General features: G+C 41.4%; 1 protein-coding gene across 4 annotated transcripts; it reads left to right on the top strand.

Moving 5' to 3' along the window:
- The first annotated feature begins 38,933 nt into the window (after nt 1-38,933).
- eif2s1a (eukaryotic translation initiation factor 2, subunit 1 alpha a) lies at nt 38,934-53,387 on the top strand. Of its 4 annotated transcripts, none has more exons than XM_017713791.2 (9): nt 38,938-39,035; nt 40,939-40,978; nt 42,426-42,673; nt 43,122-43,201; nt 43,348-43,499; nt 44,104-44,210; nt 44,532-44,629; nt 44,821-44,964; nt 52,564-53,387. In XM_017713791.2, exons 3-9 carry the CDS (start codon nt 42,433-42,435, stop codon nt 52,687-52,689), a joined length of 948 nt encoding a protein of 315 aa, XP_017569280.1. In that variant the 5' UTR covers nt 38,938-39,035; nt 40,939-40,978; nt 42,426-42,432; the 3' UTR covers nt 52,690-53,387. The 4 variants fall into 4 exon arrangements, with proteins under 4 accessions (XP_017569284.1, XP_017569280.1, XP_017569279.1 ...); XM_017713794.1 differs by lacking the exon at nt 38,938-39,035 and adding an exon at nt 39,830-39,864; XM_017713795.2 differs by lacking the exon at nt 40,939-40,978 and having other exon boundaries at nt 38,934-39,035.
- Nucleotides 53,388-62,458: the final 9,071 nt, after the last annotated feature.

Genomic DNA, 62,458 nt, shown 5'->3' with positions numbered 1-62,458 from the left:
CAGTTAGTGAACAAGGACTTACCCATTGAGGGCGGCAAGTCCGGATTGGATGATAATAGAGCTAACAAAGATATTCTATCAAAAGAACCATAGAACTTCCTTACATCCTGCCAGGCCTGCAAAGTATTGCAAATTATGAACATGCAAAAATGTTCTTGACACTGAATGTAATGCATTTATATTAGAGATGAATGGTAGGGAATCCAGAGGGGTAGGAAATCAGAGTTCTCCTTCAACGTCTGTCCAGCAAGCAGATCTACAATTCTGTAACCAACCAGTCAAACCCTTCACCTGAGCAGCCCAATAGTATAATAGTCCGGGAGTCCCAATCCCCCATTTGTTTAGGATTTGGTTAAAGTTTTTAAAAGATCTAAAGATCTAAAAGAAATCAGATACCAGATAACAAGGCAATGACTGATATAAATAACTAAGTTGTGGCAGGACATTCATTTTTATCACATTGATTTGTCCAAGGAACGAGATGGGAAGCAAATGCCAGTGTTCAAATTCAAGCACACCACACGCTATGAGCTAAACCCAAGAATGAGGAGCCCCCTCGTCCATTTGTGGTTAGACTTCACTACTTCCAGACGAGAGAACGAATTTTGCAGCAAGCTGCTCGCCTTGGGCCACTGTGTTACCGGGAAAAGAGGGTTTCCATATTCCCTGATTTCACCACGGCAGTCTCCAAGAAGCGCGCTGCGTTTGCGGGAGTAAAGCGACTGCTTCAAAACATCCCCGGAGTAAAGTATGGCATGTTTGCGAGTAACGCTCGCCGATGGAAAAAGGCACTCGTTTGATAACCCAGATGATGCTACAACATTTATCAAGCGCTATCTTTCTCCCTCAAAGTAACGACTGAACCTGGGTTAGGTTCCGTGTCTAAGTGGATCTACCATGTTATGTCGAAAAGGATAAACTGTAAGACATTCTCTAGTAGTCTTTAGCAACACACTGAGTTGCTGCTCATCTTTAACTCTAGTTTAGTTAAGTAAGCACAATAATATTTGGTTTTCTGCATCCGTGTGTCCGTGATGTTTACAACTGTTCACTGCTAACACTTTTGTTAATGTTATGTTCTTTTCTTTATGTTCTGCTCTGTTCTTATGGAAAATGCCCACTATTGGGTTGGAGATTATTTGCAGTGAATTCCGAATTTGGTATGCTCTCTCACACTAATTGCCAGTGTCACTTGACCCCGAGTGATAGGTTGTAAGTGTTCGTTAGAAGTTTAGTGTAACAAAGGGTGTTATGCACTTATTTTGGGGAAGTGCTTTTGGGGTAAAAACTCTTACCCCATGTTTGTGTTGGATGTGCAGGAGGCAGAAAAGGTCTTATTATTCTAATGCTGTCGCTGGAAAGTGATTATGGCTAGCCATAGTAGGCCACATCATTCTGGAGTTTCGCTAACATTTACAAGTTGGAATGTAAAAGGTTTGAATGCATCAGTAAAATTAAACAAAGTTCTCAGTCATTTAAAGCAGTTGGATAGCAAAATAGCTTTTCTCCAAGAAACACATCTTACCGCTACTACTGATCATTGTAAACTTTGTAGGGGATGGGTATCACTCAAATGTATCACTCAAGCTTTGGTGGGAGATCCAGGGGGGCAGCTATTCTGATTCACAAATCAGTGCCATTCACAGCCACTAAAACAATTTCTGATCCTTATGGACGTTATATCATTGTTTTGGGGCAAATTCATAATACCTCACTAATTCTGGCTAATGTGTATGGTCCTAATTGGGACAACAATGCTTTTTTTTCACAAGTTTCTGTTCTCACTGCCAGATTTGGACTCACATTGTCTCATCTTAGGTGGAGACTTTAACTGTTGTTTGGATCCAGTACTCGATCGCTCCTCCTTAACTGCAGTCCCTTTATCCAAATCTGGCAAGATTATTAAAGTATTTCTTGAACAGTACTGTTAGATCCATGCCGCCTTTTAAACCCCAACGAAAGAGAATACTCCTTTTTCTCACCCGTCCATCAGACATATTCACGTATTGATTATTTTATTATAGATAAGAGGCTTGTGCCCTCTGTTCGTTCCTGTTCATATGCCAGCATCACAATCTCAGATCACACTCCAGTCAATTTAAGCATCTCTTTGCTAGATACACCTGTGTCTCGAGCTCCCTGGCGTTTCAACTCTCTCCTCTTGTCAGATGAGGGGTTTGTGCAATACCGGTCATCTCAGATAGATTTTTTGCTGACACTAACGTTACACCTGAGGCCTCTCCCTTACTCATCTGGGAAACCATGAAAGCATATTTAAGGGGGCAAATAATCTCATACAGTGCATATAAAAGAAAGCAGCATTTATTGCGACTCTCTGAGCTATCAGCTCTTATTAAGGATCTAGATAACAAACACTCGTCTTCCCCAAAACCAGACTCTTATAAACAACTACTTGTTCTGAGATCTGAGTTTAATACTCTGTCTACATCCCAGGCTGAGGAAACGTTATTAAAATCTAGATGCCATTATTACGATATTGGGGACAAGGCAAATAAAATACTGGCATATCAACTCCATCAATCAGCGACAACTCATTTTATTCCACAGATTATTACAGTAGATGGTGTGACATCTGACCCTTCTAAGATTAATACAGAATTTAAAAAATTTTACTCAACATTATATGAATCTGATACAGTCACTGACTCAGCTCAGTTAAACTCATTTTTTGATACATTACATTTACCCACTCTTGATTCAGAACAGCAAGATCTACTGGAAAGCCAATAAACAGCTGAAGAACTTACTACAGCTATAACTGCCATGCAGAGTAGGAAATGCCCTGGGCCAGACGGATTCCCAATAGAGTTTTATAGAAAATTTTCTTGTAAGATTGTACCTCTTCTTCTTAAAATGCTTAATGCAGCCCTGGCCTCAGATCAGTTACCATACACGTTACGTCAGGCCACCATAACGCTTATCCTTAAAAAAAATAAGGACCCTATGTCCTATGGCTCTTATCGCCCCATATCTTTGCTCAATACTGATGTCAAATTGTTAGCCAAAGTATTAGCATTGAGGTTAGACTCTGTTCTCCCTTCTATTATTTGCCCTGACCAGACAGGCTTTGTTAAAAATAGACAGGCCTTCTCTAATATACGGAGGCTTCTCAATATCATATATAACCCCCCATTCTCACCCCTTTCAGAAATTTTGATTTCATTAGACGCAGAGAAGGTGAGCACCTGGTGGCCGAGCCTTTACACACGGGTCCTGTGGCAGGGAAAGAGCCCGAGCTATTGTATGAGGCTGAGAGATACCAACTAGATATAGTTGGGCTCACCTCAGCACATGGCAGGGGCTCTGGAACAGACTCTCTCGAGAAGGGTTGGACTTTATTCCATTCTGGAGTTGTCCAGCATGAAAGGCATTGAGCAGGAGTGGGCTTACTCATATCTCCCCAGCTCAGTGCCTGTACGTTGAGGTTTCCTCCGGTGGACGAGGGTTATTTCCCTGCGCCTTTGGGTCGGGGAACGAGCTCTGACTGTTGTCTGTGCTTATGCACCGAACAGCAGTTCGGAGTACCTGGCCTTCTTGGAGACCCTGGAGGGGGTACTGGAAAGTGCCCCCTGTGGGGACTCCATTGTCTTGCTGGGTGACCCATGGGCAATGACAGTGAGACCTGGAAGGGCGTGATTGGGAGGAATGGCCTCTCTGATCTGAACCTGAGTGGTGTTTTGTTATTGGAGTTCTGTGCTCACCACAGTCTGTCCAGAACAAACACCATGTTTGAACACAAAGGTGTGCATAAGTGCACATAGCATCAGGAGACCTTAGGCCACAGTTCGGTCATCGACTTCGTAGTTGTGTCGTCGGATTTGCGACCGGATTTGGACACCCGAGTGAAGAGAGGAGTGGAGCTCTCAACCGATCACCACCTAGTGGTGAGTTGGATCAGATGGCGGGTGAAAATACCGGACAGACCTGGCAGACCCAAACGAGTTGTGAGGGTTTGTTGGGAACGTCTGGCAGAGGAACCTGCCAGAATGATTTTCAACTCCCACTTCCAACAAAGCTTCGCAAGGTCGTAGGTGCCTGTCATGGCGGCAATCCCTGAACCCATTGGTGGACACCTCGGGTAAAGGAAGCCGTCAAGCTGAAAAAAAGAGTCCTATCGGGCCTGGTTGGCTTGTGGGAGGCAAAAGATGGGTACCAAAGGGTCAAGTGGGTCATGGCTTCAGCGGTTGCTGAGGCAAAAACTCGGGTGTGGGAGGAGTTTGGTGAGGTCATGGAGAAAGACTATCGACAGGCACCGAGAAGGTTCTGGCAACCCGTCAAGCGCCTTTGGAGAGAAAAGTGGTTTCCGACCAACACTGTGTACAGTGGGGCTGGGGAGCTGACTTCGATGGGGGACATCATTGGACAGTGGAAGGAATACTTCAAGGATCTTCTCAATCCCACCAACGATCCTTCCCCAGAGGAGGCAGAGCTAGGAGATCCAAGCGAGAGTCCGTCCATCACTCGGGCTGAGGTAGCCAAGGTGGTTGGAAAACTCCTTGGTGGCAGAGCACCAGGGGTGGATGAGATTCCTGAGGGCTCTGGATGTTGTAGGACTGTCTTGGCTGACATGCCTCTGCAACATCCCGTGGACATCTGGGGTGGTCCCCCTGGAATGGCAGACCGGGTGGTGGTCCCAATTTTTAAGAAAGGGGACCAGAGGGTATGTTCCTACTATTGGGGGATCACACTTCTCAGGCTACCCGGTAAGGCCTATGCAGGGATACTGGAGAAGAGAGTACGACCGATAGTTGAATCTCAGCTACAAGAGGAACAATGCGGGTTTCGTCCAGGTCATGGAACACTGGACCAGCTTTTTATCCTTACCAGGGTCCTGGAGGGTGCGTAGGAGTTTGCCCAACCAGTCTACATGTGTTTTGTGGATTTGGAGAAGGCATTCAACCGCATCCCTTGGAGGATCCTGTGGGGAGGGCTCCGGGTGTATGGGGTGAGGGGCTCATTGTTACGGGCCTTTCAGTCCCTGTACAAACGGAGCAGGAGCTTGGTTTGTATAGCCAGCAGTAAGTTGGATTGGTTTCCAGTCAGGGTTGGACTCTGCCGGGGCGCTCCATTGTCATCGATTCTGTTCATAACTTTTATGGACAGAATGTCTCTGAACAACCAAGCGGCAGAGGGTGTCCAGTATGGTGGCCTCAGGATTTCACATCTGCTTTTGCGGATAATGTGGTCCTGTTGGCGTCATCAGGCTGGGAACTCCAGCTCTCTCTGGAGCAGTTTGCAGCTGAGTGTGAAGTGGCTGGGATGGAAATCAGCACCTCTACCACCTGGTCCGTCATGGTGAAGAGAGAGCTGAGCCAGAAGACGAAGCTGTCAATTTACTGGTCAATCTATGTTACGACTCTCACCTATGGTCACAAGCTTTGGGTACTGACGGAAAGAACAAGATCGCGGATACAAGCAGCCTAAATGAGCGTTCTCCACAGGGTCGCTGGGCTCTCCTTACAGATAGGGTGAGAAGATTACATCTCTCAACTGTCTTGGGAACACCTCGGTATCCCTCCGAAAGAGCTGGAGGAGGCCTGGGCCTCTTTGCTTAGGCTGCTGCCCCCGCGACCTGGACCCGGATAAGCGGTTTAAATCAGAAACTTATCCAGGTAAATATTATCCAGGTAATTCCCATTTACCTTTAGTCTAGTCTGTAAGTAATTGAACAGTGACAATTTTTCTTGTTTTTAGTTCTGTAGTTAAGGTGCAGAATGTCTTATTTAATTCAGTGATTTTTACATTTATACAGGCTGAATCATGTGGGAATCAGAGGCCTATGGTCTCTTGATATCTGGGGGCCAAAAGAAATTGGAGAAATTAACAAGCTTGCATAAAAATCATTGGATGCATATCCCTCTAGATTAATTAGTTACTTGATGTAGCTGATGTAATCTTGCAGGGCCATGTGTGATTTTTTCAAGACAATATTGTAACTTCATGACATGTCTACATGTCTATTATTATTATTATTATTAAATGTCTGGGATGTTTAATGTTTATTTTTACGATTAGTGTTTAATGTTTTTTTTAGTGTCTATTTAAATTCACACTTTTCCTGTTTACCATCTATTTAATGTTATTGTTACACCATGGGGTCTGAGACTAACAGTACACTGTATGTCCTGTACATATTGAAGTATTGACAATATAGCTGACTTGACTTGATTATGTGGCAAGCCCGCTTCAGAGACGTCAGTACAGCTTAGGACCTTCTTGGTGGAGTGTGCAGACATCTTGTTAAAGGCTAAATTAAATAGTGTTTAGTATTGCGAAGGTAAAAGGGACTTTTACTTTTAAACCCTTTTTTTATACACTTTTTATAAATTTCAGGTTGAAAATTTTCATAGTAAGTACAAACAAAATTTACACTTGTTCCTGACCACTCATAAAACATATGTAAATCTCAAAAGACATGTCTAATGTTATTTGAGGAAAACTGACATGACTGCACTTTAACTTCTCTAAGTATAATTCAACAAGTGAAGACAAGCTTGGAAATGGTCAAAAAGTAGTGAAAAAGTGTTCTCTACAGCTTGTTTTCAGAACACCATTCTGTAACTCTACAAGAACTGACTACACTCTTAATGAAAATGAACAGTTGAGTACCAAGACAAACTTTATGTTTATGTAGTATTTTAGAGCCATTTTAACTTTGGGCCCTTGCCCCTCTAATGGTTTCTGCATGGCCTTGCATGAACGTGAGATGTTTTTTGATGCATATCCAGTTCCTTGAAACATTACGAAGTCATTAAAATGAAAAAAGAAATGATATTACCTACATATGTAATGAGTGAAACATTTTAAACAAACAGCAACACAGTTGGGGGGGGGGGGGGGGGGGGGGGTTGGAGTAGCTAAGTAGCATGCTACTTTTACTGATCACCCCTCAAGAGTAGGCTTAGCTCTGGGGTCGGCAACCGAAATGGCAAGAAGAGCCCTTTTGTCTTTTCAACAAAAATGAAACCACCTTGGGAGGCACACTATTTTATGTCCGTTTTATCATCATGGCTGTAAATGTGTTTCGGTATGTGCTGATGTACTAGTATAGGCTAAAAGTATAATATAAATGAAAACGTAAACTTTGCTCTGCTTAACCCTTAGGTCAGCTGTAGCCACTTTTCTTGCACCTCAGTCAGAATTTTTTTCCGCAAAAGAATTTCTTGTAAAATGTCTCTCAAAGTTCAATGAGGCTTTAGTTAGTTTCTCATTCACTAGCTTTAAGATGTTTAAGACCATTGTGAAAAGTGTTAGAACTGTGTTGTAACTCGACACTTGTTTGACCACCAAGCCTAAGTATTATTTATGGTTTGTAAAATAAAACGAATTCAATTGTTTGTTGAAAGAAAATAAAAAGAATTGAACGAACTAAGAAATACGAGAACACTTGAGAATTCAGAAGTGCAGGTCCTTTATTCCATTTTTGAGCATGGAGAATGTTCTTCCAAAGGCCTTCGGACAACACTCACACATATACAGGGTTTGTACACATGTTTTATACTCTCGGTGAAGGTGGGGTGACATCGCCCCACCTCTTTTTGTTATCTCCTGATTTCATGACACCACCATTATATCCAAATTGACATCCATAAATCTATCATATGGGGTCTTGTGGAAACAACTATCTCCAAGCCTAGTCTGAATCTTTTTTTTTTTCTTAAAAAAACATTGTTCCTGGCATATTCTAACACATTCTAGTATGATCGCTGGTATTTTTCCATCTCGGTTTTTGGCCTTGAGAAGTTCACAAGTTCACTCGCTCCCTATAAAGTTTTTTTCTTTTCTCTTACGACCCTACTGAGGAAGCTTGTTTTAGGGCACTTGCTCCCATGTCCTAGGCCATATTGTACTTTGTTTATGATTTATCTTGCATACTACATGGCATTTTAATTTTGAGAATCTTTAATTTACATCATTCCCCCCTTTTGCGACAAACAGTTGCAAACCATACATCTTCTGTGTTTCTATATGATTATAGTAGCTATCAAGTGGTTATTGTAATTATCAAATGGTCTACTTAGAGGTTAATTGCTACTATAGTCAAGGATAAAAGTTTCTGTGACTATTATAATTGTTTATACTAAATAATGGTTATATTGATTACATCATTCCTCCCAAATACATCTTGCATCCCAAATCTGCCACAAAAGAAAAAGATCAATATATTGTATGATAGTACAGGAAGCTAGTGATAATATGTCAATACACAGTCCAATTAGGACGGCAATAATACATTTGGAATGACTGGCAATGGACATCCTGTCCTGGGTGACTTTAAGTGTCAGTCAGAAAGGTGGCCGACACAGCAAGAGCTGTAGCCGAAACTCATTCCTCGCCAATCCTCACATGGACAGCTTACACAGAACTGAATCCCCATTTGCAGGGGCATCCGGCATGCTAACACTGAATTGTCAGTCACCCCAGCCCACAGGCTCATGTTGAACTGCTCAGGCCTGTAGCCCTTTCTTCACACCCGTCGTCCAGTCTTTTAGTGTTAAACAACAATACGTCAATTAAACCAAATTAAAGCTTCCTATCATCTATCATACAACACAGATCTCTGTAAGTACATATGTATATGTCGTAAATAGGTCAGGAAAGCTTAACAACCCTTGTTTCTAAAAAACAAAAATGGCACTTGCAATGGCATTACATGCATGTATGAAAATGAGTACATATGGATAACATATTGATAACATGAAAATGAATATCCACATGAATAACATGAAAATGAATACATGATAACAATGATAACATATGCATAACATGAGAGTAAGATAAGGTCATGATTATTAATCATGATTGTCCAGGCATTGTCCTCTTCTCCCCGTTGTGATATTACACCACATAGATGGGCACGTTGCTGGCACAAGGGAGAGGTTACTAGCACATCACCTTGTTCAGTTAAGGCAGGTCACCATTGATGATAGGTCGAATGCGACAATTCAAACGAACAGTCTCAGGTAGTTCAAGAGGCAGGTCAGCATGGATCATAGTGTACTGTCCAGTAAGATTGGAAAAGATTTTTTCCACCATGCTGCGAATAAATGGTACTACACAACAACCCAACTGTAAGGGGGAGCGAGGAGGCGGACGCACACGCTGAGATAAGCGAGATTTATTACGGGCAAATCCAGGGTCGTGGTCAGAACAGTCCAGGGTCAATGAGCCGACACGGACAGATCGAGGGTAAGACATGACGAAAACAACCAGAACCAACACAAACAAAGACCAGGTACAACGGTACAACGATACAATGATACAAAGATACAAAGACTGGGAAACGCAAAGGGCAAACACAGGGCTTAAATACACGTAACAATGAGGGACAGGTGAATACAATCAGGGGCGGAGTTACAAAACCAAAACACGAGCACATGGACAGGACTGGGAGGAGCCAACCGTGACAGAACCCCCCCCCCAAAGGCACGCACACCGGGCGTGCCACACAGAACAAAACAAACCAACCCAACAAAAAATCGAAACCCAGAGAAAGAAAACTAAACTAAACAGGCACAGACACCGAAGCCAGAGCAGAGGCAGAAACGGGCACAGAGGCAGAACCACAAGGCACAGAGGCAGAACCACAAGGCACAGAGGCAGAACCACAAGGCACAGGAACAGAACCACAAGGCACAGGAACAGAACCACAAGGCACAGGAACAGAACCACAAGGCACAGGAACAGACACAGACGGAGACACACAAGGCACAGGAACAGACGAAACAGAACGAGGACAAAAAACGGAGGGAGGACGAGGAGGCACACCAAAAAACGACGCCGACCGAGAGACGACCGGAGACACAGGACGAGGAAAACAAGAACGAACAACAGACCACGCAAAAGACAGGGGAACAGGCACCAAGACAGACACAGGAACAGAAACAGGGACAGGAACAGAAACAGGGACAGAAACAGAAACAGGAACAGAAACAGAAACAAAAGGAGACACAGGAACGGGAACCACAACAGGAACGGGAACCGAGACAGACACAACAGTAGGGAACAGGACAAAACCAGGGACCGAACAAGGCAGAAACAAAGGAACGTAAACAGACACAGGAGGCACAGAAGGACCACAGGGAACAGACACTGATGAGGGCGGGATGGGTGGGAACAAAGGGGATGTAATGTCCACGGAGGCAGGCGGGCCTGCTACGACGTCCACGGAGGCAGGCGGCGGGTCCGGAGGCACGGCGACTGGCGGCGGGTCCGGAGGCGCGGCGACTGGCGGCGGGTCCGGAGGCGCGGCGACTGGCGGCGGGTCCGGAGGCGCGGCGACTGGCGCTGATGTACTAGTATAGGCTAAAAGTATAATATAAATGAAAACGTAAACTTTGCTCTGCTTAACCCTTAGGTCAGCTGTAGCCACTTTTCTTGCACCTCAGTCAGAATTTTTTTCCGCAAAAGAATTTCTTGTAAAATGTCTCTCAAAGTTCAATGAGGCTTTAGTTAGTTTCTCATTCACTAGCTTTAAGATGTTTAAGACCATTGTGAAAAGTGTTAGAACTGTGTTGTAACTCGACACTTGTTTGACCACCAAGCCTAAGTATTATTTATGGTTTGTAAAATAAAACGAATTCAATTGTTTGTTGAAAGAAAATAAAAAGAATTGAACGAACTAAGAAATACGAGAACACTTGAGAATTCAGAAGTGCAGGTCCTTTATTCCATTTTTGAGCATGGAGAATGTTCTTCCAAAGGCCTTCGGACAACACTCACACATATACAGGGTTTGTACACATGTTTTATACTCTCGGTGAAGGTGGGGTGACATCGCCCCACCTCTTTTTGTTATCTCCTGATTTCATGACACCACCATTATATCCAAATTGACATCCATAAATCTATCATATGGGGTCTTGTGGAAACAACTATCTCCAAGCCTAGTCTGAATCTTTTTTTTTTTCTTAAAAAAACATTGTTCCTGGCATATTCTAACACATTCTAGTATGATCGCTGGTATTTTTCCATCTCGGTTTTTGGCCTTGAGAAGTTCACAAGTTCACTCGCTCCCTATAAAGTTTTTTTCTTTTCTCTTACGACCCTACTGAGGAAGCTTGTTTTAGGGCACTTGCTCCCATGTCCTAGGCCATATTGTACTTTGTTTATGATTTATCTTGCATACTACATGGCATTTTAATTTTGAGAATCTTTAATTTACATCATTCCCCCCTTTTGCGACAAACAGTTGCAAACCATACATCTTCTGTGTTTCTATATGATTATAGTAGCTATCAAGTGGTTATTGTAATTATCAAATGGTCTACTTAGAGGTTAATTGCTACTATAGTCAAGGATAAAAGTTTCTGTGACTATTATAATTGTTTATACTAAATAATGGTTATATTGATTACATCATTCCTCCCAAATACATCTTGCATCCCAAATCTGCCACAAAAGAAAAAGATCAATATATTGTATGATAGTACAGGAAGCTAGTGATAATATGTCAATACACAGTCCAATTAGGACGGCAATAATACATTTGGAATGACTGGCAATGGACATCCTGTCCTGGGTGACTTTAAGTGTCAGTCAGAAAGGTGGCCGACACAGCAAGAGCTGTAGCCGAAACTCATTCCTCGCCAATCCTCACATGGACAGCTTACACAGAACTGAATCCCCATTTGCAGGGGCATCCGGCATGCTAACACTGAATTGTCAGTCACCCCAGCCCACAGGCTCATGTTGAACTGCTCAGGCCTGTAGCCCTTTCTTCACACCCGTCGTCCAGTCTTTTAGTGTTAAACAACAATACGTCAATTAAACCAAATTAAAGCTTCCTATCATCTATCATACAACACAGATCTCTGTAAGTACATATGTATATGTCGTAAATAGGTCAGGAAAGCTTAACAACCCTTGTTTCTAAAAAACAAAAATGGCACTTGCAATGGCATTACATGCATGTATGAAAATGAGTACATATGGATAACATATTGATAACATGAAAATGAATATCCACATGAATAACATGAAAATGAATACATGATAACAATGATAACATATGCATAACATGAGAGTAAGATAAGGTCATGATTATTAATCATGATTGTCCAGGCATTGTCCTCTTCTCCCCGTTGTGATATTACACCACATAGATGGGCACGTTGCTGGCACAAGGGAGAGGTTACTAGCACATCACCTTGTTCAGTTAAGGCAGGTCACCATTGATGATAGGTCGAATGCGACAATTCAAACGAACAGTCTCAGGTAGTTCAAGAGGCAGGTCAGCATGGATCATAGTGTACTGTCCAGTAAGATTGGAAAAGATTTTTTCCACCATGCTGCGAATAAATGGTACTACACAACAACCCAACTGTAAGGGGGAGCGAGGAGGCGGACGCACACGCTGAGATAAGCGAGATTTATTACGGGCAAATCCAGGGTCGTGGTCAGAACAGTCCAGGGTCAATGAGCCGACACGGACAGATCGAGGGTAAGACATGACGAAAACAACCAGAACCAACACAAACAAAGACCAGGTACAACGGTACAACGATACAATGATACAAAGATACAAAGACTGGGAAACGCAAAGGGCAAACACAGGGCTTAAATACACGTAACAATGAGGGACAGGTGAATACAATCAGGGGCGGAGTTACAAAACCAAAACACGAGCACATGGACAGGACTGGGAGGAGCCAACCGTGACAGAACCCCCCCCCCAAAGGCACGCACACCGGGCGTGCCACACAGAACAAAACAAACCAACCCAACAAAAAATCGAAACCCAGAGAAAGAAAACTAAACTAAACAGGCACAGACACCGAAGCCAGAGCAGAGGCAGAAACGGGCACAGAGGCAGAACCACAAGGCACAGAGGCAGAACCACAAGGCACAGAGGCAGAACCACAAGGCACAGGAACAGAACCACAAGGCACAGGAACAGAACCACAAGGCACAGGAACAGACGAAACAGAACGAGGACAAAAAACGGAGGGAGGACGAGGAGGCACACCAAAAAACGACGCCGACCGAGAGACGACCGGAGACACAGGACGAGGAAAACAAGAACGAACAACAGACCACGCAAAAGACAGGGGAACAGGCACCAAGACAGACACAGGAACAGAAACAGGGACAGGAACAGAAACAGGGACAGAAACAGAAACAGGAACAGAAACAGAAACAAAAGGAGACACAGGAACGGGAACCACAACAGGAACGGGAACCGAGACAGACACAACAGTAGGGAACAGGACAAAACCAGGGACCGAACAAGGCAGAAACAAAGGAACGTAAACAGACACAGGAGGCACAGAAGGACCACAGGGAACAGACACTGATGAGGGCGGGATGGGTGGGAACAAAGGGGATGTAATGTCCACGGAGGCAGGCGGGCCTGCTACGACGTCCACGGAGGCAGGCGGCGGGTCCGGAGGCACGGCGACTGGCGGCGGGTCCGGAGGCGCGGCGACTGGCGGCGGGTCCGGAGGCGCGGCGACTGGCGGCGGGTCCGGAGGCGCGGCGACTGGCGGCGGGTCCGGAGGCGCGGCGACTGGCGGCGGGTCCGGAGGCGCGGCGACTGGCGGCGGGTCCGGAGGCGCAGGCGTGCCGCGGGGTGCGGCCACGGGATCAGAAGTGCCGCGGGGTGCGGCCACGGGATCAGAAGTGCCGCGGGGTGCGGCCACGGGATCAGAAGTGCCGCGGGGTGCGGCCACGGGATCAGAAGTGCCGCGGGGTGCGGCCACGGGATCAAGCTTTCGGGCTGGGGACCGCTGCTCCAACCTGGAGGAACACACAGATACTGGACCCACTCGGCCGTTCCCAAAGCTCACTCGAGCGATTGGCAGCTCGCAGTGACGCTTGCGAACGAGCCGTGTACCAAAAAACGGGTCATCTGAATGTTTGTTCCGTCTGACCCCGTCTTGCACTGCAGGTCGCTCCTCCCTGCAGTGGCGCTCAAGACGGGCAGACCCAAGGCGCTTACCTGAGCTCTCGTCGCCCGGACACAAGGCGGGAAGGTCCTCCGCTTTCTTGCGGGACCGACGAGACGCTCGTGTTCCCCCAGCGCCAGGGGATTTGCTGTCTCCGGCTTGGTGGCGTTGGGACACGGCGAACTCGGGCTGCTTTGAAACAGCCGGAGTTTCGTCCCAACGGAACAACCACATGCCGGAGTCTCGCTTACCTGCTGCGTCCTGTATAGGCCAGTCTTTCTGTAAGGGGGAGCGAGGAGGCGGACGCACACGCTGAGATAAGCGAGATTTATTACGGGCAAATCCAGGGTCGTGGTCAGAACAGTCCAGGGTCAATGAGCCGACACGGACAGATCGAGGGTAAGACATGACGAAAACAACCAGAACCAACACAAACAAAGACCAGGTACAACGGTACAACGATACAATGATACAAAGATACAAAGACTGGGAAACGCAAAGGGCAAACACAGGGCTTAAATACACGTAACAATGAGGGACAGGTGAATACAATCAGGGGCGGAGTTACAAAACCAAAACACGAGCACATGGACAGGACTGGGAGGAGCCAACCGTGACACCAACACACACAAAATCACAAAGAAAATCAACAATACCATCCCTAGCCTGATCAAAATAGCTTTCCATTGACCTGAAAATATCCAATTAAACCATCCCTTCCCAGGGGCCTGTCCTTTTGTGTTGGACACATGTTCATCTCTTAAGTCCTTTAGTTGTCTCATAATTTTTGTAAAATTACCCTCTTCTGCTGTGTGCATTGGAATGTATGTACAACACTCATCATCAAACAAAACACACACACCATCATCTGGCGCTCTCATGGAATCAATAGCAAACCTGTTTTGCATTGCCATCCTGGATGTAGCATCTAGTTGTTGTCCCAATACTTCCAAGGCAGCAATTGCGTAATTCATAAATCTTTGCTGGTTGTACCAAATGTAATTGATCCACTGAGCATTCTTATAATTTTGAAGCCATGGAAAGAATACAACCCAATTCTCAATACTGCTATGAGACATTGCCAAATGCTCAACTGGAACATCGGTTGGAACACCAGAATATGTAAGAGTAGGTTTTTTTTTAAAACTGTGTGTTTGTCCTTGAGCCAATTTGAGGATACATCCCTCTTACCTCGTGCTAAAGGAATATCCATGGGTGTACAACTTTACCAGAAAGTGTGATTGGAGCACAACATCCCTTCCATGTAGGAGCTAGAAATTGAGACACTTGTTTACCATCTGCACAAACCCAAAACATGTCAGCTATTGGAACTGTCTCTTCAATTCTATATTGATATAACATATTTTGAGTAGCATACACAGTAAGTACCTCACTTTTGGCATCATAGTCAATATCGGGTATCGACGTATCCAAGTCATAGAGTTCTTGAGCTTGCCATTTGTGAACGACAGCCCTACGTGAGTGATTGAGGTGAATTTTCTCATAACACATGAGTGAGTCACAGTACGTTCTAAGTGTAAGCATCATTGGACCATTACACTGTGAGTTCTTAGGGAGTCCAGCAGAGTGGAACTTCCCTCTCGTGTCTGTGATGGAAACATCGTTTCCCACATTTCTGTATCTTACATGGTACTCTTGTGCAGTGTCGGAGCTTTAGAATGATGTATGTGATGTATGACTACTAGAGCCATGGCTCATTTTATCATGCGAGTCTGTCCTTCAGCTGCTACTAAAGCATGATTGATACACTTTGGTTCCTGCGTGCAATTGGAAAGTCCTGGATAGGCCACACAAGTTCTGGACTGATGAAAGCTTTTAGTGTCCCTGGTCAATGTCCACTCTTGATGCACATATACTGACCCTCTGTAAGTGGTGAGTATGTTGACTGACGACACCAACGTTGGCTATTTACTGAGCAAAAGTGCTCACACTTTAAGCCATTAGTCAGATTCCACGTTTGACAAACCCAGTAATACTCTATAAATGTGAGTGCTCTTTTCTGTCTTTTGTACGATAAGGGTTTTGGGTCTGTGACTCTGTCTGTGTTGCATTCGGATGTGTCTTGTGTTGTGGGTGTGTCGGTGCAGTTTATTATCTCTTTTGGGTTGTCAGTGTGTGAAACAGTTGCAGACAAAATTGTCACAATGATGACAGACAACAACATTAACACACATGTGGTTCCTCTCAGTCCACATAGTCCTGGATGTCTGAATGGGTGACAAGCTGACATTTTGTCAGATTGGTCGGTGTTAAGTCAAAGTCACTTGTACAATCTGTGTATTCAATAGTGTCAATACCTGCTCCGTGGAGGTGGCGCTAGGCTCACATCTCAATTGTGAGGCAGGAAAATACGTTGGTCTGGAGGGCTGTTTACCAACCGTAGGCCAGACTCTCAACTTACATTACTCAGAGTCATCATCATCTGGTGGTGTTGCTCTGGTGATGCTCCTTGTGATTGGCCGTGAAACACCACTCGGTCCCGCTACATCCTGGTCCCCTGCTCCTGAGTCTTCAGCGATGTGTGGCTGCTGCTGATCTGGTCCCACTGATGTCACAGGTCTCAGCAAGTCTGGAGCTCTGGAACAGTGGTTAAGATGTATCCAAACCTTGCAACCTTTTACCTTGACAGCTGTGGGCGTAGCTAGGATCATCTCAAATGGTCTTTCACGCCTTGGTTCACTCCAGCCTCTCTTAAAGGTTTTGACGTACACGTAGTCGCCACTTCCTTCAGACGTTCGTCGTCGATGGTGGAGGTTCTCGCCTCGGTGGTACCTTTCACCTGGGTGAAGATTTCTTTGTGGATTTTTGTCAGACATTTGACATACTCCTGCAGTTCATTTTGCAATTGTTCATTTTGCAAAGGTTTGGACCACGGGTAAGTCCACACAAGTAAGTTACTGGCATGGGACGACCTGTTAACATTTCGTGAGGAGTCAGGTGAGTGGTCCTGTTAGTTGACATTCTCATGCTTATTAGGGCTAATGGTAGTGCATCTAGCCAATTGATTTTTTGGCCGCTGTCAGCTATGATTTTTGCAATTTTTGCATGTATGATCCCATTCTGCCTCTCTACCTTGCCCTGTGATTGAGGATGATAAACACATCCCAATCGTCGTTTGATTCTCAGTGTTTGTGTATTTTCTGTATCACAGCATTCACAAAGTGTTGACCATTGTCTGAACTTAATTTATCGGGTATGCCAAATCTTGGTATGACTTCCCTCAGCAGAAATCTGGCTGCTGCATCAGCAGTTTCCCTAGTAGTTTCTTGGGCCTCAATCCAACGACTGAAAACATCGACCACGACTATTATGTATCTATACTTGCCTACCGGCTTCCCCATGTCCATGTAGTCCATCATTAGGTGTCTAAATGGACCATCTGGGACTGGAATGTGACCTAATGGCGCAGTTAAGGACTTCCAGTAATTGTACTCCACACAAACTGCACAGTTAGTCAAAACGTGATCTACCATTTGAGCCAAATAGGGTGACCACCAGTCCTCTTTTATTTGTTTTATCACTTCTTTTCTGTGCATGTGTGTTGGACCATGAGCTTCCTGAATGAGGAGATTTAGCAGGGTCAATGGAGCTACGAATAGACCATTTGGACCATACCAAATATCATGAATGCATGACGCCCCCCTTTTGTGCCAATTATCTTTCTCATACTGGCTTACTAATTCCTGGGCTTCTTTAAGACTGGTTAGGTCTGCCACTAGTTCTGGATCTTCATCATCTGCTATCCTGAATCTCCCCATTGTTGTCCTGATAGTCTTGCCTGATGGAAACTGTGTTCTAACTGTTGCTGCATCTTTTGCCTCTTTGTCTGCAAAATTGTTACCTCTTGTAACAATTGAGTCGTCAGTCCTGTGTCCTGCACATTTCACTATGGCTAGTTTCTCTGGCAGTTGAATTGCAGCTAGTAGTTCGGAAATAGCTTCTCCATGTGCAATTTTAGTTCCGTCAGTACATATGAACCCCCTTTGAGCCCAGTTTGAGGCATGTGTCAAACATACCCCTACAGCATATCCAGAATCTGAATACACCGTGGCCTTCTTGCCCTTGGCCAATTGACACGCTGTAGTCAATGCTTTTATTTCAGCTAGTTGAGCCGAACATGGTTGGGGAACACTAGTTTTAAACAGTGTCTCAAAATCATCCATGTGTGGATTATATTGGACTACAGCATATCCAGCCAAGTTGCCTTCAGGTCCCCTAAAGCATGAACCATCCACAAAAAGAATCTGATCATTCTCCACTAATGGTTCTGCTTCAAGATCTAGTCTGGGTCTTAGGAGAGTTCTTGTCACTACCTCACAGTCATGTGGCGTCCCTTCGTCTGGTATAGCTAGTCTTTCTGCGGGATTAACCTTTGAACATCATTTTATGGTCACCTCTGGCGCTGAAAGAATAACATCATACCCTGTCCGTCTAGCGTTTGTCAGTACGAATGATCCTGATGTTAGCAGTCTGTGTAACGCATGGTTAGTAAACAGCTCAACCTTATTTCCCATTGTGATTGATGTTGCTTTTTCATAGGCGTAAACTGCTGCAGCTAAGCCTTGGTAGCAAGGTTGCATACCTTGCTCTATTTTGTCAAGTTGACTGCTGAAGTAGGCAATTGGTTGACTCTGTTATGTTCTTGTGCCAGTACTGCATTGACATAGCCATTTCTCACTGCTACGTACAGTTGAAAAACTTTGGAATAATCTGGGTTGGCAAGAGCTGGTGCTGTGTACAAGTCAATTTTAATCTCTTCAAATGCTTTGTCGGCTTCCTCATCCCGGATTCGTTTACCCTTCATGTTTTGCTGTCCTGTACTGTGAATTAGCCATCTTAGAGGAGCAGATTTTAAGGCAAAATCACAAATCCATTGTCTGCTGTAACCTGCCATGCCTAAAAATTTCAACATTTCAGAAACTGTCATTGGCTTGGGTGCAGCTTGAACTGTCTTGATGTGTGAGGACATTATTGCTCTCTCACTACCTCTGAGGCATCTCCCCAGGTAATTGACTTCTTCCTGACAGAACTGTAGTTTTTCCTTGTTTACCTTGTAACCTTTTTCAGCCAACAAGGTCAAGACTGCAATTGAGTCTTTTTCACACTGTTCCTTAGTGGGAGAAGCAATCAGAAGATCATCCACATACATCAAAAGAGTGCTGTCAATCTGCACATCACCCAAGTCTGCTGCCACTATTCTGTTAAAAACTGAAGGACTTTCACTATAATCTTGCGGCATCCGAGAATAAGTGTATTGTTTATCCCCATAGGTAAATGCAAACAGGTATTGTGATTGTTCATGCAGTGGGATGCTGAAAAAAGCTGAACACAAATCAATCACTGTGTAATACTTAGCATCTGGTGGAATCCTTGATAACAAAGTGTATCTGTAGATACTCTCATGATCTGTCCTTATCCAATTTATTTCTTTGCTGGCTTTCATCATTGGCCCAAGGTCTTTTGGCTCACTATTAGCTGACATCATCAAAGATACATGTGGAACGGCATTTGCCACTTTGTATCACTGCATCATTGCCTCATCTAGGATTGCTTCTACTGCTATACCTTTTGTTCCCACTATCAAATCTCCTGTGGTGAGTAAAGTAGACTTGCCTTCCATACATTCCTCCCATACTGTGTCATAGGCCTCATGAACTCTATTCTGGTCGTACAACAGTGTGCAATGTAAATCATCAGAAGCTCTCTCCAAATCTGGTCTAATTGCTTTCAGCCAAATTTCCCATGTTTCAAAGTTTTTGAACAGGTTTTGCTCTGCCAATTTTAACCAATAAACCATAGGCCATGTTTGTTTTGACTCGTTTACTGTATTCAGGAGCATCTGCCATACTTGAATTGGGAAGTTTATCAGCACTCCATATCTGCATTTAGTTTGCATAATGCATCTCTTCCCAACAGGTTGACTGGACATGCTTCTGAGTACAGCAAAGGCATTGTTATCTTTTGGGCATCAATGGTCAGTTCCAAGGGCTCTATAAATCTCAGAGTTTGTGTTTTCCCAGAAAAACCTTGAGTCTGGATTTTATCACTAGACAGAGGGAGGCGAGCACCTTGTGGGCCAATCACTGAGTGTGTGGCTCCTATATCAATCAGAAATTTTAGCTTTTGCTGACCATTTATGCTAATTAGTTAATGCTATTAGTTCTCCAATTGTTGATGTTGAAGCGACTAAATTTAGATACTCCCCCTTATGGTTTTCCGGGCACCTTCAATACCATGTCTCATTCTGACAATTGCGACTGTAATGTCCTGGTTGACCACAAGTCCAGCAGTATATGGGAGACCTTTGCTGCTGCAGTCCCTCACCGTGCTGTGCTATGTGCTGCATAGTTTCTGGTGGTTGTGTAGTTATGGGTGGTACACTCATTGGTCCAGGCATTCCACGTCCTCTACCTCTTCCTCTACCTCTGCCTGTTCCTGCTGACCCCTGATTGGGGTGTACTGAGGATGAGTAGGCACTGTCTGTGGTTGACTTTGCTGATTTGATTGTGTTACTACTGCAGACTGTGTTACTGGATCTTTTTGCTCAGGATTTGGTTGGGTTTGTGGTTGAGTTATTACTGCCATTACATCTTCCTTCTTTTTTTCTTTTTTTTTAGCTCTGTCAATTGGGCCTTTTGCAACTGTACAGTTAGTTTGTCCATATTTTCCTTCTCCTGCTCTTTCTTTTTCCTGTACCTTTCAACATGGTGTATGATGTGATCTTTATAGACTGGCCATTCTGTATTGGCTAACCCTGCAATTTCATCTAGCGCATTCTGCACTTCTTGTGAGAGACTTTTCTTTAGTAGCATTTGAAACAGCCTTCTGTTAGTTTCAGTTTGATTCCAGGCATTTCCTCCACCCATTTTCTTTGAAATTTATTGATGAACTCATTAACACATTCTCCTGTTTTTAATTCTAATGTTTCAAGTTGACTTGGGTCCATTTTTGTTGGGAATTCAGCCCTGATTGCATCCCATACTCTGTTTCTGAACCGATCTATTGGCTCCTCGTCCCACTTTTGGGACGTGGCCATGCTTTGCATGTGAGCCATGGACAGAATGTTCTCCATCTTTACCTTACCCACTATTTGTGATAGTATAGCCTTAACATCTCCAATGGCTAGTCTATGCCCTGCTGTTCGTTCTTCAATAGTATATAGTTCTTCAATAAACAGTTACTCATCGCTGCCCTCCACTGTTAATGCTAGGCAGCTGTTCAGTCAGACCCTTTAAGTCCATGAAAGACCATGGTACATAGGAACTTCTTAACCCTTTAAACAACATCGGACATTATTTGGCCACTTGTTTTTCCTGCAGCTTCTTTGAGCGCCTGATATGGAAACGACCCTTTTTCTCTCTGTCAAATTAATCCTCACTCTCCTCATAACTATCTTCAGACTCAGCTGGTGAGTGATCAACACTATAACTTCTAGGTGTGGTCTTTGTTGTCCCTTCACCTGTTTCGTTTTCCCATGACAGTAAACTCTTTGCCCTTCTGTCAGTGTCAGCCAATTGTTCCCGAGCGTCCCTGGATAATTCTAATAACTTTTGCCATAGTTCTTCTCTGTTTTGTAGTCTTTCAGATTCTTTTGCAAGGCTTTTACGTGTGTCTGTTGTTTCAGTTCAGCTTCCAATCTTTCTGCCTTGTTTAGTATTTCCTGCTGTCTTGCCCTGCTGTGTTCTTCTGATTCTATTTTTAGCTCTCCTTCTACCCTTCTAAAAATGCCATCTATCCCACCATAGTTAGCCACAAGTGGTGTGGAGAACCTCTTTGTTTTATAATGTGACTCATTTTCCCATACCCTAGGTTGAGTATAGTTGTCATGTGATGCAACTGTTGGCCCTGCAGTTATCAATTGGCCTTTTACATGACTTGGTGTTATTGTGTTCTTTTAATGGATGCTGTGGCTGCAGGCCTGTTACTGTTGAGCCTGTAGTCTCGTACCCATCAGTTTCTGCAGGTGGAGCAAGCGGACCACTTGGCCTATTTTGGATGCATTCCAACCTTACTGTTTCTTTTGGAAATAAAGTGTCACCAGATGTTCTTTGTAATTCATTTGGATGAAATTTGATTCCTCCAGTCATTTTTATTTCAGCACTATGTCATCCCGATTCTGGTTAGACAGGATATACACCAGTGTTTATTACCTCAGGGTGGGGGTCTGTCACTATCCATTTGGCTATTCTTTGTGCCATTTTCTTTAGCCTTCTCCTCACTACTCTCTTTTATTTCTCTAGTCTTATTTTGCACTGATTCCTGTTGGTATCCCTTTTCTTTCTCTTTAAGTTTCACTGCATGGTTTTCAAAGGCTTGTAGTATAGCTAAACTACGTAATTTCTTTTCTTGTTGTGCTGATGTTTGAGTCAATTTTTTTTCTTATCTCCCATATCATTTGGCATAATTCCTCATCACATGTACCCCTAAGGGGCCACTGCTTCTCAGCCTTTGCTGTTCGTTTGTTCCAACGCTTCATGCATTAACTCAGTTTGTCACATTCTTTTGTTTTGGCAGTTCATGGTCATAGCCTGGTCCAAATGGATGAAGTCTGTCAACAAGGAGTGAGGTAGCTCTTCCTCTCTCCCAGAAAACCTCTCTTTTTTCCAAGGCCAATCTTGCAGACAATTCCATACATTGTCTATGTTCAACATCCTCCAGCCATATGGGCTCAAGCCGACCCCATGGCAGCAGTTCTAGGCCCAAAATAGCTTCTAGCATCAAGCTGCTTGGTAACAATGCATTTATTATTGGCACCAACAATTCTTTTTTCCAAATCGTTCCAGAATTCAATCAACCTCCATACACTTGGCTGCCAAATACTCGGCAATGCACCTGTGGTTTTATCTTTAATATAAACTGTACCCACAGCAATGATCGTTACTTTCAAAGTAATGCAGTTCCTAAGTGTAATGAATTCTATTCCCAATATTGCAAGGAAATCTCAACCCGCTTTCTTCAGCTGAACGACCTTCCTGCTCTTACTGCTCATTATGTGTAGGTTTCTTGGCTCGTCTCTCACTTGAATTCTCTGGCTCTACCTGACTTTCTGCACAAGCTTCTTTCTTTTTTGGAAAAAGTGTGAAATATCACTTTTCCTCTTCATCTTGAAAAATAACTACAGAGCAAAAAAAAAAAACAAGTGTCAGTCCATCACGGGCCCATCAGGGGCAGTCTTGGCTGGAGGTTAGGGAGCTGGCCCTTTGACCAGAAGGTTGCCGGTTCGATCCCCAGGGCCGACAGTCCATGACTGAGGTGTCCTTGAACAAGACACCTAACGCCCAACTGCTCCCCGGGCGCCGTGGATAGGGCTGCCCACCGCTCCGGGCAAGTGTGCTCACTGCCCCCTATTGTGTGTGTTCACTAGTGTGTATGTGGTGTTTCACTTCACGGATGGGTTAAATGCGGAGGTGGAATTTCCCCGGTTGTGGGATCAAAAAATTATCACTTATCATCACTACGGAGGAATAGCGTTATACATATATCTTAGTATATAAAGCACTTAATATGCAACACATTCTCAGAAATGCTATCCTAATTACACAACTAACAAAACTTAGCTTTTGACAGAACATATTACAAACCTTTGTTTCTCGTTTTAGACACATTCACGTGGTGAATCACGCTGTCTGTTGCACAAGGGAGACGTCTAAAAAGGTCAGACTGGAAAATTAGTTTTTACATTATTGTGCCGTCTTGTCGCTGTGTGCTCGCTAAAGTGAAGAGACTCACGCACACATAATTTAGGGGGGCCGTAGGGGGGTCAAGCGTGTTGTGATTCATTATAACAAACAGTTGATGTAAATTAAAGATTCTCAAAATTAAAATGGCATGTAGTATGCAAGATAAATCATAAACTTCTTCTTTCGGCTGGTCCCTTTAGGGGTCGCCACAGCGGATCATCTGCCTCCATCTTGCCCTATCCATTGCCTCCTCTACTTTCACACAACCATCTCCATGTCCACCTTCACCACATCCATAAACCTTCTTTGAGTTCTACCTCTTCTCCTTCTACCCGGTAGCTCCATCTCCAACATTCTTTGCCCATATATCCACTATTCCTCCTCAACACATGTCCAAACCATCTCAACCTGGCCTCTCTGGCTTTATCTCCAAACTGCTCCACCTTCACTGTCCCTCTGCTCATTTCTAATCTTGTCCAGCCTTGTCACTCCCAATGAAAATCTCAGCATCTTCATCTTCGCCACCTCCAGCTCAGCCTCCTGTCTTTTAGACAGAGCCACAGTCTCCAAACCATACATCATAGCAGGACGCACTACTGTCTTATAAACCTTCCCTTTCACTCTTGCTGCTATCCTTCTGTCACACATCAGCCCTGACACCCGTCTCCACCCACTCCATCCTGCCTGCACCCTCTTCTTCACCTCTTTTCTACACTGTCCATTGCTCTGGATGGTTGACCCAAGATATTTGAAGTATCCACCTTTACGACCTCTACTCCTTGCATCTTCACCTTTCCACCTGCCTCCCTCTCATTCACATACATGTATTCCATCTTGTCTCTCCTGACCTTCATTCCTCTCCTCTCCAGTGCAAACCTCCACCTCTCCAGATTCTCTTCCACCTGCTCTCTACTCTCACCACAGATTACAATGTCATCTGCAAACATCATGGTCCATGGAGCCTCCTGCCTGACCTCATCTGTCAACCTTTCCATCACCATTGCAAACAAGAAGGGGCTCAAAGCTGATCCCTGATGTAACCCTACCTTCACCTTGAAACCATTTGTCACTCCAACTGCACACCTCACCACTGTCTCACTATGCTCATACATGTCCTGCACCACCCTAACATACTTTTCAGCTACACCTGACTTCCTCATGCAGTACCACAGTTCCTCTCTTGGCACCCTATCATATGCCTTCTCTAGATCCCCAAAGACACAATGTAGCTCCTTCTGACATTCTCTGTACTTCTCTACCAACCCTCTCAACGCAAAAATTGCATCTGTGGTACTCTTTCTGGGCATGAAACCAAACTGCTGCTCACTGATCTGAACCTCTCGCCTTAGCCTTGCTTCAACAACTCTTTCCCATACCTTCATGGTGTGGCTCATCAACTTTATACCTCTGTAGTTACTGCAGCTCTGCACATCACCCTTGTTCTTAAAAATGGGGACCAGTACACTACTGCTCCACTCATCAGGCATCCTCTCACTCTCCAAGATTTCATTAAAAAGTCCACTGCCTTCTCTCCTAAACATCTCCATACCTCCACAGGTATGTCATCTGGACCAACTGCCTTTCCATTCTTCATCCTTTTTAAAGCTGCCCTCACTACCATTTTACTAATTCTCTGCACTTCCTGATCCACTATCATCTCCCCCCATTGTCCTCTTCTCTCTCTCGTTTTCCTCATTCATTAGTTCTTCAAAGTACTCCTTCCATCTACTCAACACTCTCTGTTCACTCACTAGTACATTTCCCTCTCTATCCTTTATCAGCCTAATCTGGTGTACATCCTTTCCAGCTCTATCTCTCTGTTTAGCCAAACGATACAAGTCCTTTACTCCTTCTTTACTGTCCAGCCTTTCATACAGCTCATCATAGGCCTGAGCCTTTGCCTTTGCCACCATTCTTTTCGCTATGCGACTAGCCTCACCGTACTCTTGCCTACTTCCTTCATCTCTCTGGTTATCCTAGCTGCCTTCTTCTTCTGAATACTCTCCTGGACTTCCTCATTCCACCACCAACTTTCCTTGTTTTCTTTCCTCTCACCAACCAGTTTCTCTCACCACCTTAGCTGTAGTTTCCCAGTCCTCAGGTAGCTCCTCACTGCCTCCAAGGGCCTGTTGCAATTTTTCCCTGAACTGCCTGCAACCATCCTCCTCCTTCAGCTTCCAGCATCTAATCTTTGACTCTGTCTTCACTCTCTTCCTCTTCTTTGTTTCTAATCTCATTCTACAGACAACCACCCTATGCTGCCTTGCTACACTCTCCCCTGGCACCACTTTACAATCTCCAATCTCCTTTAGGTGGAAACTCCTGCTAAGGATATAATCCACCTGTGTGCACCTCCCTCCACTCTTGTATGTCACATTGTGTTCTTCCCTCTTCTGAAAATATGTGTTCACCATAGCCATTTCCATTCTCTTTGCAAAATCTACAACCATCTGACCTTCCGCATTTCTGTCTTTCACACCATACAGACCCAGCACCTCTTCATCCCCTCTGTTTCCTTCACCAACATGTCCATTGAAGTCTGCACCAATCACCAATGTCTCTTCTCTAGGGATCTAGAGAACCATCTACCACTTCATCCATCTTACTCCAAAATTCCTCTTTCTCCTCTAACTGACAACCAACCTGTGGTACATATGAACTGACCACATGCAAAATTACACCATCAACCTCCAACTTCAGGCTCATGATCCTGTCTGACACTCTCTTTACATCCAGAACACTTTTCCCAAGCTGTTCCTTTAGGATCATCCCTACTCCATTTCTCTTCCTCTCTACACCATGATAGAACAGTTTGAATCCACCTCCAATGTTCCTGGCCTTGCTTCCTTTCCATCTGGTCTCCTGAACACACAGAATATCTACCTTCATTTTCTCCATCATGTCTGCAAGCTCTCTGCTTTTACCAGTCATTGTCCCTATGTTCAGAGTCCCTACTCTAACCTCCACACTCCTGCCTTTCCTTCTCTCTCTCTGCCTTCTAACCCACCTTCCTCCTCTACTCTTTGATGGTCTTCGACCTACAGTAGTCCAATTTCCACCGGCACCCTGCTGGTCAACAGCACCGGAGGCGGTCGTTGTTAACCCGGGCCTCGACCGATCCGGTATGGCAATAATATTTGTGATCTGCATGATAGTTTTGGCACAAGTTTTACGCCGGATGCCCTTCCTGACGCAACCCTCACCATTTATCCGGGCTGGGGACCGGCACCAGAAGTACACAAAGTACACCCCTAATGGCTGGTTTTGAGGCTGAAATATTGCTGAAGTTTAATAAAGGACTCTGAATGTAATGTCTGTACGCATCTTACTGAAATTGTTGAAATAAGTTGGGCAGTTCATTTCAACAGTTGACAATGCTTTGCACAAAATTTTTGGTTAGTATTTGGTTATTTTTGTTGATTTTTGTTAGGAAAAACCTGGAATGATTGACTCTGCCTTTACTTAGTCTAGATTTTTGTTGGATATCACGCCTTTGGTTGTATAAGTTTGATTGTTGGTCACACTTTTTGGTGATCTTTTTGTATATTTGCAGCTTTTCAATTGTGTGATTCTTTCTGGTACATGATTAAAGTTTTGATTACAGTGTTTTGACAATATCATTTGGGCTTATTTGGTGTGTTAGGTGGAGATACACAAACATTCATACAAGCATGCTTTGAAAGTAGCTAAAAGCCATATCTTTTTTCCAGAAAAGTAGCTTAATTGGGTTTGGATAGCTACTGAGAAATTGTGACTAGCTACTTTACCAAAATGTGTAGCTGCTACAAATGTTTCAGTAGCTGTCCAAACCCTGGTCTTCAACCATGCTTGTGTGTGGAAATTAATTGATTTTAGAGGATTTAAATACACTTTGATGTATTAGCGGTATATTCGATATTAGGGCAACTTTCTTTTCTCTTGCGTAACGTGTACCCACAGGCACCGCCCTCTCAGCAGGTGTATGGAGTGGCATCATCGCTCTGTGTGCGTGTGTAGGATGTTGTGAAAATAGATGCCATGTTTTTCTGCTCTGTAGTTAGAGAAACGGGGGATTGGCGTATGGCTGTACAAGAAAGATGAAAACCAGAGAACTATGGAGAGGGATGTGTGCTGTTTGAAAGACGCAGATGACTTGGAAGGCTTGATGTTAAATTCCAGACACCATGTGGAAACTGAGAGGTGAGCATAACTTGTTTTCTGTCCTAAAATAATCTGTCACTGAAGAGTTACGATAGCTAGCTGCCATATAGTATGGAAAGCCAATAGTATCAAAATGCTTCAAGACCAATCACTGCACGAGTGAAAATATCACACGTCCTATGGCCAGATGCTTTAACATTAAATGGCTTTCATCTGATTATCCATAAATAAATGTTGGATATCTACAAATGAGTTTTGACTAGTAACAATTACATTTTGATTCTTCCGAATGACAACTCATTTACAATCTTACTAGTAAGAGCAGCAATTTAAGATAACTACAATTGTCAAAATGCCATTGAAAATATCTCAAATGACGTCACGTGTTTCGTAATTTGAAGAGTCAAAAATCCTTAATTTTAATTACAGATATCTCTAATTCGATTATGACTAGTCAGAATGACATTTTCAGATATCCAAATTATTATTAGGCCCCAATGTGGTGCCACTGGGATGTCTTGACTGTTGGCTGCAGAATTTTGGGTAGGTAAAATGGCGTTGGCTGTCCTTGAAAAAATAGTCAGAAAATGACACTATCTTGAAAGAGCTCAACAAAATGGAATATGTGGAGAACGTGAACTTTGTTCATTTGAGGACTGCTCAAGAAATTTACGAAGAATTTTGATTTTACTGTCTCCCGTGACACATGATGAACTTAAAAATGGCCTCCAAGAGCTTAAAGCGGTAAAGTCTTCTCATTCCCAATTTGAAAACGGAGCATTTTCTGCAAATAGAATCAGTTCAGGTAAGAAACTAATCTAGTGTACACAAAATCCTATTTACTTTTGAATAAAATAAAATTACTAACTCAAATAATGTTGTAAAAATAAAAATAAAAATGTTGTTGGATGTGTATAGACCAATTAAGCTGAACATATTGCAAAGCTACTTGCAATGTGCTTCTATTTCAGGTCATCGAGGTAGACCAGCTGTTCACATTACAAAAGAACAGATCAACTTTTTTTTGTCCCAAGGCCACTCTGTAAAGAAGATGGCAAAAATATTAGGACGCTCAGTATCATATCTTTACAAAAGATCCAAAGTGCTTGGTGTACCAGTAAGGAGAAGGTTGGCTGAAGTGACCGATGGAGACCTTGAAATCCATATCAGGCACTTCAAGCCCTGTATCCAAATTCAAGGAATGAGGTAGGTTAGGTCTGGACCCTGATTTGAGTGGCATTGAAAATGTTTTCCTTCAGGCCAGATACGGTAGGCTGCATTCAGCAGTAGTGGTGCAGACTGATCTCTATTTGGGAATATTTAGTTTTCACAAATAATGGAGGTTTTTTAATTGTTAAAATGTTTAGCTGTTCTTTGTAATGTTTGCATGATCATTTTATGACCAAATGTCTACTTTGATAAATGATAGCCATTAGACTAGCTAAATACATTTACACTTACATATATATATATATATATATATATATATATATATATATATACACTGCTCAAAAAAATAAAGGGAACACTCAAATAACATCCTAGATCTGAATGAATTAAATATTCTCATTGAATACTTTGTTCTGTACAAAGTTGAATGTGCTGACAACAAAATCACACAAAAATCATCAATGGAAATCAAATTTATTAACCAATGGAGGCCTGGATTTGGAGTCACACACAAAATTAAAGTGGAAAAACACACTACAGGCTGATCCAAGTTTGATGTAATGTCCTTAAAACAAGTCAAAATGAGGCTCAGTATTGTGTGTGGCCTCCACGTGCCTGTATGACCTCCCTACAATGCCTGGGCATGCTCCTGATGAGGTAGCGGATGGTCTCCTGAGGGATCTCCTCCCAGACCTGGACTAAAGCATCCGCCAACTCCTGGACAGTTTGTGGTGCAACGTGGCGTTGATGGATGGAGCAAGACATGATGTCCCAGATGTGCTCAATCGGATTCAGGTCTGGAGAACGGACAGGCCAGTCCATAGCTTCAATGCCTTCATCTTGCAGGAACTGCTAACACACTCCAGCCACATGAGGTCTAGCATTGTCCTGCATTAGGAGGAACCCAGGGCCAACCGCACCAGCATATGATCTCACAAGGGGTCTGAGGATCTCATCTCGGTACCTAATGGCAGTCAGGCTACCTCTGGCGAGCACATGGAGGGCTGTGCGGCCCTCCAAAGAAATGCCGCCCACACAAAAGCTGTCCTATACAAAAGCATGTCCCATACCCCAACAGTTTATTGCATATTGATGGTAACATGCGTCTCATACGGTAAGTCACAATTTTTTTCAGCATTTGTGAGCTAGTAATCTACTGTAACCCTTATAACTCTGCATTGTCATACATTCTATAAATGTATAGCTAGACAACTGAGACCATAAACTTTCATGTTTTGCCCATGCTTATGTGTAACTTGCACATTTTCAACTTGGTGGTACCTTTCAAGTTTGCTTTAAAAAAAACACATTGCATACAGCATACTCTTTCTTTGACTATATGAGTGGGATAGTAAAACTTTGATACAATAAGTTAAACATGAAACATTCTGTATGTATTTAAACTGTATTATAAAGTACTTTTTGGTGAACTTTGGGTCTCTGTGTATGCATATTTATTACAGTTGGACTTCTTGTATTCACTTTTTTAGTTGGGGCTTTGTGATCCATGGTGGCATCGATGGGCATTCCTGCTTGATTACCTACTTGAATCAAGCAGGTAATACAGACAACTGTGATCCACAGTGCTGTTTCATTTTCTCAAAGCGACAGGCCTCTATGGGCTACCATCTAGAGTGGGATCCAACCATGGTGGTGAGAACTTACAGGTGGCCTTATTCATGAACCTTGTACAAGGAACTGAACATCAAAGTCACATTACAGGGGAGTCAGTCCACAATCAGAGAATAGAGCGTCTTTGGAGGAATGTGTTTTTGCATGTGCTGGAACCATTCTACGGCATGTTCTACACTCTTGCAGATTCAGCCCTATTGGTTCCCAGTGACCATATACACAAACTTTCACTTCTCATAGTTTTTCTTCCTGAGATTCAAAACAGACTACAGCACTTTAGACAGGCCTGGAACAATCATGCTTTGCGTACAGATAACAATCGAACACCAACACAAATCTTGACAGAAGGGATGTTGGCAAATATGGATGTCAATAGCACAGCAACCAACAATGTGTTTGGTCAGAATCCCTACAGAGTAGAGAATCTGGGAGCACTTCTGGAACAGCACGGCCTTCAGCCATTACCGAAAATGGACATGCTGTTACATTTGTCAGAGAACACATAGCTGATCCAGGTTACCATTAAAACCTTCAGAATTTATGTCTGCAACAATATAAAACCAATTAGGTTATGGATAAGTGTGTAAAATTTTATATATAAGAAATCCAAGAAATCTTAGTATATAGGGAGAAATAGCACATAGGTAATTAAAATTTCAAATCTGGAGACCAAATCTTGAAAATGGAAAATATTAGACAACAAATTCAACCCACAGTATCAAATTCAAATCTAGCTTGGCTGTCATCTTTTACCCAGTCCCACAGCTAGAGCTAGAGAAGATTATGTCTTCTGCAAATTGCACAACCTGCATACTCGATGCAATTCCATCAAAATTACTCAAAGAAGTACTGCCAGTCATTATAAACCCTATTTTAACTATTGTAAACTCGTCCCTTAGTGTGGAATGTACCCAAAGCTTTTAAACAAGCAGTTATCAAACCCCTGATCAAGAAACCAAATCTTGATGTCACCGTTTTGTCTAATTCCAGAGGTGTCAAATTCAGGTCCAGAAAGTAACAGTCCTTCCCAGGATTTTGTTCCAACAGGAACAATTTTTACTTTCTGAACCTGGATTTGACACCTCTGCTAATTACAGGCCTGTTTCTAACTTACCGTTTATATCAAAGATCTTAGAAAAAGCTATGGCCCAACAACTTAGTTCATATCTACACAAGAACCATATATATGAAAAATTTCAATCTGGATTCAGGCCACACCACAGCAGTGAGACGGCTCTAGTTAAGATAACTAATGATCTTCTTCTTGCCTCTGATCAAGGATACATATCTCTCTTAGTGCTACTTGACCTTAGTGTGGCTTTCGATACAATAGACCACAATATTCTCTTAGAAAGGTTAGAAAACATGGTTGGAATCACAGGGACGGCCCTATCATGGTTCAGATCTTACCTATCAGAACGTTATCAGTTTGTTAGGGTAAACAATTTATCTTCCAATTATTCAAAAGTGAGATTTGGAATTATATTTTAGGACCATTATTATTTACACTATACATGTTACCGTTAGGCACAGTTATAAGTAACCATAGCATAAACTTTCATTGTTATGCAGACGATACTCAACTGTACATATCAGCCAAGACTGATGACAAATAAAGGTTAAAGAAAATGGAGGACTGTGAAAGGCTGGATGTCACGTAACTTCCTCCTATTAAACAGTAATAAAACAGAGGTTCTCCTTCTGGGTCCAAAATTAGCAAGAAGTAAATTACCAGATTAATCTTAAATCTTGCCGACTTTCCAGCCACACCTGGCTCAGCAGCAAAAAATCTTGGCGTTATAATAGATTCAGATTTATCATTCGATCAACACATAGGCAGCATCACTAGGACAGCAACATTGCCAAGATAAGAAATGCCCTATCCCTGTGTGATGCGGAAACACTAGTACATGCCTTTATTACTTCTAGGCTAGACTACTGTAACGTGCTACTGTCAGGATGCACGAGCAGGAATTTAAACAAACTCCAACTAGTCCAAAATGCTGCAGCCAGGGTCCTCACTAAAACTAGAAAATTTGAGCATATTAGTCCAGTGCTATCATCACTTCATTGGCTGCCTATTAAATTCCGTATTGATTATAAAATCCTTTTATTGACTTATAAAGCCCTACATGGTCTTGCTCCCGAGTACTTACAAGACCTTGTTTCTCATTATGAGCCATCACGACCACTCAGATCACAGAGTGCTGGCTTATTAATAGTCCCCAGAATTCAGAAGGTTTCAGCTGGGGGAAGAGCTTTCTCTTAGAAAGACCCCAAACTCTGGAATGATCTTCCAGAAACTGTTCGGGACTCAGACACAGTCTCAGTCTTTAAGACTAGGCTGAAAACTCACTTGTTCAGTTTAGCTTTTGGTAGCTAATGTTCCCCCTTAGATAAAGGCAGCAGAGCCAGGGGTCCATGGACACAGGGAATTATAGTAAACTGAGACGCTGGTGCTGTCGTCCCGCTGCTCGCACGCAGTCACTCAAGTTTGTGGACGGTGGAGCGGAGGGATGCCAAACTGTTTCAGAGTGCTGCTGTGTCTGTGTCTCCTTCTGGTTCTCTCCTTTTAGTTAAGCTGCCATAGTCAGATCTGCCGGAGTCATTAGCCACACTCTCTAAATGCTTACATTCCCTGTTTATGTACAAATGGATAGAATAAAACGAATTCCATCTACCTGCTTTCTTTCCAAGTATACAATCTCCCATATGTCCGGCTGGACACTGAAGGACGACCGACTGCTGAGCCCTCCTGCTACCCACTTCAGACCAGCTGCCCATGCCCCAGCTGCCACCACCTGCCTTGGACTAGCTGCCCACCCTACAGTGATGTTCTCATAGACTCCTAGTTATTCCTAATACCAATATTACTGCTATTAATATTAGTAATATAATCACTTGTAGATAGTTTGACCAGGATGGGTCCCCCCTGGTGAGCCTGGTTCCTCCCAAGGTTTCTTCCTCAGTTCTGAGGGAGTTTTTCCTTGCCACTGTTGCCCCTGGCTTGCCCACCAGGGGGTTTCTGTACATTCTTACAGTCCTGTTGAAACTTTGTCTTTTCCGAAATTCTGTAAAGCTGCTTTGTGACAACATTCGTTGTAAAAAGCGCTATACAAATAAATTTGATTTGATTTGATTTGATCTTAAGCAAAAAAAATGAATGTAAATAATGACAGTATATAATTTTATGTACTTCTTATTCACAGAATTCTAGAAACATTAAATGAACTGAAATTGTATGGCAAGTGATAAACTTTTCAATAATACTGCATTTAAATTAAAGGTTTTGTTTTGAGGGAAAAAAGAAACATTAGCAAAGATCACATTTTATAGTTGGTTTCAGCCTCGCTTTTATACAGCAACAAATTTCAAACTTTCCAACAAAATTTTTTATCAAAATATTTCTTTTAAGGAACTGTGGTTAGAAACTTCCTCTACCAGGGTGGGATTGTGTCTGTATGCCTCAAATCTGCTGATAAAGCCTCTCTGAGAAGAAGTGTGGGCCAATCCCTCCATGCACTAAACAAACGGATGTCATTTTTCCCATCCAGGTGTATGGTTTACATTTACATTTACAGCATTTAGCAGACACCCTTATCCAGAGCGACTTACAAGAAGTGCTTTGTCTATCTAGAGAAAGTATCTTTCCTAGTTACCAATAGGCTAGAGAAAGACAGTCCTGAGCTCAGATACTTCTAGAAACAAAAAATCACTGTTGATACCCAGAGAAAAGAAACGGAGTTGAAATACAATACAATACAATACAATACAATACACAGTGCAATACAATACTAAACAATATATAAGTGCAGCACAATATAATGCAATCAATACATAATTCAGTGCTCATTGAAGTACCATGTAAACAGATGTGTCTTCAATCTGCGTTTGAAGACAGCAAGAGACTCTGCTGTACAAACAGCCAGTGGGAGTTCATTCCACCACCTGGGTGCCAGTAAAGAGAACATTCTTGATGTTTGTCTTCCATGTGCCTTGAAGGATGGAGGGTCAAGCTGAGCTGTACTCGAAGCTCGAAGGGCTCATAGTACAATTTGAGATTTCACCATTGCCATCAAATAGGTAGGGGCTGGTCCATTTTTGGCTTTGTAGGCAAGGATTAGGGTTTTAAATCTGATGCGTGCAGCTACAGGAAGCCAGTGAAGGGAGTGCAGTGGTGGCTGGGTGATGTGGCTGAACTTGGGCAGAATGAAGACAAGCCATACTGCCGCATTCTGGATGAGTTGCAGAGGCTTGATTGTCTGCATGGGAAGACCAGCCAAGAGCAAGTTGCAGTAGTTAAGCCTAGAGATGACAAGAGACTGCAATAGCACCTGGGCAGCCTCTCAGGTGAGGAAGGATCAGATCCTACGGATGTTGTATAGGAGGTATCTGCATGACCGAGTTAGGTTCGTGATGTGAGTCAAAATCACCGTGTCGAAAGCTGCTGAGAGATCAAGACAGATGACAGTTTGGCTGATCTTGCTTATTGGAGCTTCTCGGTCACTGCTATGAGAGCAGTTTCTGTTGAGTGCGCTGGTTTGAAGTATTAGTTGATGTTTTCATATGAAGGGTTGACTCATTAACATTAAGTAATGCATTTATTAACAGGAACAACAACTGAGGTTCTACGTTGATAATGGTAAACTAATTTTAAGTAAACTTATTACAACTTCATTAGTTTAGGTTCTATTGTTTTACTTATGTATTGCAGTTTTACATAATCCTTTAAAAAGCAATGTTAAGTAATAGTTTAATTGGCTGAAGTGATGCTTTACAAATGGTAGCCACTAACTTGTTTTATTTACTTACCTCCATTTACTGATGTAGTATTTTATACTTTGGACTGTATTTTTAAATGGTAACATTTCTCACTGCTTTTCCCTCAGTTCCATTTCAGTCATTACGGTTTAATTGCTTGCTGGGGATTCATTGTATCATCTTGTTGAGGTGGTTCAGCTCCTGTTTTGCTTCTTTGTTGCTGACATCTTTCACTGTGGAGCTTTAATATTTCATTTTAGATGCAAAAGGTAATAAAAGGCTAAGAACATAGTCTTCAGTTCCTATGCTGAGAGATTTTGGATAGAATGAGCTTGACTGGACCTTTCCAAGTTACTCATTACTTATGTATGTAAATAAGGGCAAGGATATATTATTATTATTTAATAATATTTAATAATATTGCAGACAAGGTGCGCAGAGACCTGTCCATGGTGTATCCTGCCTTCCGCCCAATGACCGCTGGGCTGGGCTCTATCACCCCTCCGTGACCCTGAGGGAGAAGCGGCTTAGAAAATGTTTGTGTCTGTGTATTGTGCAGATTTATTTTCTTCTGCATGTGACAAAATGATGTTATCGGGTGGAGGAACACATTTATTCAGATAGCTGTTAGCACAATTGAAATATTCTTGATTTCTTCATTTAGTGCCCTTGTACATTGATGGTTGGAACTCTTTGCACTTCTGTTTATACTTAAATGCAGAAAATGTGACTCATGTACTGTAAATGTGTCTGTTTGAACAGAAACAATTAATCAATGCACATTTACGTTGATCTCCTGACTAAATGCTAAGATGATTTGAGTCATTTTGGGATCTGTTTACACCTGGAGTTAGCAAGAGTTTTGTATCCAGAGAGTATCTGGATATACTTAGACCGAATTCTGTTTACGCTTGTCATTAAAATGTGTCCCCGGTGTGAATACCCAAGATCCAATTTTACTTCCTCTGTAAAAAGCACACCACTGTGTACATTTGTTTTTCTTCCTGTAAACAATAGTTTCTCATCAAAATTATCCTCTCATTTAGCCTATGAGCAGTTTAGAATAATAATGGGGGGTTTCCAACACGGTGGAAGAGTAGAAGGTCCTAATATTCTAGTAATGTCTGAATCAGAAAATATGACTACTTAAACCACAAGGGGAAAAAAGTTACTGCTCTCATCTACTGGTAACTGCAAGCACACACAGTAGACACCCAAGATACCCACACACAGTAGAGCAAGAAAGAGAGGGCTTGAGGGATAGAGGAGCCAGGATCTACATTAATAGTTACTCATATTAATGTTTTTTTTGGCTGACGTATGTCCACTTGTCTGACTGAATCCGATCACATAAGACGAATTCTGTTTATACTTGTTTTAAATGTTGACGAGATGTCTCGGATCACCTCCAAAGATGGTTTGAGTGATCTGATTGTAAACTGTTCACAACGCATCTTGTTTACACCTTGCTTTACACGTGGACAAGGAACACCGAGCAGGCCATTGATTACTGTGTCCTGATTCTGATGGGCACCTTATTTATACTGTTTCAAGTTTCCATGAGCACTACTTAATATGCTATCTCCTATTAATTCAATAAGTATCTTTCTACAGTAAATTGTTTAATGTACTGTTGCAATACATAATGATTTGCTAATTATAACTAGTTACCACAAGTAATTATGAAACACTTATATGTGCTTGTGTTATTAGAATGTGTGTCCCAAATCATGCCACAATATGTGGCCAAACACTACATGTAAATTGGTATGACATGAAGCAAGCATGAAGATGCATCATAAAAAATTAGGAACCTGAACAGTTTGCATGTGTGATGATGCATATCTGGTGTTAAATGCTGCACAATACAATATTATTACCACTTATACATGTCCTTTGTTCTTTGCTGCAGAATGACACCATTGAAACAAAAAGAGCTTGCATACTGAAGGCAATGATTTTTTACCTTAACGAAGACCCTGAAAACCTCATAAGGGAGTATCTTGTATAAGTATTTTGGCTTCTGCTTTTCTCCCGGAATTACTTTTTCTGTTTGTGCTTTTTGGACCTGTTTCTAAACAAACCATAAACTCCCAATAATGGAACATCACTCAGTGCAGTGGTGTGACTCTGGCTTGATTTTGATAGCTTCTGGACAACAGTGGTGGTCTATGGTACAGGAAAATAAGATATAACATGACAACAGTTATATAACTGACAACAGTTTTTTTGTGGCTTGTGCATGTTTTGGCAGAAGGTTTATTTGTTCCATTTTGAGGATTTTGGAGACAACCAGGAGAGGGAGCAGACAATTCTAGGAATCTTTGCCATAAAGAAGGAAGGTGCAGAACCCACAGATGAGCTGGAAGATGTTGGAATAATCATTGAAGGTGTGAAAATGCTTTATGACCTTGGTATCGTTGCAAATGCAGTCGCTGTTTTATTTGGCAACAAGGAACAAAAAGTACAGTTGTGCAGACACAGTGTGCAAACAAAAATTAAGCTAGAAACAATATAATAAATACGATAAATTAAACAGACATTAGACAAAGTAAACAAACAGGACAGTGCAGCACTGACACAGCATTCATTTCTAAGCATGAGATAGTGAAAATAAGGTGCAAAAATATACAATATGCTGTGACCTGTGAGTCACACAGTCAGATAACATACATAAACACAGCAGTTACTGAGGTAGTAAAACTTGAGAAAACGGTGTAAAAACAGTGTTAGCAGCAATGTAGTGCAAGTACAGCATCAAAAAAGGGAGTGTGTGTGTGTTTTTAGAGTATGCGTGTGAGGGACACGTGCAAAACAATAAACCTACTTCAGTACCTTGAAAAGTAAGAAATTCTTTGTAAAGTGAAAAACTCTACCAACACCCTCTCTCAGATCTTAGACAACATTCATCAAGAAATGGCATTAAAGTAAAAAGTCCTTCATCAACATTGGTACCCTGTTCATGTCCTCTCTTATGGTATGGGTACAAAAAAAAGGTTGCTATCCATTACAGCAAATGGTCCCTTAAATCATGTATGCTTTCTGACCTTTCTGACCTGTTCCACTAGTAGCTAAAGCTTGTTCCAGGCCACTTTCGCAGTGTGTCAAGTCCTCTGATATCCTCACCTTCTTTTGTAGTCATTTTTACATTTTTTCCTTCCTTATCTGAAATTCTCTGATTCCAGTGCATCTTATCGTCATATAATTTATCCATTTTATCACAGGGACTTTTATTTTCTGCTAGTAGCACAGCCATCTGTGTTTCCATGCAGCTAGCTTCACTTGCAGTTTCTTTAGACTTGCACAAGACCACTTTGGCAGAGAGTTTGCTGATTATTTTTGTATTTAATGGAACATTGTTTTCAATTGCCAATAGTTTCTCCATTAAGTCATCTTGTTTTCTGCTATTCTTTTCATTGCTTTTAGAACAGCATTCAGTAGTTCTTGTATCTGTCTTCTCATTTTTGGAAGGGAGCTGTTCATTTGAGTTTTTTTGGAAGCACACAAAAATCATCCTTTTACTGCCACTATTTTGATTTATACATGTTTATTTTGAAAATCCACAGGGAGGAACCAATCTTTACGTTAGTTACCGTCCGGTCAATTAAGAAGCTCAGAGGTGCAAAGTGATGTAACTTGTTGTACCCATGTGCTAAGTTAAGAAGTCTCAATATAAGAACATTAAGTTCTCATTTCTCTTCTCAAGCTCAGGTCAGCCAGCGAGGTATGTTTTTGTTACCCTTTCGTCATTTTTGTGTATTTATTTTCCTGCTTTGTACCTGGTCGTAATTCGTGCGTTATGTTCATTCTTAGTTCGACGGTGGCACATTTGCAAAGCGAACACATTTGCAAGGCAACACAGTTGTAAAGGTGATATCGTGGATGTATCAAGAATATAAATAAACATCCACAACAAGTCACAATAAAACATCATTTGAGCCATTATTAAACAGTGTATTATGATTTTACGTGTAAAGGGGTTAGCTCAAACATTGTCAGTCCAGTATCTAAAACTATTTTTTTTCAAGCCTGCTTTAGGTGAAAGTTATTTTTGACGTTCAAACAAAGGATATCCAACTATATTTACACAACAATGTTTTCATACGTCTTTACGATAATATGTACAATAATCTGATTTAATGTCTAGAAGATTAAATACATAATTAGATTAAATCCTATAGGTAGGATCAATTGTTACCCTATATATCTATCTATCTATATCTATATATATATATATATATATATATATATATATATATATATATATATATATATATACACACCCTATATAACAATATCACAAGGATATTGTTAACGCCTAAATCACCTTATCAGGGGGTAAGTATTGAATTAATTAACATTAAAAAAAATACACGGTTTGAAACATAAGATTTCCACGCTATAGTAATAATATGCACATGTAGGTAGGACCGCTGGATGGTTAGGAAAAATTAATAGAACACCGGTACAGTAGATGGCGCCATTCACCTGTTTTTGACTAAATGGTAGTTTCTTTCCGGTTTAAATTCGCCATGCTGTTGTACACTAAAGCGGTAGGAGTTTTCTTATTTTTAATACATTTTTCAGTTAAAGGACCGACAGTACAAATACAGATGAGTTACTTTCTCATCTAGTAACTATCTGTAAAGTAAAAAGTTCATATTTGTTTTCCAATTTAATGACTGGCAAAAGAAAGCACAAGACTCATATAGGCTGGCCGAGCTCAGTTAGCGAATTAAACCAACCCATACTTAATTCTCTGCATTAGCATCCAGCTGCTTTATATTGCGCAGTAAAAATGAAAAAGTTATAAGTGCGATAAACTTTTGAATCAGTCCTGGAAGTCTTATTCAGAGTGGTGGGCGATCTTAGCTAATGTTTTATGTAACACTTAATTTTCCTATTGTTTACTGAATTACTACTAGCTGATGATTGCCTAACATTGTCACAGTTTAAGATATTTAAACAATAGAACACGAGAGGGAGTGTGCCATCGCGAAATAACATTTCCTTCGGCTGTCTGCGACAAAATCACATCCGTGATGTTATAGCGATAACACGCAATCTCGAGTGTGCTGTTGCTTTTGTACAATAGTTAAATTAATAAATCGGGCCGTGAAAGTGTCAGTGTTTTAATGTTAGCAATTCCTTCCGCCAAATTATAGTTTCTTAACAAGCAGCACGTTCCTGCAGCACGTTCCTGCAGCACAGTAACGAGTTCCGCTCACTCCCTGCACAGCCAACGGTTCGTTCTCCGTCTACTTACACTAAATTCCGAAGCTCTCATTGCCACCGAGCAAGCTTTATTGATTTTTAATGTGCAGTGTCATGGCTCAGTCCGATTTGGTCAGACTCTGAAGATGAGACTGTTTGAAGAATGGCATTCGGTTAATTTCTGGCTAATTCCAGGTTTAGGTTTTCTCCTGTCATGGCTGCCGAATGAAAAGCTTGCTCAGTTAGCAGTTTGGGAATTTAGTGTAGTCTGATTTTAAGACTCAACCCAAATCGACTGTCGGTCAAATGTAATCTTTAAAGTATCCATTTTCTGTTTGTGTGCAAAGTAATTAGTCCCCGCTGTGGGACTAATAAAGGATTATCTTATCTTATTTGTTTTGGACTCTCTGCAGCGCCCTCTAGCGTTTGAGAACTGGAAGACAGTGCAGTGTGGTAATTCTCTTTACAAGTTCTCTGATATCAGCACGGTTAAAACACTTCTCTGTCAATTACCTTGTGTGGCTGGAACTAATTGTTGTATATCACAATATTCTATTTAAAAAAAAAAGATACATGTACATATAATGTTCTTATTGTCATGTTAATGATTATTCGTTTTGAGGGTTTTCAGTTTTGAAAAATAATTCTTTGTTGACACTTGGATAGTGGTTCAGCAGTCTTTATAAATTTGTGGAATCCTGACTTTTTGGTCTTTATGGGCATCATGTTTTTGGAGTCCCTTAAATGGCACACTGATTATGAAGGGGTACCACTGCTCAGACCAATAAGATACACAGTGCCTTGTGAAAGTATTCACCCCCCTTGGCATTTTTGTGTTTTGCTACCTCACAAGCTAGAATTAAAATGGATTATTTGAGGGGTTGCATCATTTTGTTTACAGAATATGCCTACAGCTTTGAACATTTGATATTTTTAAAATTTCTTTTATTGTGAAGCAAACAACAAATAGGACAAAATAACAGAACACTTTAGTGTGCATAACTGTTCACCCCCCCTTAAGTCAGTACTTAAGTAGAGCCACCTTTTGCAGCAATTACAGCTAAAAGTTGCTTTGGATAAGCCTCTATGAGCTTGACACATCTTGCTACTGGGATTTTTGCCCATTCCTCAAGGAAAAACTGCTCCAGCTCCTTCAAGTTAGATGGTTTCTGCTGGTGAACAGCGATCCTCAAGTCTGACCACAGATTCTCAATTGGATTAAGGTCTCGGCTTTGACTAGGCCATTCCAATACATTTACACGTTTCCCCTTAAACCACTCGAGTGTTGCTTTAGGGTCATTGTCCTGTTGGAAGGTGAGCCTCTGTCCCAGTCTCAAATCACTGACACTTGGATTGCACACAGGTGGAATTAATTTCACTAAGCATGTGACTTCTGATGGTAATCGGTTGTACTAGAACTTTTTAGGGGGTGAATACATATGCACATGCCAATTTTCAGTTTTTTATTTCCAAAGATTTTTTTAATACATATTTTTCTCATTTCACTTCACCAACTTGGACTATTTTGTGCAGATGTATTACATACAATTCAGATTAAAAAACATTTAAATACAGGTGTGAATGTAACAAAATAGGTAAAAAGTTAAGGGGGGTGAATACTTTCGCAGAGCACTGTAGCTGTGCAGACATTAAAGGAAGCATGGAATCATAATAAGACAACATAGTGGGACCTTCTGAAACAAAAGCTGCTCTGCTGTAATATATAAAATGATATATATTCTTGAAAAACTGCAATTTGTTTGACTAAAATGCTGTTACATATATAGAGGTCTATACAATTACAATATCTTGTGTGTTCAAAATCGTGTTATACTCTATTGTTGAATGCCTAACTCCTAACTGCTTTTGTTTCCTTTCCTTTTCTGTAAATCACTGGCAGCTAGAGGATGCCTGGCCTCAGCTGTAGGTTCTACCAGCACAAATTTCCAGAAGTGGAGGATGTGGTGATGGTCAATGTGCGCTCCATTGCTGAGATGGGAGCATATGTGAGCCTCCTGGAATACAACAACATCGAAGGCATGATTCTGCTGAGTGAACTTTCCAGACGACGTATTCGCTCCATCAACAAACTTATCCGTATAGGCCGCAACGAGTGTGTTGTGGTCATTCGTGTGGACAAGGAGAAAGGTAGGGACCAGATACTACTGGAGTACTTTTCTAGTTTTGCAGATGTTTAATAACAGGCTTTTTCATATTTATAAAAAATTTTTGACAATTTTTTGACAACGTGTAATTGACAAGTACATATGGTATTAATAATCACACTGACCAATTAGTGACAAAAATGGTTGGTAGCTTTGAATTAAAGACAAACACATCTAGAGTTCAAATAAGCTTCTGCTGTTTAAACATATTAAAGTGCCAGTCAGAAGCTGAACCTTTAAAGGACCATGATGTGTCTTAAAAAAATGTTTTCTGCTTTTTTTATTTATGTTTATTCACCCCAGTTCTGTTTATTGCACCGTAACATGTTATTGTGAAAGCTAACGGGCACCTAAACTAATTGGGCTCTGGTGATTAGGTAGACCTGTCACAATTTTTACATAATCACTTTTATTCCTGTATTGATTTCCAGGCTACATTGATTTATCCAAAAGAAGAGTGTCACCAGAAGAAGCTATAAAGTGTGAGGACAAGTTCACTAAATCTAAGACTGTAAGCAGGCCTCAAGCTGAGTGTTGTATTTGATTTAGAGTTTAGGATGCTAAATCAGATGTCATTTGCATGTGAACTCATTCATTAGCTGTATCTGGTTGACTGAACCCTATTTTCCTGAGCTGGTGCGCTTATGCATTTTGCAGGTGTACAGCATTTTGAGGCACGTGGCTGAGGTACTAGAGTATACCAAAGACGAGCAGCTGGAGAGTTTGTATCAACGTACAGCCTGGGTATTTGATGAGAAGTACAAGCGACCTGGATATGGAGCTTATGATGTGTTCAAGCAAGCTGTGGCGTATGTGTCGTTCCCTCAAGCCCCTTTCACACCATATGCAGCGTGCTGCACATGATAATCTTATACAGTTATTTCGCACCAGAAGTGACGCATTTCTTGTGAGGCAAAAGCAGTTTCTGTTTGTGTTGCTTTTTCACGTAATACAATATCCAGTTTACTTCTTAAATACATTTTATGTAAATGATACAAAGAGATCAACAATAAAAGATAGACTTGCTGTCATTACTCTTGCTAGCTTTTTCGCCAGATGATGGATAACTTTATCAAGAGGGGGAGATGCTTGTGGGTTCATCACATTAACCCATGCAAAGGAATTTTTAAGCCCATGTCAAAGAGGACTGTACTGTTTCTGCCCAGAAAATGCTAGCATGCAGCATGTGGTACAAAAATAAAAAAATAGACCCAAGAATGTTTTTTTTTTTTTTTTTTTTGTTCATTTTACACACACGTTATTGCCATGACTACAGGAGCTAGTTGCACATGGCACGCCATGGTTACTGCGTTTAGTGTGAAATGGGTCACATTGCAGTGTTTACCATTTATACACTGAATCCTTTAACTATGAACTGTAATTGTATGCTTTTTTTTTTTGTTTGAATTGCAGGGACCCATTTATTCTAGATAGTCTAGATTTAACTGAGGAGGAAAGGACTGTTTTAATTGACAACATCAACAGACGACTCACTCCACAAGCAGTCAAAATCAGAGCAGGTGCTAATTTTTTGCTTTATAGTATCTATAGTTAAAATTAAATTATGGGTAGGCAAAATGGTATATATTAAATACTGTTGACCCACTGCGTGTTTAATTGCAGAGAGTACCTACTTAGAACTGTTTAGTTGGATTTGGTGCCGTTGCAGTATATGAAACATTAAAAAGAAATGTGTTTGTAGTTTAGTATTTTAAATGTGTAGTATTTTAAATTCATTCTTTTTTTTTTATTTAACCTTTAAAGAAAAATTGTGAAAATGTCTTGGTTATATTCTTGCCATATCCTTCACCCCTAAATGTAATTTGTATTATTTTCCTCAGACATTGAGGTTGCTTGTTATGGGTATGAGGGTATTGACGCTGTTAAAGATGCATTGCGGGAGGGTTTGAACTGTTCAACAGAGGCAATGCCTATCAAAGTAAGTTGTTGACATTCATTCTTGGTGATATTCAGTCATATGCCAAAGTTTGAACACCCTGGTTAAATTACATGTTTTGTTTGTTTTCTTTGTGACTCACCAGTTAACTGTGGACTGTCTCCTGCCCTATCACTGTGGTCTGGCTGTGCCACTAAATTTTGAATGATCATAACATGTAATGGTTGTTGCAGATCAACCTGATTGCCCCCCCTCGCTATGTAATGACCACAACCACGCTGGAGCGCACAGAAGGCCTTTCTGTGCTCAATCAGGCCATGGCTTCCATTAAGGAGAAGATTGAGGAGAAAAGAGGAGTCTTTAACATTCAAATGGAGGTGAGAGCTTAGTTTGCTAGGCAGAATTCGGGATTCTGGGAACATTGTTGTTGAAAACGTTGCAGAAGTTGCTCATGTTATGCTCCTGGAAATGCATGGAATTATAAGTTTTTTGACTCTGGAAATTAAAGTTTTTTTTGTTTTATATCTAGAAATAGCTTGCAAATGAAGGAAGTAAACTGATACCAATAACACATTCCAAGTTTAGGTCTGCACAATTCTTTGTATTATTTTTTTTTTCTCCTCATCACAATAAGTTTACTTGTTTAACACTGTTAAGGAGCTGCAGTAGTGGTATGCCTCCATGAGCCAGACTTAAACTTGAGCAGAAGAGCAAGTAATTTAACCTCTCTGCTACAGAGCTAGTTAAAAAAAAAAAAGCACACACATACAAACTACCTTATCTTATTCTTAATGTCAGTGTTGTATTTGTGAAGTAGTAATTGTTACTGCCACAACAAACTGCACCACTAATGGAAGTTTTTGTTTTTTATAATATTGTTTTATAGATCTATATAGATAAGAATAAGTGTTAATTTAACACCTACAGAGTTGAATTTAACCATTTACCATTTCAGATGACATCTAGTCCCATTCTAAAATAGTGTTAAAGTTACTCTGTGGAGAGTATCAAACTTTCAGAATAAGTTCTTCTACAAGTAGTTTTAAAATGAGCGCACATGTGGAAAAAAATAAATATATATTCAACACTGGTTTAATCAAACTCTGAGTTAATTTAACTCCATGCCTAATCAACACTTTAAATTGTAATCATACAAATGAAAACTGATGCAGTTGCATTTAGTTTTTTTGTCTCAACAGTTTTATTTGATCTCATTGCATGATGGTGTTATTAAATAACTAATATAATTACCATATAGACACCATAACACAAATTGACAGTATCAGCGTTTATTGTACAGGTCATAAAAGTGAATAAGCATGAACAAAACATGACTAATTTTGCTGTGCTTGCACACTTTGCCTATAATGGTGAGATCAATACATCAGTGTCAAAATGATGCATCACATCCCCACCAGAGAAAGCAGTATGCGGCAACAAGTAGAGCTTTGTCATCCGTTCTATATGACATTTGTATGTCAAAAGACCAATGATAATGCATGATGTTTACGGTAAAGAAAGTAAATTCTTTGTTGACTTGGCAGTAACTAAAGGCACAATGAGCAGCAACAGTCTTCCACATGTCAGAAGAGAATATACCTGATAAAACAGAAATTTCTGATTCAACTTTGCTACAGATAACCAGGTGTAGGAGGTAAACAAACCTATAATTTAGTTCAATGCTCTTTCATAGCTTGGTGCATTACCATAGCAATTCCTTTTACCCATGTTGAAAGACATAATTTTCCCTGGACCGATATCTAAGTGACAGTCCAATTTTCTGGATGCATACATTTTTTCAGGGGAAACAACTGCTTAAACAGATTTTGTTCTGCAGTCAAATGCTTTATATAAACACAATGATTTTGAGGTAACATGAATGAGAACATAATGTTAACTTTTTAAAGTTCTAAAAGAAATGGGTCCCAGCGTTGGTCGGTAGAAGTTACCAAATCTCACATGTAGAGCTGGGTGATAGTGTGAAAATGTTATCACGATAAACAAAATTCATATAATTTGATATCGATACATATCGCAATAAATGTCACATCATTATTTCTTTCAACTTTGAAGGGTAATTTTTGCTCCTGAGTTGTTAATCGTCGTTTTAAACTATCTTTTATGGCCAGAACATGACAAAGACTTCTGTCATACATATAACCATCTACAGCACAATGTCTGTCAATTTGAAGAACCATTTCACCATGCAAAGAGCTTTTTAATCAGGCAAATGGTTCTTTTGGTCTGTGTATTCTCATATTTTATTCTGTTATTGTCAGTGGGAAGATAGTGAAAAAACTTTGTTTCATAGTTTGACAAACTAAGCATAAAATCAAAAGAAACAGAAGTAGAATAAAGGGTCATATTTTATTTAACCAAACGTACAAAGTTCTATCATTTTAATCGGAAATAAACATGCAGAGGGCATGTATGGTTGCAGAAGCTAAAAAATCAGGTGATCGGAAATGATCGGACTGGAGTGTTCAGAGGATAGGCCTAGTCTGGGGAGGCATTATTACATTTTATAGGTGTTTGTTTATTTGATGCAGCTATTCTATGAGCAAAAAAAACGAAGTAATATGGGGAAGAGTATCTACAGGCCTCCCACCATTTAACAGCGAAATCAAAGAGGAATGAAAGTCACTCTGCCCAAAAATGATGAGAAACATTCATTGTAATGGCACATCATCAGATGTGAACTTTGTTATAGTGACTGTGTTACAGCTCCAGACTTAAGAATTATAGCTGTGAGCTCCTTGCTGTCCTGTGTTGATATTGTTCATATAATACTGTGGTGATTTTTGGGAAGGAGCTTTAGAGGCGTGTTATGCAGAGGTACAGGCTCCACCCCTTAAGCAGAGGTGTCAAATTCAGGTCCAGAAAGTAAAAGTCCTTCCAGGGATTTGTTCCAACAGGCTGGCTTCTCTAATTAGATCACACCACCAGCAGAGCTGTCCAGCCTATTGGAACAAAATCCTGGGAAGGATTTTTACTTTCTGAACCTGGATTTGACACACCTGCCCTTAAGGGATGGTGTTATGGTTTAATGATGTTAGTGTTATGGTTTAATGATGTTAGTGTTATGGTTCTGTTAGTCTAAAATGTATGTGTGTGTTATTCTGTAGCCTTTCCCGTGTCTCTTCACCAACACACTCATCACTCATTTCAGAGTGAGGCAACAACTAGCACCTTCGGTACATTAAACTTTCACCACAAGTCTCTGTGTTCGGCTTTAGGTCCTGGTGTGCTGCTTGTTGTGAAGGAAAAGCGAGGATTAACCCTTATTTAAAACACAAACAACCAAAATCGTGAGTATCTGAAGTGTTCGTATGTCTGCTGGAGGCACGTGCACACGAAGTGGAATCAGGATTCTGCATAATCCAGACAAACAGACCTGATTTCAGTGATTTCTGAGACCTCTGCACATCTACCTCAAGTTAAGGTGGTAGATAATTTTGTTTGGATAAGTAATTTACCACCCTTTATTCCATTGGTGTTTGCTTGCTATTTAATTTTGTGAAACTGTGAAACAAAGCTATTTTGTGATTTTTCCACTGACCATAACAGAACAAAAGACTACACAAAAGAATACACAGATCTCTATAGCACCAAAAATACTTAAGTCATACGGATAACCATCTACAGCACATTGTCTATCAATCTGAAGAACCATTTCACAATGTAAATAGCTCTTTAATTATGCAAATTTTTGTGTGTGTTCCTAGTTCTATATAGAACCACTGTCTTCACTAAAGGACAAAGAAATATTTGTTTTTAAGATTGAACTACTATATGTGGGGGATGGGCATATTTGACTGAGTGAATCAGAAACGGATAATTTAAATGATAACTCTTTAGGCCAATCACAAAATGTGACGGCTTAGAGTTTGATGGTGAGTGTGAGAGAGATTGATGGTGAGTTTGTGAGTTAAGTTCAAATTTTGGCCTAAACAGCCTCCATACTTGGGGGTTATATCCTGACTCCCATGTATTCCTTTGAATGAAGTTTGTCTTGCTCTTAAATTGTGTACATATACACACAAGGAGAACAGTACAGTGAAAAGACAGATCTTAAACATCGCAGCAGCAACACATTGCAATATCATGGAAGACAAATATTTAAAAGTTGATAAGCTACAGAGGAATGACACAGCGTCTGATATAGGCTCTCAGTTCTGTAGGTCTACTTGATCACCTAGATCAGGGTTCACTAATAGGCAGACCGCTGTTCTATGCGGACCTGGACCTATAACTGGTAAACTATGGATAATTATTGATTTCAACGGGGTGGTCCTACATTATTTGGTGTAGCATTTTTAGTCATTATGGTACTGGTTTAGCGTCCCGGGAGACTCACCGACCATTTGCCTGCGTTGTAAATGTCGCACGCTACTCAGCCAGTCAGCAAACGAGGAAGTATGAGGCAAGACAGCAGTCAAAGAAGAAAATGAACCAGATTATTTCACATGGCATTCTCTAAAAAGAGAAAACTGACAAATATTGTTGAAATATTACTGAATTGTACTTTATTTAATTTGACATTTAATTGTTGAGTACATATACCTACTAGGCAACTTCAGTATACAGTATATGGCACTGAATCATGATACAAGTTAGACATTGTGATGTTTTGGATCTTTGCTTGAGGACAATTTCTTTAACTGGACCTTACTTTTAATTAAAGATGCCTGATCTAGATCATCAGTTGTGGCTGCAGCAGCACACGCGTACTGGTGTAGAAGCTGCACGTGCATTTGCAGAAAGAGAAATCAAAGTGGGCAAAGCAAGGCTGGAGGCTATTTTGAAAGCTTTACATCTAGAAAAGGAGGCTGCAGCTGCTAACGCTAAAGCAGAGATACTGGAGGCAGCTGTGGAACAAGAGGGCATGGAGCTCTATATTCTGGAAAGCCACTCGGTCTTGGCTCAAAGCACAGTTAAATACACAAATGAGTGTTAGTGACCAAGTCATGCGTCTTAGACCATGTCAGCTGTCAGCTCAACCCATGAACAGAAGTCAGAACACAGCATTCAGCTAATACCTCTTGCGGCTCTGACTATGGTGAAGCAGGAACCCAGCCTGTGTGGCATCGACATGTACCCTAACAGGCCTGTGTTGTAAAACCACTGAAGATGGTTCAGAACGCTGCAGCGCGTCTGGTCTTTAACCAACCAAAACGGGCGCATGTCATCCCACTGCTCATTGAGCTCCACTGGTTACCGGTTGCTGCTTGTATCAAATTTAAAACTCTTACGATTGCCTACAAGGTGTTAACAGAGCAGGCTTCTTCCTACCTGCACTCGCTCCTAAAGGCTTACAGCACTGCCCGGCCGCTGCGATCCTCCAATGAACGTCGCTTAGCTTTGCCAAACATTCACACAAAGCAATCGAGACTGTTCTCATACTTGATTCCCCAGTGGTGGAACAAGCTATCTTCCACTGTCAGAGCAGGGGCGTCCCTCGCTATTTTTAAGAAACTCCTGAAGACAGAGCTCTTCAGGGAGCACTTACTCTAATCGCCTCTTGCAATCTAACCACTACCAACCTCATCTCCTTCTTGCCCTCCTTCCCTTCTCTACCCCGCTATTACCCTTTGGCCTCCTTTAAGGCCTGACTATGTTTGTTCTATGTACCTCATTATTTGTAAGTTGCTTTGGATAAAAGCGTCTGCTAAATGTAATGTAATGTAATGTAATGTAACAGAATACAGCTCACCAGAACACCAATCCAGTCTACTTCATTCATTTTATGTTAAATAGCACCCCCTGCTGAGGCCTTTTAGTTTGGCAGCCTTTGTCTTTACCTTGCTAGGGCATTGCAGAAAATAGCTTAGTCTGATACTGCAGCTGCCACACTTTGCTGTGTAAAGTTAATCTGATGTAATCTTTACCCTATCAAAAGTATTGTATGTAAGTGTTTCAGGTATCATACAGACACTAGATTAACAATTTATAAGTATGTGAGATTCATGTTCACTTAAGCTCTTTAATTTGTGTTAGTGCTGTGTAGCCTTGTTTATTTATCATCCTATTGTTAGCTTAGCCTCTGTTCTTTGTTGCTATGCCTATTAAACCATAGAGAGCTTAAAGCCATTTATGCACAAGATTTGAAATTTGTCAGTGCAGTTTGCATAGCTTTGAAATGCTTATTTTACTAAATATTAAGCTGATGGTATGGAAATTTCATAATCAGCAGAACAGAATTCAGTTGCCTTCTCCAGTTACCCCGTACCATTGTCTAATACTAAGCATACTACAGCTCTAACAGCATTACTTATGCTCTACATTGTTAGTCTTATTATTTCCTGTAGTTTCACTCCTATTCAGTCAGTGCATGAATGTGCAGCTCAGTAAAGCACTGAAGCTTGGAGGCTATAACCTCACTCCCATGTATTCGTTTGAATGGTGTTTCATTTATTTGCTTCTTAAATTATGTACATATATATACACACATACACACAAAGAGAATAGTACAGAAACAATGCTACTATCCCTTGGGCATACATCACCCTTTTATACTAACCCATCTTTTCATCTTAATAATAAACAAATCTGTTAAGAGTCTGAATGATTCCAAAGTTCTTCACTGCAAAGAGTGACATGGAGGGTTCCAGGTGACTCCTTTGCAAGAAACATTTGTGTACTAGCACAGCATAATGGTGTATATTTATCACTCTGTAGAGTAGAATCTTCAGTACATATCTGCAGAATTTTATACTTTCCTTTAACTCCACTGTTAGAGTGCCTTTAATCATGTCAGTATTAAAAATCTGGGCTTAAATATGTGAACTCTGAAATATGAAATATAAACACACAAGTTTTAGACATATGTTTTTGTAGGCCTGTGTAGCAAAACCTGTTGGAGAACAGAGTGCTTTTTCTATATTTGGTTCAAACCTACAAAATGTGTATGCAACAGAGGTGGTAGCTTTTAGTATTTACATTTTACTTTATACAGACAATGGTAAATGGCACTTTTTGTAATTTTGTGTTTTGAAAGTTTAGCTAGATTTCTGTTCACACAGGTTACAAATTTATCAATTACATTTTTGTGTGGTGTCATTTCTTATATTGTCATATCAATTTCCAGCAATTTAATTAAAAAAATCCAACAACTTGTTACCTGTATATGTGTACTGAACAGTCCTTTCCAACTGTATGCAACAAGCTTGTATAGTTTGCAGCAAATAATTTCTGTTAGATTTACGTCTAATGGCCATCACAATGTGTTGCTTTTTTGTTTTGTATTGGTTTTGTGTTTGCTTGTTTTTGTTTTTTAAATTCAGTTTGGACCAAAATTAAGGTTTGCATTCACAAAGACTTTGATATCCTGCAAAAAAAAACCCCAAAAAAAAACACGTTACTGGTTTGTTGTGCGTGTTTGTGGATGCAGATTGATATGAGCAGGAAACTCATGCAAAAGCTTATTTGTGATAATTTGTTGTACTGAATATTTAGAACTGAATTTTACAGCTGTAAAAATGAGCTGACAATGTCTCAAATTTCAAAATCACTCACTGACTGAAGCTCCAGTCCACACGTCTGCATTTGGCTAATGCATGAGACTGTCAGAGCAAAAGTTCAACTCAAAAGTTAAACTCTGGTAAACTTTTTTTGAAAGGACAGCGTAATTTTATATTGTAATGCATTAGTACCTGCTGTCCATTAACATATTGCTCTTGCGTTTTTTGTTTATTTTTGATAAATAGGTGTCAATGTGCCCTTGTGAGCTTAGCCTAACGCAGGACTCAAGGTCTCATTAGATGTCTAATCTGAAACAAGCTTAACTTACAATATCAAATTCAGAAATTATAACCCTCAGAAATTTGGAGTCAGGATAATTAGTTTTTTTCTGGTGACCAGCATGGTTTCCTCACATGAAATTTCTTACAGTTCATTTTCTGTGTATCAGTAATTTAATGTTTGATGTAACCATCAATCAAATATTCACCTGTCTTGTATGCGCCTTTGCCCTTTAGCCTAAGGTCGTGACGGACACAGATGAGACTGAGCTGGCCCGGCAACTGGAGAGGTTGGAGAGGGAGAATGCAGAAGTGGACGGGGACGATGATGCAGAGGAGATGGAGGCTAAGGCTGAGGATTAGCCTGGCAAGAGAAAGCATTCAAAACACAAGCTTGCCAGGATTTTTTTGTAGAACTGAACAGTAATACCACAAAGACTGAGAAATAAGGCCTGATAGAAGTGGAGGAAATGGACATGTTTCAGGGGGAATTTGATGGCAGTTTTGATTCTGTCTACAGCAATAGCAGGCTTTGGACCAACTAGTGACTTCTGCGCTCAGAAAAATACATACCCCAAACAATCATCTCTTTCTTTTCTTCATATTAAATGGAGAAAGATATTCATGGATATTTGCCAATGTGTTTTTGTTCTTTTTTTTCCCAAATAAGCAATTGGCATGCATTTATAATATGAAGAGCATTTTAACAAGTGTAAAAACAATCCTCCGTAACTCTGAGAGACTCCTGAGAAAAGACAACCCACTTTGAAAAATTGGAATATAAAAAGGCCACTTAGTTATTTTTTGCCAAAACAAACATTCTGTTTAGGTGTCTGACTTAATTTAGACATACAGTTGTGCTCAAAATTATTCATCACCCACTGAGTGGTAGTGATTTACATGTTTTTCTGAACTTTTATGAAGAACCAGAAAATTATTAAATGACCTGTGTATTAGTTGAGATATATATAGAAATTGATATAAAAAACTGTGATGTCAAAGTTTTGATACTTTCCTGAAAAAAAAAAATCCTTTCTATAAACAGCCATGTCATAATTCAACACCTTTTTGCTGGTTTTTAAATCACTGGTAGCCTAAGGCTATACAATACAAAACACACAACCCTTTGGGAACTCTAGAATTAAATCAAATTTATTTGTATAGTGCTTTTTACAACTGATGTCACAAAGCACCTTCACAGAATTTCAGTAAAGACAAAGTTTTAACATGAAATGTAAAAAAATGTAAAACCCCCCAGGTGAGCAAGCCAGACAGTGGCAAGGAAAAACTCCCTCAGAGCTGAGGAAGAAACCTTGGGAGGAACCAAGGCTCACAAGGGGGGGACCCATCCTCCTCTGGTCAAACTACCTACAAATGATTATACTACTAATATTAATAGCAGTAATAGTAGAAATGGCTAGAAGTCTATGAAAACTTCAATGTAGGGTGGACAGCTAGTCCAAGGCAGGTGGCGGTAGCTGGGGCGTGGGCAGATGGTCTGATAAATGACTATCTGCTTCAGGTTTGATTAAAATCTAAAATCCTACGGATGCATCTGTTCAAACTCAGCAGTAAACATGGCAAAGAAAAAAGCCAAGAGAAGAAATTTTTTTGTTGCACCAAAAAAAAGCAATAGCTACAAGAAAATATCTCAGTAACAAAGTTTGAAGGGACAAAGTTATAAGTATCATATGTAAGTTTAAAACTCATTGTACTGAAGCAAACATACCTGGGCATGGACGAAAGAGTAAATGTCACCAAGAGAGGTCAAACATTTGAACAGAAAATCTCTTTTTTATTGTCAAAGTTTTTATTGAGATTTGAAACAAAATTGGAGCTCTTCAGACCCACTGATCAGCTGATATGTCTGGCATAAGAAAGCAAAGCTTATGACAAAAAGGGCACCATCCCAATGGTTGAGAATGAGGGGGGGGGGGGTGTTTTGCTGCTGCAGGAAGGGTCAATCTTGACCTTGTGATTGGCATTATGGATGCTTTAAAATTCCAGAGCATTTTAGAGAATAATGTGATGCCTTCAGTGCATAGATTGAAGCTTTGTGATAATTGGACCTTTTGCGAGATAATGATCCTAAACATGCATCCGGGTAGACCAAAGCTTTGTTTAGGGATCGGCACTGGAATGATCTTGAGTGGCCATCTCAATCCCTGGATTTCCCCCTGAAAATCTTTGGTAGGATTTAAAGAAAGCTGTGGCGGTATGGAAACCAAGAAACAATGAGCTGGAAGTTTTGCTTCTTTGACTGTTTTCTAAAGCCTTGGTTTATGCATTTTTATGGAATTTTGTTTACATTACCAAACTGCCTTGCACTTAGGCTTACACTGCTTACCTAAGCCTAAGTGCAAGGCAGTTTGGTAATGTAAACAAAATGTCATAAAAATGCATAAACCAAGTGACGAATAGTTTTTGTGTTGAATAGTTTTGATTGCAATTCTCAGAGTTTAGTCTTTTAGTTTTGTTCTGGACCACATTTACATACTGCCATAATTTTAACAACTGATCACATGACACAGCAGTGAGGTCTAACTCATAAATCAGACCAGGTAAGAAAGAAAACTTTTGTCCCATGTTCAGTTGCCTTTTTGGTGTGTGAATAAGGCAACTGAACATGGGAAGGATAATAATAAAATTACTGGAGTTACTTTGTTGTGCTTTGAGGTGCCATGTGTTATAAGGCCTTCAGTTGTCTTCATCATCATGCTTAGAATTTATTTTTACAAAAAGCAGAAATTCATGTTTTATGATTGTTGAGTAAGTAAAATTCAATAAACTTGGTGAGGGTAGTTCCAGAAATGACTTTTTAAGTCCTATTACTGTGTTTAATGCATTGATATTTGATTTTTAAATATTTCTATTTAAAACATGTTTCAGCTAATATTAATGCACAGTTACATTATATTCTGAGAAATATTGTATTAATAAGATGAGCGCATATGAATGCCACTACAAGACCATATTTACTAGTCCAAAACAGAAACACCAAATTTGTTGAGGGTGTTTCAACAAAAAAACATGATGGCAACCGATAGGTGTCATAGAACTCGAAGCACTTAGCTTCAGCGTTATGTGATCTGCACCGCTGCCTACACTGTATTGCCAAAAGTATTTGCTTGTCTGCCTTCACATGCATATGAAATTAATTTTTGACCATTCTTCCAGAGGTGCATTTGTGAGGTCAAACACTGATTGTGGACAAGAAGGCCTGGCATGCCATCTCCGCTCTAATTCATCCCAAAGGTGTTCTATCGGGTTGAGGTCAAGCCAGTCAAGTTCGTCCGCACTAAACACACTCATTTACCGTTTAGGTAATTTCTAGTGGGCTACAGACCAGAGCCTTAGAATGCAAATCCTAGACTTTAAGAGACTTTAAGCTTGAGAAAAAAAATCCTGGGCCTGGGCTTCAGTGATCCTAAAAAAAAATCTTGGTACTATTATAAGGATTTTATGTTGGAGGAGGTGAAGATACAGTGCTGGCCAAAAGTATTGACACCCCTGCAATTCTGTCAGATAATGCTCAATTTCTCCCAGAAAATGATTGCAATCACAAATGCTTTGATATTAAAATGTTCATTTAATTTGTCTTCAATGGAAAACCACAAAAAGAATTGTCAAAAAGCCAAATTGGATATAATTCCACACCAAACATAAAAAAGGGGGTGGACAAAAGTATTGACACCCTTTGAAAAATCATGTGATGCTTCTCTAATTTGTGTAATTAACAGCACCTGTAAATAACTAAATCACACTTGCAGCCAGATAAAATGGATTAAAGCTGACTCAACCTCTGTCCTGTGTCCTTGTGTATACCACATTGAGCATGGAGAAAAGAAAGAAGACCAAAGAACTGTCTGAGGACTTGAGAAGCAAAATTGTGTGGAAGCATGGGCAATCTCAAGGCTACAAGTCCATCTCCAAAGACCTGAATGTTCCTGTGTCTACCGTGCGCAGTGTCATCAAGAAGTTTAAAGCCCATGGCACTGTGGCTAACCTCCCTAGATGTGGACGGGAAAGAAAAATTGACGAGAGATTTCAATGAAAGATTGTGCGGATGGTGGATAAAGAACCTCGACTAACATCCAAACAAGTTCAAGTTGCCCTGCAGTCCGAGGGTACAACAGTGTCAACCTGTACTATCCGTCGGCGTCTGAATGAAAAGGGACTCTATGGTAGGATACCCAGGAAGACCCCACTTCTGACCCAGAGACATAAAAAAGCCAGGCTGGAGTTTGCCAAAACTTACCTGAGAAAGCCAAAAACGTTTTGGAAGAATGTTCTCTGTTCAGATGAGACAAAAGTAGAGCTTTTTGGGAAAAGGCATCAACATAGAGTTTACAGGAAAAAAAACGAGGCCTTCAAAGAAAAGAACACGGTCCCTACAGTCAAAGACTGGCGGAGGTTCCCTGATGTTTTGGGGTTGCTTTGCTGCCTCTGGCACTGGACTGCTTGACCGTGTGCATGGTATTATGAAGTCTGAAGACTACCAACAAATTTTGCAGCATAATGTAGGGCCCAGTGTGAGAAAGCTGGGTCTCCCTCAGAGGTCATGGGTCTTCCAGCAGGACAATGACCCAAAACACACATCAAAAAGCACTAGAAAATGGTTTGAGAGAAAGCACTGGAGACTTCTAAAGTGGCCAGCAATGAGTCCAGACCTGAATCCCATAGAACACCTGTGGAGTTTGGAGAAGGCACCCTTCAAATCTCAGGGACCTGGAGCAGTATGCCAAAGAAGAATGGAATCCAGCAGGGCATTGTAAGAAACTCATTGATGGTTACCGGAAGCGGTTGTTTGCATTTACGGCATTTGGCTGACGCTCTTATCCAGAGCGACTTACAATTTGATCATTTTACACAGGTAGGCGAAGGTGGTGTTAGGAGTCTTGCCCAAGGACTCTTATTGGTATAGTGTAGGGTGTTTACCCAGGTGGGTATTGAACCCCAGTCTACAGCATAGAAGGCAGAGGTGTTACCCACTACACTACGCCAACCACTACGCAGTTATTTTGTCTAAAGGTTGTGCAACCAAGTATTAGGCTGAGGGTGCCAATAGTTTTGTGTAAAATAATAATTGATTTGACTTTTGTTTCATTCTCTTTTGTGTTTTTTCATTGCAAGCAAAATAAATGAAGATATTAATACCAAAGCATTTGTGATTGCAATCATTTTCTGGAAGAAATTGAGTATTATCTGACAGAATTGCAGGGGTGTCAATACTTTTGGCCAGCACTGTAGGCCATGGCTCCTGTTCAAACTTTAGATCTTTAGACTGTAAATGTCTAGGCTATGGTTACTTGTTCTTTTACTTGTTCTTTCCTTGTTTATTTCATTGCAATTTATCAACCATGAAGACTAATGAGGGATTTACTATACTCTTTATAAGTCAGCACTGGTTTTGGTCAGCACTGGGCTTTAGGCCTTTGCCTCATAATCATGCCCCAGATTTCATTATTTCGAGGCAGTTTGGCCCCTACTCTTGGCGTGGGCCTAGGCATTAGCTCCACCGAAAAAATTGTTATATTGTGAGGTCTTTTATGTTCGCAAGGGTACACTGTGACGAAGCATGAGGGCTTCCATTTCACACTACACTTATCTCAATACTCACTGCTTTTTACCCGTATGTAGCAGACATCCCAAGTCTCCCGGAAGTTCAGACATTTTTCCCTATCGTGTGTGGGACGGAGAGGGAGAGACAAGCCTACCTTGTGGTACCACGCTTACCTCGTGCAAAACAGGGAGGGTTCTGGTTGGCCTGCTCTGTGCAAAGAGTGTGTCAGTCAGCCAATCGGTTTTTAGTGTGGGGGCCCGTGTTTTTTTTTTTTTTTTTTCTTTCTCCTGGACAGCCTGCGTTCAGTGAGTGAGAGTAGGAGCGTCATGGCAGAGGCAGGGCCTTCCAAAAAGAGAAAATACAAAACTTATGTCACCTCTGACTACTTGAAAGTGTACCCATGTTTGATAAATGTGAAAAACAATGAGTCTTGCCCACTGTACTGTTTGCCATAGTGATTTCAGCATTGCCCATGGTGGGCTAAATGATTGTAAAAGGCATGTTGAGGTGAGTTCATGTGACAAATGTACATATCAGCCTTCTCAATTAGTTGGCTAGTTGCGAAGTATGCACTGATGACCAAAGAGAAAAGAGCAAACAGTGACAAAGTACAATGAAGGCTTCCAGAAGACCCCAGAATAGGCCAATTTAGCCTATGTCGTAGCCCAAACTGTAAAAAGTTGCTATGCACAGTCCTGTTATCAAAAAGTAAAGTTCTGCTATCGCCCGCATCCTTTGGTGTGTGCCAGAGGTTTTTTAACTTTTTTTTTTTTAGGGGGGTGGGGGGATGGGGTCAGGGTCTGGGTCCAGGGGTACCTCCCTGAAATTAGTTTTTGCAACTTGGGATGTCTAATGTAGACTGCCCCACTAGGAAGAGCAGGACAATTGATCTCCTTTACGTCAATGTGAAGGATGCATACATGGCCACAGCCCTGCCCCCTCTGGGAATATCTGACCACAACCTGATCTACCTGCAGCCTCAGTACAAGCCCTGTGTCCGAAGACAAGCTGTAAAGACACTCCTTCAGGAAATGGTCGCCTGAAGCTGAAACGGCTCTCAGGGATTGTTTTGAGTCCACTGAATGGAGTGAAATGCAGGAGCTATACGGGTGGGCTATTGAGGGGATTAAATACTGCATGACAGACTACAGAACTTTTGCATGGACATTGTTGTTCCTGTGAAAACTGTGTGCTGTATTGCTAATAACAAGCCCTGAGTAACCAGCAATGTCAAAGGCCTGCTGAACAAGAAGAAGAGGGCCTTTAAAGACAATAACCACAAAGAGCTTAGGAGCGTACAGTGGGAGCTCAAAGTTCAATTGCAAGAGGCCTACAGATAGAAGGTGGAGCAGAAGTTAATGGTATGAAGACCATGACAGGCTGTAAGCAGACGATGGACAGTGCATCAGATGGTGATGCAGTGAGCGGTAATGAGCTCAACATCTTCTTTAGCTGGTTTGACTGCCCTGTTCAGATCTGTATGAACAGTGTCTGTATGTACAGCGGTTACACCCACACGCTCCCTCTTCTCAGCTGTTGATACTTCAGTCTCTACCTACCTGGACATCAACACCTCATTCTGTTCTATTTATATTCATGCACCCCTCCCAAAGGCTGACAGCACAGACAACACAGCCCCAACACCCCCCTCTTCGCATCTGATCTGATCTGCAGTACATAACAGATTAGAGAAGAGCTGAGGAAACTGAACAAGGAAGGCAGCTGGTCCGGACAAAGTATGTCCTTAGGTCCTGTGCTGCTGAGCTGGGGTCACCCCTACAGCACATCTTCGACCTGAGTCTGTGCTTGGCGAGGGTTCCCACACTCTGGAAGACCTCATGCCTCATTCCAGTACCCAGCAGGGGGTGACTTCAGGCTGGTTGCTCCAACATCACGTCATGAAGACAATGGAGTGACTTCTTCCACACCTTCTCAGACCCCAGGTTAATCATGCAACGGACCCCTTGCAGTTCGCCTAAAAGTGGGAGTGGAGGATACCATACTTCCTCCATCAAGCCCACTCTTATCTGGACAATGGTGGTTGTGCTGTCAGAGTCATGTTCTTTGATTTTTCTAGAGCCTTTAATGCCATTCAGCCCCTCCAACGGAGAGATAAACTGGTCAGGATGCAAGTGGATCCGCACCTGGTCGCCTGGATTACTGACTACCTTACTGGCAGTATGTCAGGCTGAAGTACTGTATATCAGAGACTGTAGTCAGCAGCACAGGAGCTCCCCCTTTCTCTTGACATTGTACAACCCCAATTCCAATGAAGTTGGGACATTGTGTAAAACATAAATAAAAACAGAATATGATTTGCAAATCCTTTTCAACCTATATTCAGTTGAATACACTACAAAGACAAGATATTTAATGTTCAAATGGATAAACTTTATAGTTTTTTGCCAATATTCACTCATTTTGCTTTTGATGCCTGCAACACATTCCAAAGAAGTTGGGACAGGAGCAACAAAAGACTAGAAACGCTGAGGAATGCTCAAAAAACACCTGTTTGGAACCTTCCACAGGTAAACAGGTTAATTGGAAACAGGTGAGTGTCATGACTGGGTATAAAGGGAGCATCCCTGAAAGGCTCAGTTGTTCACAAGCAACTGAAACGTCTTTTTTAGGGATGTCCCCAATTGCAAGGGATTTAGATCATCTACAGTTCATAATATCATCAAAAGATTCAGAGAATCTGGAGAAATCTCTGCAAGTAAGTGGCAAGGCAGAAAACCAACATTGAATGCCCATGACCTTCGATCCCTCAGACGGCACTGCATTAAAAACCGACATCATTCTGTAACTGATATTACGACATGGGCTCAGCAACACTTCAGAAAACCATTGTCAGTTAGTCACTCCATCTACAAGTGCAACTTAAAACTCTGCCATGCAAAGCAAAAGCAAAAAAAAAAGCAACACCCAGAAACGCTGCCAGCTTCTCTGGGCCCAAGCTCATCTGAGATGGACTGACTGAGTGGAAAGGTGTCCTGTGGTCTCACAAGTCCACATTTCAAATTGTTTTTGGAAATCATGGACATCCTGTCCTCCGGGCCAAAGAGGAAAAGGACTGTCCAGATTGTTATCAGCGCAAAGTTCAAAAGCCAGCACCTCTGATGGTATGGGGGTGTGTTAGTGCCCATGGCATGGGTAACTTGCACATCTGTGAAGGCACCATTAATGCTGAAAGGTACATACAGGTTATGGAGCAACATATGCTGCCATCCAAGCAACGTCTTTTTTTAGGGACGTTCCTGCTTATTTCAGCAAGACAATGCCAAGCCACATTCTGCATGTGTTACAACAGCGTGGCTTCATAGTAAAAGAGTGTGGGTATTAGACTGGCCTGCCTGCAGTCCAGACCTGTCTCCCATTGAAAATGTGTCGTGCATTATGGAGTGCAAAACACGATAACAGAGACCCCAAACTTTTGAGCAACTGAAGTTGTACATCAAGCAAGAATGGGAAAGACGTCCACCTACCAAGCTTCAACAATTAAGTTTCCTCAGTTCCCAAACGCTTATTGAGTGTTGTTAAAAGGAAAGGTGTTGTAACACAGTGGTAAACATGCCCCTGTCCCATCTTCTTTGGAACGTGTTGCAAGCATCAAATTGAAAAAGGATTTGCAAATCATCGTATTCTGTTTTTATTTATGTCTTACACAACGTCCCAACTTCATTGGAATTGGGGTTGTACGCCTAAGCCTTTCAGTACAACTCTGAGATGTGCCGCATGCAGAAGTTTTCTGATGACAGCCACTGTGGCTTGTGTAAGGGGAGCGCAGGAGGAGGAGTACAAGACCCTGGTGACGGACTTTGTGGAGTGGTGCAGTGGGAACAACCTGCTTCTCAACACTGCCAAGCCCAAGGAGCCAAGGATAGGCCACTCACACAGCCAATCTCTATTGAGGGGGTTGAAGTGGAGAGGTAATGACCTAGAGGTATCTTGGACTGCAACTGGATGACAGGTTGGACTGGTCAGCCAACACCGACATACTGCATAGGAAGGAGCAAAGACAGCTCTACATCCTGAGGAGGCTGATGTTTAATATCTGCAGAAATCTGCTGCAGATGTTTTATCAGACCATGGTTGCCAGCTATCTTTTTTATGCTGTGGTGTGCTGGGGTGGAAGCTTGAAAAAGAGACGATATGCAACTGGACAAGCTGGTCAGGCGAGCGGGGTCAGTGGTCTGTGTGGAACTGGACTCTGTGGTTAAGGTGGCCAAGAGGAGGACTCTGCACAAACTGCTCTCCATCATGGAGGATGATGACCACCGGCTGCACACCATCATCTTGGACAGGAGGAGCATGTTTAGTGGCAGGTTACTGTCACAGAGCTGCTCAACCAACAGACTGAGGAGATCCTTTGTCCCACAAGCCATCAGGTTCTTCCCAGGGGGGCCAGAAGAGAAGAGGAAATAGGAGAGATGAGGACTGAATGTGAATCTGATGTTAAATTATAGGTTTTATCTCATGCTTAAATCTTTAGGTTTCATTTTTATCCATCTGCACATCTACACATTACTGTACATAATGCACTTTCTATAGCCTTATCGTGTATCTTGC

Source organism: Pygocentrus nattereri, chromosome 10 (assembly GCF_015220715.1).
Source record: "Pygocentrus nattereri isolate fPygNat1 chromosome 10, fPygNat1.pri, whole genome shotgun sequence".
Lineage (NCBI taxonomy): Eukaryota > Metazoa > Chordata > Actinopteri > Characiformes > Serrasalmidae > Pygocentrus > Pygocentrus nattereri.
This window is presented reverse-complemented; position numbering and strand designations above follow the sequence as displayed.

Bases quoted from the DNA above. Each gene is read 5' to 3' on its own strand.
- eif2s1a (XM_017713795.2), top strand. From the start codon at position 42,433: ATGCCTGGCCTCAGCTGTAGGTTCTACCAGCACAAATTTCCAGAAGTG. The intron at 42,674-43,121 runs GTAGGGACCAGA...ATTGATTTCCAG, and splicing joins TCGTGTGGACAAGGAGAAAG to GCTACATTGATTTATCCAAA. The intron at 43,500-44,103 runs GTATGTGTCGTT...TTTGAATTGCAG, and splicing joins GTGTTCAAGCAAGCTGTGGC to GGACCCATTTATTCTAGATA.